The sequence below is a fragment of the Neodiprion pinetum genome, chromosome 3, assembly GCF_021155775.2.
Source record: "Neodiprion pinetum isolate iyNeoPine1 chromosome 3, iyNeoPine1.2, whole genome shotgun sequence".
NCBI classification, from domain to species: domain Eukaryota; kingdom Metazoa; phylum Arthropoda; class Insecta; order Hymenoptera; family Diprionidae; genus Neodiprion; species Neodiprion pinetum.
The window spans coordinates 6,154,324-6,226,412 of NC_060234.1; the positions used below are offsets into that span (position 1 = coordinate 6,154,324).

Here is a 72,089-nt window from a genome sequence, read left to right on the forward strand (position 1 = left end):
AATCATGCAAGATATGAAAAATTGATTTGATCGTTTGAAAAGTTGTGCAGCATAGCCGAGTGCTGGAGTAGGTTTAAAAATTCATTTCCTGTCATAAATAAGTGGTCAGAGTATCGAATAAACTTCCGCCCACGAATATAACTTCGGTTCCTAGGTAGAAATGATAATTATTAGAGCGGCGCAGGTAAACATAATTACATACGATTGCAAACAAAATGAAAATTCAACGATACATATACACGGCGAGAAATGTTGTCTTCTGCTCGGGAAAATCCTTGATTAAAACAGAAATACCAGCCCCGGAAATGCCGAAAACACTGCCTTTCTATGTCGACCCTGCAACAATACGAGGCATCATCGTTTTACGGCTATGGGACCCCCGTGGTGAGAGGAATACCTTTGCAGTAATAGTTTATTCCCAAATAACCGCTCGGCCCATTAACGAATACACACAAAACTGAAAATCGTAAGTACTCTTGACCATGCATAATATGCCCGTGAAATTATTAATTTTTTTGAATCAGTGTGAACATTCACAACCCTTATTCTATTTACATTGCCAATTTTTTATCGCGTGACGCTAAGCACCAGAGACTTTTTCAAATTGATTCACGATTTTCAAATCAAATTAAATCGCTGTGGTCATTTCCCAAGCAATAAGTTACACAAGTGCCTCAAAATACGTTTCGATCATATCTTGTATCCAGCTTCGAAGCATTTAGACGTTTTCAGTCAGTTTACGATAGGGTGTTGTTTTTGCCTTTCGGACATCTTCGAACCAAGAAGTCCTTTACGTTGAACCTTTCAGGTAATATTGATCATTTTTAAGGGTTTAAAAACAAAACAAAACAAATAAAGATAGAAAATTAATGCTTCCCTTGCATAATTTTGCCCGCCAACGTATCGACTTCTTCCTCTGCAAAGACCCGGCCGAAACTTTCTTAAGACGTCTTTGAGACTTTGAGACACTTTTCCCCCCGCTGCGTTTTATGGGAATCCATAAATTTGAGGCGTTCCAATTGAACGCCCCGGCTTCTGCATTCTGGATTGACGTCCAAGTATGCGCGCAAGGTAGCCGACAGATCAACGGGTTCAACTCACCGTGTTACAACCCGCTCTTTGAGCAACCCGGACGGTAGGCTAATGGTAATTACATTTTAACGCTAGGACATAGAGAGTACGCGCACTGTGTTATACATAAAAAAAATTATGTAATTCGTTGTGCGGATACCTACGTACAGCTTGTACGGTATAACGTCCCCGGGTTGAACGGGGTCGAGGTGATTTCCTCCATGCGGTACCTACACACTTGTTGTACACACAGCGTGTAATAACAATTACAATAATGATAATAATAGTCTCATACATCCTCGGTCCTCGGAGCGACATTTGGAAACGGTTTGATAATACTTTAATATCGCAACGATTATCAGGCACCGAAACATTCTTTCCGTACTTCGTTATGAAACATTAGGATTCCAAAAGTTCCACACTGAGAAAAAATTTCATTTGTTACAGTAACTAGAAAAATTCAATAACACAGGTATCGTTAAGAAAAAAACTGTTTCAACATTGTCGGTATTACGAAAAAAAATTTTTAGTACGTAAAAAAATTTACTGCAAGATTCATCATCCAGACCATAGCATAAACACGCATCAATATACTCGTATACAACCAAAGTCCGGTGAACGTGAATCTGTTGACTGTATCGATAAAATTACGGAACCAAAATCGAAACTCTGAGGTATGTATAAATACACACATATATATATATAGTATATGTAATACGGGTATGCATGAACACGAAGTTTCCCAACGCTAACGAACCGTTAATTATCGTCAAAATCGATCTATTTCTGCAACCTCTTTGTAAACGAGCTCTCTAATTTTCTCTTCAGTAAACGTAGAACTGACAATTGTTTCGATGTGTTCACGCCTTGGGCTATCAGTACACACATCGACCACCCCCCAAGTACACGAGGCGAGGTGTTGCACACACGTACCCCTTGCCAAAGACGTGTAATTAGCATTTTATGACGGTCGGATCGACGCCTTTATCACACATGATCGCTATAAATAAATACGTATGATACAACTCGGATTAAAATCAGCAACGATCTATCGGTGCACCGAATAAATGTAGACAAAATGATATTGTCTTATGCGAAGCAAATCTAAATGTGTTAATGAGGAAGGAAAATGAAATTAAAAACTTTGATTAAGAATTACGCAATCTGAATTCATAACGGAATATACCCTCAATATATACATAAAATAGAAACAGTTTATAGAGTCGAAGAAACTGATTGACGGAAATTTTAATCGAATGCGCCCGTGTATATATATATGTGTGTGTGTGTAAAATATTTATATACATGGATATATATAAAATGGTGTTGATGAGTCGAAACCTTAATATTAATAAAATAATTCGCCGTCGATAATCGACGATAGACACAAAACTTGGTAAGAAACGATTGATTTATCACCTTATGTAGCTTACCGCAGTTGAAGGAAAAATTCAACGCTTCACTGTTATAGGCATAATGTTTAAAGGTATGTTGTGCAAAAATTTATCACTTTATTGCAGGTGCGAAATTTTGTTGATACTACGGTCCGTTCTTCGTGTCGTATAAATATGGTTCACACCTAATCCCGCAGCAACGGCCTACACATGTTCAACCACTCGCAATCAAGTCGAAGGCTGTAACAAGAACAGAAATGCACATTGCGCATAGATCGGGTGATAAAAATCTCGTCTCGAGAGTGGGAGAGATCGATTACCGAAATATCCAAGTATCGATACGGATGTATTATAATAAAAAGAATACGTACAACTGCGTTTAAAAAAAACAGTGCTAATCAAATTCCAGACCAAAAATACAATATCGTAAAAGTCAACAACGTTTCAGTGTTAATTTGTTGATGGGTACCGTTTTGTGTTGCAAAAAAAAAAAAAAAGAAAGCACAGTTTACACCATCGCCGTTGAATGTTGCTTGAATCAAACTCCTCGGAGTCTCATTGAAACATGTCTTACGTAAATTGTATAAATCTTATCTCGTATCAATGAATAAAAAAAAAAAAAAAAAACAACAACGCATAACATCGATCCGACGATTTCGATGAAAGATGAAAATCGTCAACGCCGTGCGATAAACTCCTCGCAAGAAAATCGGCAAGTCTAATAATCCCGTAATGTTTGGAATCTGCAAAGGTAAACACGGCTTAACAAATCTCATGCCAACAAGTGTATGGAAATATTATTGTACAAACGATAAGTAGGACACTAGCAGAGGCACAGTATCGTGATTTCCCACGGCTTATCATCGTCACCCTTGAGGGTAAGACGGAATCTCCGAAGCCCCTCCCCTCACCTTCCCCCCCTCACCCCCCACCCATTCCTGGGCCTCCGTCTCTCGCTCACTTTATCCTTATCTATCGTGTAATTTTTGTGCGCCTCCCCTCTCTGTCCCGCATCGCTCCCTCTCTCTCTCTCTCTCTTTCTCTCGCGCGCTCTCCCCCCTCCAACCACGAGGGATCGCAATCGCGCCCGGGCATCATCGCATCGCGCATCGGTAAGTCCCACAAGAGTCGACGTCCCCTCTCCGCCCCCCTCCCGTACTACCGTCATCCCTCCTCCTCCTCCTCCTCCTCCTCCGCCCCCTCCTCACGCCGAGGCGACAGCCCGTGTGGCTCACCTGTGCCGTGTGGATGGGGCCCTACACTTCTCCGGTGATGCCCGCGCGCGTAGAACCAGCCAAGACGAACGAACCAACGTATTTCGTATAGTGTCTAATCGTAAAGCCTGACTGAACATAGTGTTGTCCGATTTTCACGCGGTATTAAGGCGATCGTGTTCCGACGGTAATCGGGGGACGCGATTGTTTCGTGATATATACACGCGCACACACACGCGCGAACGCGTACATATGTGTGTATACATACGTATACAGACGATTGAGACGCGTCGGAAATTGTGATATCGCGGGTAAAGCTGGTTTCGGACAATTTTAAACCACCACCCCCCAACCCTCCACCTCCTCCCCCACCCCCCACCCGCCCCTCAACCCCCCGCTTATCCCTTCCATTCCGCTGCAGTTACCCTTCTTCTTCGTTACTCCTTCTGGGTGCATTTTTTTTTTTTTTTCTTGAATTTCCTCTCTCTCTCTCGCTCTGTCTCTTGTCGAGAAGATAACCCAGGCAGTGGGGGCGGAGCTGGGGACCGAGAGTCCAGGTGGACACCCTCAATACCAAGATCAGGAAAGTCATTCACCCACCGCTCGTCGGATCGGAGAACATCCGCTGGTATTGATGCTTCATCTCCAAGCGTCCGTCCTCGTCGATATTGTAAATCGTTTGTGAAAATCGTGGTAACAACACACGCGCAGTGGCCAAGGGATTATAAAATCAACGCTGATAATTGTGGATGTTGTGTGCGAAATTGGACTACAGATAACGTTTGATTTTGATAGTTTGATATTGTTTTTTTTTTTTTTCAAATTGTTTTATCCATTTATTTATTTCAACGTACTGTTTTTGGTTCTTTCTCGTTTTTTCACCTTAGCGAGTTCTTTTTTTTTTTTTTATTTATTTTCCGTAACACGTGTTGTATAACAGTGCAGAGATTTTAACTCCGGTCACGTTGTTTTGCCGAGTTTTGTGCAGACTGATATTGTAACTATACATCGATGGTGTTAAAAGACTCGAGTTCGTCATTTTGACAACGTCGTGAATACACTTGGTGCTGATTTTAATGGACACATTTGCTCATCGTTCTTGGATTTCCTCATCGGTAGCCGTCGCTCATCGGCAACGCTTCTAACAAACTACACAGTGCTATCCGACGTTGAGCGTCTTCCTGTACGCCGTTAGATTGTGTTTAAAACGGAGTTTTCTTTTTTTTTTCTTCTTCTTTTGCAAATCGTATGACTGACAGTGATAATATGGATTACGGATCGTGAAATTTTTCCACGTGGTTTGTCTCCGGGAAATATCCGAGGAAACTGACTCAACTTGTACGAGAGATCCGCCAAAGGTGAGTCATGAAACGATCATATTACGCACCGAGAAATAAAATACAATTTTTTTTTCAAATTCTAGACTATAAAATCGAGGTAATTGTGTGATAAAAATGTCGGTGTTAATCCATTTTGACGAGTAATTGATGTCGCTACTTTGCTAAACAATATCACAAACTTTGAAATCGATCGCTTGAAAAAAATCACTCATGCGAAAATAGATTCAGAGTAGCTCGGAAATTCGTTTTAGTTTAGTCATTCTGAGCACTTGGCAAATTAGAAATTGAATTGGACGGATCAAGAATTTTCAGTGAAGTGACTCGGTTGTGGTGAGACTGCAAGTATAAGATCGTTAGACTGATTGAAATTACTGTACGAATCCAACTCGTCGGAAACGAGGAACAGCGGTTTTTTAACGAAAGAATTTCTCTTTTTTATGCAGGCATATTTCAATGTTAATTGATAAGTTTGAAACAGTAAAACAAACGGCGGACTTTTCGGGATTATCTGGGTCGAAAGTGAGCTGATTTTTTTCTGTCAGATATCACGATTTTGGTTTCATTTCCGAAGCATCGCAATGATTTTCGTTCATTGAGTAAATAAATTTTGTAATCTTGACGAAAACTTATTTAGTTGCTGGAAAATCGCGGTTCATCAATTTTTACATCATATCACTATCACGAATCTTGTTCGATGACCAATTGACCAGAACGAGTTTCATCAATCCTGAACCTTGATTATTCCAAATCACTGCAGAAGCCGATCGTTATTATACACTTAAAACAAAAAGATTTCTTCATAGAAAGTAATTACACCGTGACTAATAATCTACATTTTCCCGCTGTGACTCGAACTCGGGACTCAAACTGAACGTATTTCAGTTGAACTGATGTAGGATTTTTCATCGTCTCATTTTTTCATTTTTATTTCGCAACTGACGGCCATAATCTGGAATTCATTCGAGTTTTCGATTGCGCTGTGAGTGATTAGGCGATGGAATTTGCGGGACTAATCTGCTCCCATATAATAGACCAAAACGGCATCGGTACGCTTTACTACAACTTTTTACAATTGTCCAAAATAATGCTCGTTTACTGCCACCCCTTGTAACGCTCGGCTGCCGTTGGAAAAAAAAAAAAAAAAAAAGGAAAAACATGACCTGGGACTTATTTCGAGTCTTACGGGCGCCTCCGGGGTCCGTGTTATGGGTATTAAACCTATGCCTATCTATAAAACGAATGGCACGATTTAGCCAGCGTTTTACTGTTCAGTTCAAAGCCGGTGCAGTTGCGGCCGATCGTTTTTTTCTTGCCAAACCGGGAGCTCCCGATCGCCAACCTTTTTTTTTACCGCAATAAAACTTCACTACGTGTTTCCCTTTTTCATTCGCCAGTTTACACCTCCTCGAAAATATTGAAATATCGCTACAGTCGGTTTTCTTTGTACGCTTTTACGAGTTTTTCAACTTCGAATGCTCAGTTTTTTGGTATAATTCGTAGTTCCAACGGTAAGGCTGATGAGTAAAGTGATCGTGGAGGTAAAATCGGTTGCGTGGAATCGTTGAATCACCGAAAAGAAGTAATCGGAACTTTCTTAAATTCTGATACCGAGTGTGCGTGCATGCAGATCACAAGCGATCCGCGCTCTGTTACCGATCTCACCGATAAAAATTCGAAAAATTCAGATATCGTTCGATTTTTAATGCATGGCATGGTTTTCATATTCCGAAGGAAGTCATCGTAGCGATAAAATCGGTTGTGAAATCGGTTGAGTGGACTCGTCGAATCACCGAGAAGATTATTTACGAATTTTTAAACTCCTAATTCCAGTATCCGTACGTGCAGATCACAAGAGATCGGTTGTCGATCTTATTAATGAAAATTTGGGAACATTAAATATCGTGCTATTTTGAAGTAGGTACAGTTTTCATACTTCGCACGGTAGAGCCGGTGAAAGAAGTGATGGTGGAGGGTAAATCGGTTGCGGAATCGGTTGCGTGGAATCGTTGAATCGCTGAGAAGAATTACTTGGGAGTTTTCATTCACTTAATTCCAATATCCGTACATACGGATTACAAGAAATCGGTAATCCGTTACCGATCTCGCCGATAAAAATTTGAGATTATCCGATCACATTCGATTTTCAAGTGTGGTTTTTCTACTCGGAGAATAGAGCTTGCGAAGAAAGTGATCGTGGAGGTAAAATCGGTTTCGGAATCGTTGAATCGGCGAGAAAAATTAAGGGGATACGATTTAAGTCCCAGCTTCGATTCGTTTGCGCATTACCGACGCGATTAGATACCAGCTGCGCTATAACGTGACGAAGGATTTTGCGGTGCGCAGTTTCAACGAAGCTCTGTGCGCGGCGCAAAAGCTCAGCGTCGCGGTGTCGGACGGAATTATTACCGCAGGTACGATATTGAATGAATAGAGGAAATTATTGCTGCAGGTTATAATTTCCCAGTGCCTGTATACTCTGCTCTCCAGATATCCGATAATCAAGATCACAGATCGTGCCGCAAAAGGCCTTGTCGTAAGTTGCGAGATCCTGCGCAAAGCCGTGAGAATTATAACGCGCGCGCGCTCGAAATGTGATCGTTCTTGCTACTCGACCGCTGCTGCTGCTGGTTACTGCAGCAAATGCGCCTCTCCATTCAGCGATTATTTGAAATCGCGGTTTGATTGGCTGGGATTGAAATTAAAACACTGAGGAAAATTTCGTTCCGTCTCGGTCAAGTATTACGAATGATTCGTATGGTGAACCCTGACTCGCAATCGGATCGAAGAAAAACAATTATTTATCAACGCCAAGCACTAAGGCTCGCACACTTTGTCTGTAATAATAGATTGTCTTCGGTGTACGGAGAGAATTTTATGATTCTAACTTAAACAATGTTAAAAAAATGAATCCCGAACCTTGAGATACTTTTGAACTCTGCATGTCAAACTCACCGGCATTTTCTGTTGCAAGATTGACTCTTCGTCACAGCATGCTAAAAAAATAATTGTTTATTAGAAATCATTTCGGATGAATTGATCGCGAAAATGAAACGTGCTATCGACTTTTCGCAAATGCTCTACGATTAAAGTAAAATATCTTTAATAGGACGTTATAGTTTACGAACCCGTTCGTCAAGTTCACTGTGACTTTTTAGTTTAAATAATAACTCATGGCATCGCTGGCTACCTCTTTATTATTGCACCACTGCACGTTGCAACAGCAGTAAGAAAATGTAACACGGGTGACTGCGCAGTAAAACTAAAACAATTGCATGAATAAAAATGATTTGAATAAAATATTTATACAGCAACAATACAGTTTTCTGACAATAAGTAGAAACACTAATTTTTTATTTCAATTTTTTATACATTAATTGCGAATGCACCAGTTGAACATTTTTATAATTATCTCAAACGCAACATGATATCTCCTATAGTTTTGAAATGTTTTCGAAATACATTAATTGCATAATTCGAGCTTTCAAAATTTTTACGTAGATCTTAAAACGTTCCGGTACGATGGAAGAAACGCTTCCAATAAGTAATAATAAGAAATTTTGATTACTTTCGAAACGTTTTCGAAATAATATACAGTCGTTATGAAACGAAAAGTATGTCCGAAGTATATTAGGATGATAAATCAGTAGTATCTGAAAAATATCGCGAATTATATACTTGTAACTGTCAACGCAAGATTAATGAAACATCAATAAATACAAACTAATGTATACGTATCGTTTAAAAAAAAATATTCAAAAGAAATGGGTAATCAAAATGGCAGAAACATTAACGACAAGTTTACGAAATAATTAAGCTTCACCCCAATTTCAGACTGAAATATTTGTGAAAAAAAAAAAAAAAAAAAAAAAAAAAAAAAACTGGGATGTAACCGCGGGCTTCGCGATATAGGTATACAAAAATAAATAAACACCATACAGGATACTTTTCACTGATTTCCGGCAAGAGAAAAATGTATAATAATGAGAATAAAAATGTCAATGCAGTGTAACGATAAAAAGAACAAGTAGAGTGGTGTTCCACATATATCCGTACTGGAACCGACTTTCATAGATGACGGACTGTCGCTAAACGAAAAAGTAAATTCGGTCTAATGGAAAAGGCACATCCGTCTCGGTATTTGATTAACCCATTGGACAGCTCGAGGCAGCTCTTGCACCGAGTACACAAACGCAGACCGAGTCGACTCGGAGGTTTCGCCTCCTGACCTACACTCCGTTGGGTTCCACATGTCGGGGGGGGGGGGGGGGGGACCTCTTCGATTTGTTAACTTTTCTAATTTATACTCATATTCACGGATAGGACGCGCGTGCGTATTAGGGAAGGCTGATCGCCGTTACCACGAAAACAATTATTCACCGAGTCTCTACGATACGTGGGTATAAATGTGCGTACATGTCTCCAGACGCACACCAGGTGACTCGTATTAACGGTCGGACGTTATGAAAGAAGCGAAATTCTGTCAACAGTTGTATGTTTCTACATATATACGAGCCGCGAGCATGCCGACATACTCGGAAATTATTTCGAGGGGATTCATTAGCGGCAGTGCAAGTCAATAATTATACCAGTTCTCCTCTTTCGAAATACTCGGTGGCTGGTAAGTTGTGACACTTGTCTACGTGGGATTTTGCATCCTGAAACAAACCGATGCAGGGTTTACGTTTTTCCGTCGAAACTTTCCCCCGTGCACCTTGCGCTTTTCACGAAAATCAGGTCTGATTTTACTTTTACACACTTTTGACCCCATCCTCAACTGCGAGTTGGAGTCAAAAGTCTTTGGACAAGAGTCAACGCCATCGGAATTAAACCGCGAAGCTCGGTATTCTTCGGGGTTCAATTTTTTCGAATAAAGGCAAATGAAAAATTCGTGATTTTTGAAAACTATTGTGAAATAGAATTTTCACCCAATTACGACGTAGTATGAAAATGTTGGCACAAGATATTCGTTCACGGTGACGGTAAATTGCAAGTTTTTGTTCGATTTTCAGAGTGTTTATACATGTACTGAGAATATTGTCACAATTCAATTTTTAATATTTGTCAAAAAAAAGCAATAAAAACAAACATAAAAACAGACTCAACAGAATGTCACTGTTTGAAAATACCAGATGATATCTTGTCAGGTTTTTGGTGTAGACGTAATCATATCAAGTTTCGTAAGATCAAGAAAAATTGATAACATTCGTTCACGAAATTTAACTCAATGAAGAAATTTTTTCTTTCATACCGTTCAATTTCAAGAAAACAGTTCTTTTTGATAGCTGAAAAAAAAGCTACAACACCGTCGTTTATAAAACGCGTATTTTCCAAATTCGGAACTGATTTTTTATGAAGTTCTTATCAACCGATATGATTCTGAAAGTGATCGGTGTGAAGAAAAGTTTTATTAGAGAAAAAAAACCTTATCCAACGGGCCTGAATCTAAATGACGAAATCGCTTTCAGCTTTTTTATCGTATTAGAAAATGCGTATAACGCATCAGCGATCAATCTTTCCCCAAGTTTAGTTCTTGCTTTCCTTCTCGCGTTCTCGCCATATTTTGGTTTTTGCAACTCGATCATCGTTGTAACAGGTATATAATAATAACAGATATGCAGATATCGCCGTCACGCTGCGGTCGATTCCGTACCGATCGCCGAAAACCGCACGCGCTGAGATTTCCGGTAAATCCGCACGGATATCACTTAGCCACAAAGTAGAATCGGCGGCTCGTGATTTAATCTATACGAGAAAGTCGAACGTTTAGAGAATCTCGCCCGCGGAAGAAGAGTAAATATCTAAGGGAAAAAAGTTTGAGCACAATATAATAAATAACCGGGAAAATGAATTAAACCAAATAAAAGAACGCGCGTAATGATATACAAAAGCGAGGACCGTGTGACCGCATCGATTATCCATCGCGGCTACAGCAAACCGCTGAAACTGCCGCATTAGCGATTCGATCGATCGATCGATCGATCGACAGATAGATAGATTGATCGATCGGCTTAAATTTCACTTTACAACTTTTCGCAATTGTCACACTCGCTGAGCAATTTCGACTTGAACTGAAGGTAAATAAGGGGAAAAACCGAAGCTCTGAATAAAAAAAGTAAAAGAAAAATAACAATCGGCGATAAAAAAAACATCGGTGAAAAACCGACAACGCGGTCGATGTGGCAATTTAGGTTGTGGCTAAATTGAGGCGGTTCACGGATCGAGTAACTGCTGCAGAAGTCATGAGACCATTGTGTGTATAACGTTTATGTATACAGACACGGAAAAGCTGACAGAATCGAAGGAGTCACGATAAGGTAAAAATAATAAGTAAAAAAAAAAAAAAAAAAAAGAAGAAGAAACAATCGCTGACAAAACAACGAAAACACCTTAATTTAATTAACACGTTGCATTTTAAATTGAGTGACTTGTGTACGTATAAAAATAGCGCGGTCTGTGTAAAATTCGGTTAAATTGGCGTATCCTAAGCGATTGCTGCACATTATTGTCACAAATCTGCAATTCTGCGGTATAGAAAACAACCTCAACATCTAATAGCTGCAAAATCAGACCACGGGCGATTCTACAATCGTCTAAACGCAACGGAACGAGTAAAGACAAAGAACCTGGTCGATTTTATTCCGTAATTGGTCAGCCCTTTTATTCCCCCACGATCGGTTCCTCTCGATCAATCCATCTGAAATTTTTCAGTGATCCGCACCTACGGCTGTCGTCGTTGATCGTTTCGAGGTGGAAAAAATGCTAGGTGAGAAGTTGCTGCACGGGAATAAAAAGATGACAAAAAAAAAAAAGAAAAAAAAGAAAGCGGGAAAGAGGAAGAAAAAAAAAATAATGGCTAGTTAGCGAGTCCGAGCATAAGATCGTAATCGCGGATGGACGATATTACGCTGTATAATTTTTGCGTCTGTGAGCTATATTACGTCTGCACGATCGGATGCACTTGTACATCGGCGTAGGTTATACCTACGATATCATCAACCTTGGATCGCGTTAGCTGAAAAGATGCGGAGTGACGTCATCCGAGAACGAGATTCGCGATCGATTGCGTAATTTTTTCGTGTAATAATAACCTACACTCGACGAAACTGACACACGCGGACATCGCTGTAATAACGAGGCGAATCTCCCAGTTTTCGACCATATCCGCATTAATTATCCGTGTACAAGGGTACCGTTGAATCATGCTTACGCGTTATTTGTACATATGAACGATACAGTTAGAGCGAATTCCTAACGACTGCACGTTCCGTTGTCTTTTAAAATTTTCAACGCGCATGCGCCACAATCCAACAACGGCTGTTTCACAGAGCAACCAACCGTCATAAACTTAACCTCAAAATTTTTGACACTTGTCCCTGGCAGTTATGCTCAATACCGAAAACTGTCAAAATTTTGGATATTAGAGACAGTTGGTTGCCCTGACGAACAGCCGCTCCTGGCTCGTGGCACATGCGCGTTGAACTTCAGCAGATGACGGAACGTGCGGTCGTTAGGAATTCACTCTGTATAATACAAATCGGCGCAGATAATAATTTGTCGAAAAAACTAATGCCAATATCCGTTCTTTTCATTTTTTCCAGATGAACCAGCAGTGCAAAGTGTGCGGCGAACCAGCAGCCGGTTTTCATTTCGGCGCCTTCACCTGTGAGGGATGCAAAGTGAGTTTGATTGTCGGCTTCTCATTTTCCAATTCGGGTTTATTCGTTCTTACCATTCAAGCATTTGTTTCTTTCTTTGCGCGCTATAATTGAGGAGGAGGATTGAAAAAAGAGCTGTTGCTGCTATTTTGAAAATAATAATAATAATATTAATAACAACAATTTTTTTAAAAGCATGTACGTGCCAAAACTAATGTTTGCTGAAGAAAGAAAAAATGTCAACTGTTTGAAGCATGGATTTTTACTTGCAGCCAAGTTCCTTGAAACTTGGTATATGTGAGTTCTCCAGGCCGCTGATTTCAAAAATGGGGTCAATAGTGAGAAATTTTCAAAATTCAAAACGGCAGATCTAAGTACATTCCGCATATTGAATCTTGTAATTTTGACGTTAAATTCGTTTTCATTGATCCCGAAAACCCCCGAATGACAAGTTTCAAGCGAATCGGATCAGTTTTCATATTTTCAATCCGCCATATTGGATCCGCTGTTTCGAATCTCGACGTCAGATTCGTTTTTAGCGACCCGAAAAATCATCATTTTTATTCATCATATAACCTTCCCACGATAACATTTATTCCATAAAAACAAGCGTTTCCAGCACCTTGTTTATTTATAGCGCTAACTGCATTCGCAAATTCATCACGATCTCTCTTAAAACATCAACATCGATATCTGGAAATTGAATCACGCGAAAAACAACGACAGTCACATCTCAAAAATTGAATTTAAATCTTGAATAGCCGATTCAAAAAAGGTGCATGTCTCATACATGTGAGTCGCTGTGCGGCAAAGGGTTAAAAAAATAAATAAAAACGACAATTGCAGGCTTTTTTCATGGGCCTCATCTTCAATCGAAACCCCCCGTGGTTCTCAGGTCGAAACTACAAGTGTTCCCATTACCGTTGTAACGTACGATATACGCGTGTATAATTCAGTCGGCTCGTCTAAGCTCCAGTGAGTTTCAACCGTTTGAAAGGCGGTTTCCGGCGCTTCGCACTTGTCCGCCACAATTGTTTCCGCCCTAGTTAACGGTTACGTCACTCGCCACGGTATTGTTTCGTTTCGTTTCGTTTCGTTTCGTTATTTTCGTTTTCAGGCCCGCTCTAGCATGTCACCCTCCCACCTCTGAGGTTACTCGCTTTACTAACACGCCAAACGACTACGAACTATTCTATCCCGCGGACGAGGTGCCGATTTTCTTTTTTCTTCAACGGTTCGCAATCGGTGAATCAACTCGAGGGAAGAATAACAGAACGGCAAGAAATAGGACGTCCATTTGTCACCTCTTGTAACAGGCCTGACGGCTGGAACATTATTGTAGAACAATTTTTTTCGATTTATTAACTCGTAACGAAGATATTAAAAAGATATTTGTCGGATTTTTTAAATTCTTAAATAAAAAATCAAAAATGAGACTCGATAATAGATGGTTGTGCGAAAAATTACGTCAAGATTTGTTGAAAATTTTGAGAATAATCAATTCCTCGAAACTTGAAGTGCGACTGCCGTTTTGAAACAAAAGATTTCTGCTAAACCAGTGCTTGCAAATTATTTTTCAAAGTTTCATTGATATCAGTGAAGACGTATTGTTTCGATCTTCACCTGGTCAGAATTTAGGGGATGAAGCACGCTTCTGAATAATCTAAGCAATTTAATACGGCAGGAATGTTCAGAATCATGTCTGATGGTGAAAATAACAATACACGTTTGAAAAATCGAATTAGATGCGATCATCGGGAAATAATAAACACTTTCTTATAAAAACCTGTTTACTTGAGAAAATAAAAAAATTCGACGTTTTTGGATATGTAATGTTTTGCTTCAGTTATTCTGACGACTTTTTTGTCTTTTATTATTTTCAATGATTCCTGTTGTTACTTATGCATTCAGGATAAAAAATAAAGAAACGTATCATTGAATTAGCAAATTCAGAATTCATGATCATGATGTATAAAATTTTCTTCAATTTTGGTCGCGACAGACGTTTTCATTCGAAATAATTTGTGTCTTGCGACGTTTCGGCTGGACTTCTGAACCGAAAAGAAACCGTGGTAAATAATTACACACCGGTTTTGAGAAAACACAAGTGACATATTATTTGTGCAAAATGAAATAGCGAATCTGTAAGATCGCAGGAGAATTTTGAAAGCAAAGCGAGCAATCGACAATGCAAAGCGACGAATTATTATCATTGTCGCGAAAGCTTCTCGGAGATGCTGCTGCTGCTGGAGCATTGCAACACGGAGAATTTTAAATTGGCGCAAATATTGACAAGCATGCCTGAGTTCTGCACAGACGTTTGACCTGAGTAAACCGAGAAAGTTTACTCAGTCTGCGGGCGAATCGGTGAAACGCGAATTGGCAAAACATCAACAGCAATAGAGGGAAGAAAAAAGCGGCGTTTCGACCGCCTTTTCCCGCCTTTGTTGGATCGGCATAAATCGTTCAGGCAACCCCGTCAAGCTTTGTTAATTTTTTTTTTCAAAATTACCCCACTGTGAACGATAGTTGAAAATGACTTTTTTTTTTCAATCACGTGGAAGAATCGCGGAAATTTCACCGATTTTCCTTGTTCGAAAAATTGAAGAATCGAAATTCAACCTTACCTATACTTATCGTTCCAATAATTTTACGATTTTAATGAAACACAATTGTCAAGTAGCAAAATTTGAGAAGGACTTTGAAATTGATAGAATATCATAATTTGCGAAACGATTCATGAGAGATTTTCAATTGAAATATTACAATTTAAAATGTGTAAAAGGTTGGGTAATTGTTCAACTTAAAACCGGTGTAATTAATCCTGATATTACGTACAAAGAATATAGATTTAAAGTCGGTTTAAAATTGGAATTAAATCAGCGTCTCTGTAACCTGAATGTCGTTTAATTCCGGTGATTGCGCACCGCGTCTGGGTGGAAAAATTGCGCAACTAGATCTGCAACAGAAAATTGAAGAGAGGATGGGAGGACGCGTAACGCTAGGATTTTCTCGGTTGTGTCACTCGCTAAGTACAGACTAACATGCCGAGTTCATATCGCAGTTCCATTGCGTTCCTGCACGGACCGATGCTCGACATTACGTGCCACTTATGCCTTGCCCACCATCGAGAGGCAACGCTTGTAACAATAGCGTCGACGTTGCCTGTTTCGCCGACTCGAGCATCGAGAACACTGGGCCAAGACAGAGGAAGCTCTCGATTTCAGGATAATGGAACCGCGAACGAATCATTTTGCGATCCCGCCAGCCGATGCGGCGTTATACAACGAATTGTTCTTCTGCAACATTCGCTTTCGTGCAGCCACGTGCCGAATATTACCGAAAGCTCGGTCTCAAATCCGTACGATAATTATTCGGTCGCTGAATCGTCGAGGAAAAATGTCGAACCGCTTAAACGTTTTTTAAATCTGATATTTTTTTTTCCCCGTCTTTTTTAGCCGACACACTGGGTTTCTATGAACTAGTAGAATTTCTCAGAAGTACGGTATCTCAAGGAAATCGTCAAGTTTATGAAATTCGTCTCTTGTTAGACGTTAAAAAATTTACATCTCTTAAAATTCAAGTGTGTTAGAAAAAAAAAAAATTGACAGTTCTTATCCGCGGTTACGTGCGTTATTGACTATCAACGTTGTATCAATTTTTTGTCAACCACGACGACGGGACGCTGGAAATTTTTTTCTGAATTCAATTTCGAATTCTGTAAATTTTGAGATGATTTTCGCAAAGTTCATTACGGCGATAATGGCATCGGAGACGTGTTATATCGAGATAAAGAATTTGTAAATGAACGATTCAATATTCATCGTTAATTTATTACCCGATCTATCGCAGAATTTGTTTAACCAGATTATTCTGTACTCAAGAACATTATTAGATCATAAATTTTGATAGAATATCGAACAGAAAAACGGCAACTCGTGATACAGAAAATTGACAAGAATCTTATTCGTGTTATCATCGTACGTATCTAGATTTTTTGATCGATAAGTCTTACGATACAGCAATGAAGAAAGAATAGAAGAAAATAAAAAAAGAATAACAATTAGCAATCTTTTATAGAACAACCTCGAAGGTAATGAGGCCAAACGTTTTGGAATTTAGTGAGATGGTGTTGTTCGTTGTGCTGATACGTTCTGCAGGCAGAGATTGCGCAATTTTGATACTCTTTAAGAAGCCAGGATTTGGTAAGAGATGTAGAAAACGATAGGAACCGTAGCGGCAGAGGTGAATTGAATGAGAGGAAATATCGTATTTTTTTGGTAATTGCTGTTCGTTCACAGCAGCGCGATATCTTGTACAGACGTAGGAATCTTTACGGATGCGCGATTTCGCAGATAACAATCTATATCACATTTGTTGAAAATTTCAAGTAGGCAGGCGTAATTTCCATCGTCGAGTGCCTGATGTCGAGGCTCGAAATGATTCACGCAAGTTGCGAAAAACGCTGCTCGGTATTCGGTTGATACTTCGTGTACGGGAGGGCGCTGAAAATCGCGTCAACTTTTTCGGCCTGGCGAAAAATCGACCGTTTCCGGTCGTGTTTAATTACACTCACTCTGCGACGCGTGGCCGAAAACTTGTTCCAGAAAAGAATTTATGGCGAAATTCCGCGCGTTCACCGCAGATCGTTGTGCCGGATGAATTTCGTGCACCTACATAACGCTTATTGCAAATCATCCGCCCTGAAATTTTCTCCATTCTTTGAAAACACGCGCGGTCGGCAAACTTGGAAACATGTGTGTTCAAAGAGTTGCGAGAAAGTTGAGCATGCGATAGTCTACGCATACGTGCACCTACACTTTCGTACCAGTTCAGCACTGGATTGGTCGGACAGATTAACGAACAGACACGCGAATTCACACGGCCAGACTAGTCGCGACCTTCAGCTTTGTCGAGACACTCTAATTAACACGGTTTAATTAATACACTCGCAAAATGGGAGTACAAAGTGCACCTCAGACCATCGGACGTAAACAGTCAACAGTCACGTACAATATGATTGTTATGGTGATGACGATGATGATGATGATGATGATGATGATGATGATGATGATGAGATCGTACAACCACCTAACGTAACCCAGAAACTTTGCAGAGTGTTACAACGTCGCGTCCTGCTTCGTCTTCTGCACTGTAATCTCACTTTCATTGTTTCATTCATCCATTAAAGTGGAGCTTCCGACTCCCTGGATTATGCATAACTCTCTACATCTTAGTTGGATGCATAACAACATAACAACATGCATAAAATCCGAACGTTACTTATGTTCGGTAATTATATTGTAAAACGCGCAAATATAGGTACGGACAACGTTTAACGCTCTGCACAGGTAAAGAGCAACCGGTAAAATGTGTCGATTCTTGTACGTACCATAAGACGGACACCTCGACTTCTCCCGTGTGTCTTTATTTAGAGAGTAAAACTACGCGCATGATACCGCAGCGGCAAGTATTCTATAAACGTGAAAGTCGCGATATCGAATACGAAGGTTCAAAATTTATACAAGTACTTGTAATACTCGGGATTGGAGAGCAGAGTGCAGTCCTAACCTAGAAAATTTTCAAATTCTTAACCATGAATTCAATCGACTCACCAAAATATGACATTATCTGATCTCGATGAAAAGTTTTGGCCTCAATATTCAAAAACGTATATGAAAAGTATGCTGCGACAAAATTTTGGCAACGCATGAAGTTAAAACTCGATAACGTTAACGAATAACGATGTATCTTTGTAAAAAAAAAGTATGATACCAGAATTCTTGGGTTTTCTGAAACGCATTTTTCAGAAACTTGACACCTTCGAAGTGATTGTGAATTTGTTCTTTACGCTCAGCGTTGATGTAACCTGATTAACAATTAAGTCCTAACTCTCACTCTTAACGTGACATCGTAGTTTCAGTTTCGATTATCTGTTTCAGTCTTTCTTCGGGAGGTCGTACAACAATCTGAGCAGCATATCGGAGTGTAAGAACGGCGGCGAATGCGTGATAAACAAGAAGAACAGAACAGCGTGCAAAGCATGTCGTCTGCGGAAGTGTCTTCTGGTGGGAATGTCGAAGTCAGGTTCGCGTTACGGTCGCCGATCAAACTGGTTCAAGATCCACTGCCTACTCCAGGAGCAGCAGCAGCAACAGCAGCAGCAACAGCAGCAACACCAGCACCAACAACACCAGCAGCACCAACAGCACCAGCAACAACAACATCACCATCAGCAGCAGCAGTCCCAGAGCCAAAGGAGTCCCTCCATGAGCGGGAACATGTCCCAACGAAAAGAGGAAATGCTGATGCTGGGTCTGGACGATTACAAAAACTCGACGTCGCCGAGCATCAGCTCTCCCGAATCCCACAACAGCGACAGCTCGGTCGAAGTCTCGGAAAGACGGGCCCTTAGCCACCCGGGATTCCGACCCTTGCACTCCCACCACGGTACCGATCTCTCGGCCTTCAGCAAGGAGATGCTGGGACTTCCCTTGGGCTTTCCTCTGGGCGGTATGCCACTGATACCCCCGGGCTTCCTGCCGCCCCACGGCCTTTCCCTCTTCCCACCTTACCACCTCTACGGGACCCCCCAAGGAACCCCTCACCCCCTGCTTCCGGGTCACTGTCCCGGGGTGCTCCAGCACTCGACGCTCCTTGGAGTACACGGCGACGCTCCTCAGGAAAAGCTCGAGCTTACTGGAAACAACAACAACAACAACAACAGTCGGTACGCCCAGAACCACAACAGCGTTGGCGTCGCTTCACCCGTCGGCAACACCGTCGAAACTTATTCGAAACGTTTTTACCTGGAGGCGGTGCTCAAGAGCCAGAGGACGACGCCACCGCCGCAATCACCAACGTCAAGCAAAACCAACTCCGACAACGAGACGGCCTCACCGCTCAGCAGTCCGAGACTTCGTCGGACCAGCGCCACTCCCCCGCCTCAGGACAACCCCATGGATCTTTCGATGAAGAATTTGTCCACTGTCGACGGGGAACGACCCGAAAGCTCGCAAAGCTCGCACAACGAGTCTGAGAAAAACGGCGACGTGGACGATGTCAGCGAGGCTGATTGCTCACCTCCCAAGAGAAGACCGGCTCCCATTGACCTCACTTGCGCAAAGGCGTAGGAAGAATGAGGTGAGTCGGTTTATGGTCTGCCGATAAAAAAAAAAACGGCTTCTCGGACCTCTGGTTGTCACGATTATCAATCAATTTATTAAGAACAATTGGAGAACGCGATCAGTTTGACATCACACGTAAACATTTCCGCCTTTGAAAAGACACTTTGAAAAGTCTTGAGAAGCTCTTCACGTCCAACTGTTTCGTCGAAATACTAGCTGATTTGAAGAAGGATCGTTCCTCGGAACAAATTCAATATCTCGCAAATTCAGGCTCAATGTGAAACCACGTTTTCCACGACTTTAAACAGAGAAGTTGCGATGTTCTCGATATATTTCCGAGTGAACGTCGGCAGCCCCTTGCATTAGGTACCAGCGACGATGTCGTCGTTCTTCCTGAGCTCTTTCTTCGCACATTATATTACAGTGACACGGTGCTGCGAACTAGGAAGGAACGCAACGTGCCGTTCGCAGCTGGTGAAACTCTTATAGCAATCAATTAAATTGAATCGGACAATAATTATCCTACCGCGTTATCTTCCCGTAGTGTGTATATATATATATATATACATATGTATGTTATACCCGGAGCTTGTGTGCATGTATATTATATATACATATGGATGTATGTGTAAAGTATATAAGACAACTTGCCGAACATAGTTTCGCTTTTAGCAAGAATATACATCGGCGAGTTAAAAAATCTATTCCCAAGGTTTCCCGCGACTCGCTCTGAAGTCAACCGCAAGTGAATTCGCCTATTATAGAGTGAGAAATAGAGGAAGAGAGATATGCAACCCACGTAATATAATAATTACCGCTGCAATAGGATAAAAATAAATTAATTATCATTGCGATACGATCGGGTGATAATATCGTATATACATATATATGTATTTATATATATATATATATATATATATGTGTGTGTGTGTGTGTAGAGTGCCGAAGTAAACACTGAAAAGAGAATATTTACCCCATGACATTTGCATGCTAGCCGTCTAGGTACATACAAGTGGTATAATTATACGCAGCTCAGATCTATATAACACGAATTATATACACATAAAACCATGAATGTATATCTATAAATATCAACATAACCACGAAAAATGATCGTTACCATTTCTATGTATGAATAGGTGCGCTATATATTCACATATACGTATACCTATATACGCGTATACATGTATAGGCGAGAGTTTTTATTGTTAATTTATAGCGTTTAGTATTTATATATATTAATTGTAAATATATATATGTCTACTTATCACGAAGCGCATATACCATATTTTCGGTGCAGCTCTCTAAGTTGTACATAACATGTATACTAAACCGTTCCCCAATTACCTGTACGTTTATAAATATGTACACGGATCTTTTTTTTATTTTTCATTATAAATCCATCTACCTGCGGATTCTCGGATTTTTTAAATTAATTGCCACGGACGCTGATCGACACAGCTGATCAAATAATAGGCCAGTATTCTCAACGATTAGATCTCTAACTGTACGGATGGATCTGTTGTCGGCTAATTTGAAATTGGAAATGCGCAATCATGTTGACCACAGTGGAACCAATTTCGCAAACCGTTGTAGCGTTTCATATACATATGTATATACATATATATCAATATCAAATCCTTACAGTTTACTACGTTTATCGATATTAGTAAACCTTGATTTTTTTTTTTTTTTTTTTTTTTTTTACCGTTTCCCACTTCATCTCCCCTCTCGTCTATTTATCTTTTTTATATCTTTACTGTCAAAAGTCTCAAGCACCAATAAAATAAAAGCATGGCGTATACCTACTATAATATTATACATAGTGTAAATATATAAATGTGTATTATTACTGCGATATGGGACCGAAGCCAGTAGTACTGTAAATAGTTAAGATCATAGAGTTTGTTAACAAAAAATATAAAATATAATATAAACAATAATCGAAACGCAGTGTATTTTGAACCATAAATTTTGTACTCTAAAAAGAAAAAACGCACGCATACACAGAGTTATTCAACTAACCAATTCAATCCGTTACAGCTGTTTGATTCTGCAAAAAAAAATAATGACAAAATCACACGCAACATTTCGTCTTTGCTTATTTGACTGCTGCTTTTTTTCGTACTCATATTTTATCCCCCTATCTCTATTTCTCTTTATTTATTGACTGACGAACGTCAAGTAATTACGACCACTTTTTTAGGATCGAAAATTATCGGTGCAGCTTGTTTTTTTTCCGCATCAAAATGTCGCTGGTAATGAGTCGAAATGGGTTACCATAGGCCGTTATAACAGCGTGGGTAAGTACATAAGAGTCGTATTTGGAAATTGACCTATCCGTTGAATATCGTATTCACCAATTAAGCGGTCAGCTCCTTCGTGCACCCGATAAAACAAAAGTTATAAATAAATTTAATTGAATTAAAAAAAAATAAACTAAAGTCTTCTCGTCTTTCGAAACTAACTCATGAAGCCTGGGAACTTTACAGTGACGTTAATTTTCTCACCGATATACACGTGTTCCAATATTTAATTACAAATATTGTCTCACCTCAAATATAAAATGAACGATTATTTGGCAATAGAATAAATTTGAAGATATTTTGTGCCAGTGTCAAGGATCAAATACAGATATGTGTATTTGATCTGGATCACGTAAAACAATTTGAAAAATCTCGATTTTAGAGGTGATAGGATTTTTAAAGTTTCCTCTTTACTCCAGTTGTTCTTCGCATTTTTTTTTCTTTCAAACGTCGATTCGCGGAAGGTTGATGATAAAGGAAAGGATACGGTTAAAACTGCGGAGAAAATGCGTGCGTCGATGTTGCTGCGATGGTGCTGATGGTGAAGATTGCGTGCACGCGGAGGTTCGTTGAGCGAAGAAAAAGGTTAAGCGCATAAATAGGCAATATAATAAACCTTTGCATAGATGGTGGCACTAACTCATAATAGCACTACATGAATATTCAACGGTCGACAAGCATAAAGTAGAAATTCTTAGCACACCAATATATGCACGCATGAATATAATATGTGTACAAATCCGCATATCCGCACACACGTGAGCTCAAATGATGCAGTTTAGCATCCGCGCACGAATAATGGCAAAGGTATACATTCTTCTTATTTTTTTGCTTTCTCGATTTTTTTTACAACCATTCCCGACTTTCGCAGCTTGCAGGTATATCAGCGTGGTCATCGGTTTATTACATATTTCAAAACTTGTGAGAATATTATACGACGTTGACATATGGGTTATAAAAATCTGTTCCATATGTGAAGTAACGACTCACCTACATGTCAAGGACCTCCTCTTTTATTGAATCTTACGTTTGTCATTTTGAAATTTTTCATCGTTGGGACTGATCTAAACATCTCTTGATCAATTTTACGCAAGAAAGAAAACAAAACGCGAAAACAACGATTGGGCAAACCATTATATCATCTTGCAGCTGACAACAAACAGTATGGCGTCGAGAAAAGGATCAGCTGATCGTTTTAAAAGATGTGTTCTACTATTATCAAGGGGCAAAAGGTATTGAGTAAAAATCAATTGATATAAATTGTAGACTTATATCTTGGACGAAAAGAAGAATATATTCTATCCACATTATTACCAGCCATAAAACTATAATGATGAATTGATTCTGTGTATATAACCTGAAACAATCGTGTGCAAAGTAATTACAAAAGCTTTGTCTGCAACGGTTTTAATCATCGTTTATCATTCCAGATTTTTACGTAAGGTGAAACAGAGGTAGCCAACTCATCATCTGGTTAAAATTTGGCGTTAATCGTAACATTTTCCTCACAAGTATATAATATTCGATATTCAGCGTAAATGCGCATTATAGACAGTTAATTAACCGTGTAATTATGAGAAGTAGAGCAATATGGATGATTTTTTCCGACAACCAATTCAACCGCAATAACCTATAACACACTCCTGATTGATTGCGATGCATGCGGTTAATTGTTCTTGGTCAAAATTAATAGAAATCAAAGGATACTACAATATGAGCAGTAGCAGTATGGCAAGAGCAGCAGACGCGGCAGTAATAATGAAAATAATTCACGTTAATTGGAGGGTAATTAAGAGAAGACTTCGGGTTCATAAAGCGATCGTCGATCCATATCCAAACCGCGGCATTATATTCGTAAAAAACTAATTTCGCTTTCCAGTGAAGGCGACCCAACTTGTGTACGAGCATAGTACACTCGATGCTGTACGGTCATCCGGCAGGCTGGTCATCCGGGCGATGATTAATAAGCTCGTTTTAGGCCCAGTCGATTAGAGAAGGCCGATCCGCCGGCATGCAGCCAAAAAAGACGTAGCGGAGCCCTAACTCGGATCGAGAGTCATCCGTGTCAACAGAACGTTAAGTAGCGCCGCACTTCACCGAAAATTTAATTAAAACTTCAACCGTCTTCGGGCCAATTAATTAAAAACTACAAGACAGCGCTGCTGCAGGTATACACATAATATAATCGGTAAGAAACCATACACCTACCTACCTATCTACCCCGTTTTTACTGTTCCCACGGAACAGATATACGAATTTGTTTCTTTTTATTCTGTTTCATTTCGTTTTATTTTTACTGTTTCTTCTTTCGTTTATTTGACTTTCAGTTTTTTCTTACTTAAATACAATTTTTTCCCGATCTATGAGAGATACGAGTAAGTGATTAGCTGGTATACATATTTATATGTATGCCTCCACGTAAGTATATACATATATTTGTACAAAACTATACGCGGGTAGCTTGTCTTTATAGCCTCAATCTTCCGTTGTTATTAGGTATACAGTATATCGTGTTATTTCGTTTACGGAATGTCGCGTGAGCAATTTATAGTAGGATTTATCCACCTGAAGTTAAGCAACTCAGGTTACACATCAACGACAACCGCCTGCAATTCGGCAACCGACGGTACATTTTATCGATCGTCATTTGTCTCGTTGAATGACGATTGGCCGACTCTTCGCAATCTCACCAATTGTGGACCTTGAAACAAATGACAATCGGTAAGAATGTACCCTGACTTGCATACAGACAGGCGGATTCATCCCGTGTTAACCTGTCTATGAGATATTTCCACGAAACAACCCGGTATATGCGCACCCACGGTCATAGACAATAAAAATTCAAAATCACTTGCGAGCAATGAGCAGAAAGAGCTGGTCTGGCTTATTCACCTTGCACCCAGCCAACGCATCGTCACGATATTCTCGCATGTAAGGATCGCGCAGCGCGTGTAGTTCAGGTCGGGTATACATCCCGTAGCCTTACATATAAATCCATGGTTTATGTGACCGGGGTTCAGGAGGTTAGAGTGGTTTCAACTTATCGTTCACCTTGCTTTATTAAACACGTTTCTCTTATAGGGACGAATGCTGTTACTACTGAATAATTATCGTGTCGTTGCGTGAGATTATACGAATTATAAGTGGGTTTATTGTTCTATAGTATATATTTATTGTTATTTCATTCACTTATGTTTTTTTCTGTTTGAGTTTCCATAGTCCTGCAAGAATGTTGCGCTCTTCGGAGTGAGCTTCGGTTTAAACTATTCTTAGTTGTAAATTATCTTACATCCGCATACGTTTAAGCTCGAGTCTTAATTCTTCGCACACCGATTGTATAACCAACATTTGCAGTAAATATAACCCCCGAATTACAGATGTATTCGACGTTTGCGAAACATGTACTGAATTCACACCATTACGAAAAATCAAATTCATCTTGACAAAGAATTGATAACTTGTAATTAATTTGAATCAAGTATCATTACATGTTAGAATTCGGATTTATAATATCGAAGACTACCACTTATTGAAAGAACCATCTTACCTCTAGACAATCGTATTTAATTATGAAGCAAGAGTAATTTTCAATGGAATCCAATACCGCAGAGTGTAAAGTAAAATCACGAAATTAAATAGGAGCATTACAATCTGCGCAAAGTTTCCTGGTCATCGCGATTCAGATTAATTACCTATAACGATTAACTGATCACTGTTTTTAATACCAAATTGGTTAACAAGGCCAAGTCATACAATGTTGAATACCAATAGACAGACCTGTTTGTATTCATAGCGTAGCCATTTTTTTAGTATTCATTTTTTTGAACAACACGTACACCCGTTCGATTTTAATATTGGGGGAACGAAACTTACTACAAGTCGCCTCCTGATTGAGTTCCGATATATATGGTAGACATCGTTCAATTTGGATAAACCATGAATAATCGTGAATAGCTTTTGACCATTATCAAAATTCGACAATAATGTAGATGAGTTTGCGAAACCTCAACGTTTTGACCATACGTGTAAAAAAGACGGCTAAAATGTAACTCAAAAAGAGTTGATGTGTATATCGTATACTCGAAAGATATCATATTTTACTGCAATTCGCCATGTGATAACTGAACACAAAATTGTTCCAAATTTTGTTTCCTGTCCCGTTGCAGGGGATCCAAGTTGACCCTGGAAAAGGCAGCAACAGCGTGCAGGGGCAACGAGTTTTAAATTTATGCCGGTTCTTGTAGGGCCAAAGTGTCTCCTCAGTCGCGGGGCCACGACACGAACACTACGTTTTGAACGCCGATCCTCAGGAGATACGGCCGCCGCAGCACGGCTATTATTTATCAATTAAACGAATTTATGGACCCTAAAACGTCGCAGTTCCACATAGGGGGCCCCAGTTCTTTTACCAGATCACCCCATACAAATTACTCTTAACTCATCTGCGCTTGAGAAAACAATAAACAGAAAATAAGTCTTACCGAATTTATTCCGCGTGTAATGAATTTTACATTCTAGAAACATGAATCAAGACAAGTTTTGGAACAAAAAAAAAAAACGAATATCGTATCGACAACGCTACAATTATTCAGGGTGTTGTTTTATTGTTTTCGTTTATTTATTTATTTATTTATTTTTTTTGTACCAGTCACATGTCACAATATTTACAATATAACGTAACATACTACAATCTACATACGTAATACGAATAAAATCACATATTGCTAAACTTAAAATATGATACCTAACCTAACTACAGCGATGGAACATAACGCGACCAAAACAAAAGCTGAATTTCAGTGTCTCTGAAAGTTGTAAATGGATCGCAGAACATCGAACGAGTACTGAGTGTCGTTGATTGTTTACATCGTGATCAGCTATCTGCAGCCAGTCGCTTTCGAGCTGCGTCGGCGATCGGAACTCCGTGCGAAAATTAGAGCTGGCCTAGGTTTTGCGATAACGCTAAGAAAGTATATCTTGAGAAGAACAGCGAAGGCTGTGCGGATCGCCATTTCTGATTTAGACGGTGAAATGCGAAGCGTTCCTAATATCAACGTTCGACACTCTCACAGCGTCGATATTCGCCATAAATCACGAACTTTTGTGCGATAGGTTCCTTGCTTTCGCCGAAATTATTTGGAATGATTTAGAGTGGAGATAAGCCGTTAAAATCTCGGCACTGAAGTGTTAGATGCCATGGCATTTTCGGTGGTGAGAAATTTGTCGCGACTTTGGTAATTCATTCTACGATAATTTCAATCCAATAGCAAAGGCGAGCCGGATTTGACAGGGTTTGATCTACACTAATGGATATCATACAAAAACGTATTACAAAAATATAACGTATAACTACTGGCAAAACCAGTTTCACAAACACGGACGTATACCATTTCGCATAAATCTTAAATTCAATGATATTCCGTACAAATTTTTCGATCATAAAATTAATATTTAACATATTTCATTTTTATTTTAAATAAAACTACATATTCATCACTCAATGTATGTCTGAATGTGAAAATAATCAAACCTGATTTCAAACGTGAAAGAATAGGAAAACGTTTGTACTATTTCTCGTCGAGTTTTGGCGGACGAACTAATCAGCTAAAGATATTAAAATAGTGTGAAGTGAATGCAAGAGTGGGCAGTGTTTGTTCGTTGTTTACATCAGGTGCACTGTCGATGAGATTTTTAAAAAACCAGTGCCTTAATATCGAACAGATTACTTAACACCAGTATGATTCAGAGTGAATACTTCATAGTCTAGGACTGTGAAGTGGTAATCCCCCATCAAGATGCTGCTAGATGCATGCTCGCCGTCGTAGCTGTGAGGCAAATTGCTGTAACTTTCGGTGTTGACGTTGCAGTTGCTGGCTATCAGGAGATCGGCACCTGCGCCAAATATCGGACCGATTCTGAAAAGAAAAGGAAGCAGCAGCCGTTGGTGAGTCGCTGGAATATTTATTGCTTGGTTACCATTCGATGTGAATAGTTTTTCGGCGCGACAATTTACACGTTAATAGAACACGTATCGAGAGTTGATAAGTATGTCAGATGTACTCACGCCTGAGGAAAAGATAGGAATTTGACTTATCGAAACAAGAAAGAATTTCGGATTTGTACTTTATCGATTGTTTCGTTTTTGGCATACTAATCGACAGATATGCAATGTTTTTGAATTTTTGAAGGTACTGAATAGGTATTCATACGGGATATTCCACGTCAAATCGAACGCTCGGTATCCCTGACTCATTTTAATCTGATTGCCCTTTCACACAGTAAAAGTACATATTGAAAGCATGGACTTTGAATTTTTTCAGATTTTTTCGACACATGATTTCTTCGCAACTCATCCAATGAATTGATTTAAACAATGTTTTGATTTTTCATGCCTATAAAACCTGGACGACATGTGAAAATTTTAGGTTTTCTTATGAACTTCTCGAGAGTATTTTTAGGATTTTTCATAACCCGTTTCAGTCTAGTATTGATAGCAAATACGCACAAAGTGTTCGTAACTGTAAAGTGCCCTAATCGAATGGGCTACAGTTTATACACAGCGTGCCATCTTCACTGCGAAATGTTGTTTGAAAATTTCATAGTGGACACTGCATTGGTTCAGAATATATAACAACAAATATTCACACAATGGCGAGAATTCGGTTCAAACTTCGCGGCGCGGCAAGCATTTGTTTACCCTGCGCGTTGCACTGCTGCGCGCTCGAGCGCGATCTTCAATTGTTACGGGTGTTGTTTATAACCTCAGTCGACTTTTTCTATCATTTATTACGATTCCTGACATGATGTGTGAGTTCCGTACAGCCGGACAATATTTTTTAAACGTATTCATCCAAGGTAAGAATTCAACATGTGTTGCCTATCGGAATACCGAGTGTATAACTTTTACCATTCGTACCGCCATTATTATAGTACGTATGAATGAGAAATTTCACGGTTCCATGTAAACTATTACTTGCAACTTCTGAACTACTTTTCCCACCACCACGAAACTTATAGACAATCTTTGTTATTGAAAAAGAAACGCTGTGTAAAAATTTCAGCCAATTCGATTAAGGCACCATTTTGTTACAGAATATTTTAGAAGATTGTTCATCAAAACTATACTTTAACGGGGCACGTAAAATTGTTTTTAGAAATTTCATACAACGATGCGAAACTTTTGCATAGGAAAATGAGAAATTGTCAGAAGTTCATTTTTCGACGAGCTGTGGTAAGAAAATGCTTGGTCAGGAAAATCTGAAAAAATTCAGTTTTGATGCTTTCAATACGAACTTCAAGTGAGTAAAAGGGCGAAAACGTCAAAAGTGGTCAGGGAAAAAATCTCGTTTTTTCGTTCGATGAATCGATGAGTCGATATAATTACGGTGGCACTATAAGCGTTTTATGAATTAGCATTCGATTTGGTGCGTTTCAGTAGAATAATTCAATGCCTTGGTAAAATAATGAAGATTATTTCATAATGAACAGATCTAATAACTGTTAAAGAAAAATTAACATCAAATTGGCAAATTCTGTGTATGTGACATTGACTAAAATTTACTGTTGAAAGAAAATTGAAAGCCAACAGCATTAGGCATTGTCAAGTCAGATAGTTCGAGAAATTGCCTCTTACTCTGGGTGGTAGCAAATTGCAAATGGTTTTTTGACGATGTCGTATTTCGTGGGTGGGACATCTTGGTTGTTGGTCAGTGTGAAGAGGAAGGCTTTTTCCGATGAGACGTAATACCCCTTCGTAGTAATCTTTCCCCAAGGAACATCGCTAAATCCTCCACATATTTCACCACGTCCTCCCTGAAATTGGAAAGTCAAGAAGCGTTGTTTTACTAAAACCATATTCGGGGTTCTCGCTGGTTTTATTTGGTTTAAAATCAATAAATCTTACCATAACTAGAACATATGTGGGAAAGATGCCGTCGCAGTGTCGATGAAAGGATGCTGCTGAGTAACCGTGATTCGAAGCTCTGAAAAAATTAGAAAACTCAATGTAACACAGTCATGAGTTGTGCTGCAAAAACTCCTCAGCGGATTGCTGAAAGACTCACCTATAAATGAGTCTCCACGTCTGTTTCTGAATGCCGTACCACTGATTCAAGAGTCGCTGGAAAGCAATTTTGTCTCGCGACAATATTTGGGATCCTGGAAACAGGATGAGACTGACTCTCGGCTGGAGTCTCTTGTCCGAGCATATTTCTGCATACTTGTTGGGTAGGGCGGCATACCTGTACCTTCAAATAAAACAGGGCAATATTCAGTCAAGTCAGCGAGCAAGATTCGGATAGTTTTCATTTCTCAGCGTACTGAACACACCTCTCTAAAGATAATTCCATCGGCACAGCTCCGGTCGGTTCAACTTCCTCTGCGAATACTTGACTGTCGATCAGGAGAAGGCGAACGTAATTGATAACGCCAGACAAGTGCTGGCAAACTCGAACTCTTTCTTCCTCGGTCCAGTGCTGAGTAGGCTGAGTAACTCCTGCCTGAAATGTAAAATTTTGTAATCTGTTTTTTCAACACGAGTTAATCATAGCAGATTCAGCTTTTTGGAACATTCCGCAAATTGGATGTGGAAGAACTATCGATAATACTGAAGCTCGAACCTGGTACTTTGCCCAGCTTAGAACTGCCCTCCAAACATCCTCTTCTTCGAGTGCAAGGTAATCGGATGCAATCAGCTTGATCAATGCATCTTTTGGCAGGGTACAAAACGACGTCGTTTTTACCGTTTCAACCGCATTCTCACCGATAAAAGCATAACAGCGGTCTATAAACGTCGAGCAGGCACTTTTTCCACCTACGTTTAACATCAAGAGTAATTATTTTTTGGCCCACTTCTCGCAACTCCATAGATACATGTTAATTGAGTGAACAAAAATGCTGTCTTTGCTCACTTTTGTTTGAAGCCTAGGATTTCGAAGTTCGATATGAATATTTTTCTGTCAGTCAGCAATTGTTTACAATTTGTTAGAATGCTTTCGTCTCCTGAATCCTCTATTTTTTGCTGACACATGAGTATCTAGAAAAGGACCTACCCAAAGTTCTGATTGACTATCTTTGATAGAAAACTCATTTGGCTGCCAATATGGAAATTTCGTACGTAACATTTCAAGATTTTAAGCAACTTAGGTAACTTTAAACTGTGCAAATAAGCTCAATTGATTGAGACTTCGAGTACATAGCAAAGTGCGGGTAAGCATGGAACAAGACATAGAATTCGAATATCCTCTTTAACTAAGAGGCGACTCGAGTCGACGGAGTTGGATTCTTGTACAGTGTTGTTAAATCCTTAAACAATAATAGATCAGTGATTCAGGTACAAGAATAGGTAGATAAAAACCAGGTATAAAATAAGTCTAGGAATAAACACACGCAACGTGAAATTTGTACTGTTTTTATTGAACACGAGTCGAGGCGATGAGAATTTGATCACAGCGAGAAAGAGAGATATTATATACTTGATTTGAAACTTTTGCAAATATGCATATTACAATTTGATTATTTTGATGAGTACATAGTAAGTTAATACGCTAGATGAGTCGACTCGTTCTGAATCGGAATGAAATAATACAAATTCAATTAAACACTGTGCCCTAATCCTAAGCTTTAAAACTATTTAAATTACAAGTGGTCGCGTTCTTTGTTCGTCGACGGTTTCGACCCTGAGCAAATTTCGCTCTTCGCCGCTCTTCTTTCCCGTCGTTCTTGTCTCCGAACTTCCAACGATGCGCGCCGCGCGCGCCGGTTTCTAATTTTTTAGGTTAGGATAGGTTATGTTGCCGCTCTCTCTTCCCGTTCTAGTTCGCACCGGGGTTCGTATTCTGTATAAGGGTGATGTTGTCCCCCTTCAGCATTATCCTACCCAGCTGTTTTCTGTTCTTCGTTTTGACGTGATACTCCTCGGCATCGTCAAGGACGAGATTCATGTACTCGTCAAAGCCGACAATGTGACCCTCGATCCTCAGGTTGATGTTTTCAAAGAGCCAGACTTGTACTCGGGAGCGATTCTGCAGATATCGAAATATCAGGTTTATCGGCTGCACCATAACCTTCTGCACCTTTGGCGGTCCTTTGTACGACATTTTTGCGAGTCTTTGAGATTGCCCGTCACTTTTTTAAGCGTAAGCTTCAGTTTTAAACAAATTCGGCCGATACGTTGATACCGCGTAAACCACGACGCGTTGTATGCTGGGATCTGAATAACGAATATGGCCGCCGCGATGAGCCTGGCGGCACTTTTTCAATTTAAGCTATTTAATCCCGTCGGCAAGTGACGCCGCACCGTTTGGTGGAAGCATGTCGAACTAGCGCAGCAATATTACGGTTGATATAAAGGATCGTTGCATCGTCGCCGAGTTTAGAATGTTATCTTACGTCGATTTTCCAATACAACTCGACGTCAAGGGATTTTATTGGTCGAATCTAACGGAATACGCCAATGAAATGAATCGGTGTTGTGTTGTGTCAGAAAATTGACGTAAAAGGAAAGCGGCCATATGCTTTTATATTTTATGACCGCGACGCGCCAAAATTTAAATAGATTTCACGAAATTTTTTATTAATAAAAATTTCTACATTCAAGCGATGTATTAACGGAAATTTATTGATATCAAATGACAAATAACAATTTATACTTAATAAGAAATACATGGTTGCATGTAAAACGTTTCAATGATTCGTTTTTGAATGGTTGTAACCGATTATGTTACTTTTATATGGTGAAAATGAGCAAGAAATGAGCATTTTGTAAAAATATAATAATTTTTTTAATTTCATTGTAGATTTGTGTATTTCTTTTTGATAGCTAGCCAAAAATTGTGATTGTACATGAATTTCGTGAAAAAAATGTTAATTAGATATCCATATTATGCTGCAAATTTATGGGAAATCTGAAAATTCAATGTCCACATGACTAAGCAAATTTTCGAAATACGTATTGTTAATATTTAGCAAATGACATAAGTTTAATTTCATGGATTCTTAGTCCAAAAAGTAAATACTTTTTCGTGCAAGTAAATATTTGTCAAAATTGTAAAACTGCGATTCGTGAAAATTTATTATTGAACAGAGAAATGTGTTCCAGTTTTCAGATTTCTTCGCACAAATTTTTTGCAACACAATTATTTTGACTCTGTCGTAAAATAACGGTTAAATGTGAAGCTGATCATTTTTGCAATGACATAAAAACAGTAAGACGAAATGTCAAAATAAATCACGTTACTGAAAAAATGAAGAAAAGTAACTTTTTTCTACATAAAAAATGTTCAATTTCTCAATGACATCGCTTTGCCATTCGTTATCCACAACGATTTGAACAACGTGGCGAATACAATAAATCACAACGCGTATTTCATCCACAGTGTAATACGCGACCTTTCTGCTGAACATTTAACTTTGATTCACGCTGGTGGAATCAGAGGCAACTCCACGAACACTGCGCAACAATACCTACTGCTAAACGTAGCATTACGTGACCTGTGACACTCGGAAAACAAAGACCTTTTAACCTCCGGACATGTATTATATATATTTACTCATACAAGAATGCCTTATATACCTACAACTACGGCATGCGCATATCGCCTGAAATTATACAGAGGAGCTTTACGAATTTCTGGCACGTAAAGGATTAAGGTTTAACGGTAGTGACATGGAACGACATTTCACTCACGCCTAACGATGCCGGATGAAATCTCTCCCCCTTGCTCTATCCTTCTCTTTCCTTCGCGTCCAGCCGTATCGGCGAAGCCGTAATACATGTACACGTATATATAATATATAGTGCAGATACCACTTCTTGCCCATACATCGAGATTAAAATAATGAAGATTGATGGGGACTCAAGAATGTCACCTTTTTAGCCGTCGCCCTCGATCTTCCCTTCTTTTCACTCACTCACTCACTCTCTTTCTCTCCGAATCCCTGGCACGCGGAAAAAGGGGTACCTGGTCATTTTTTCTCTCTCCATTACTTCTTTTTGAACTGCATTACATAGTCAATTTTTCAACCAACTTCCATATCTCTACAACAGTAGAACCTCGGTTATACGAACTTGCAATGATCCGAACCATGACTTGATTTATCCGAGCTCTGGCCCAAAAAATAGATTTTTAGTGCGAAATATACATTATTTCTCGCTAAAAATGTGAAGCAGCCGTTCGTCAATTGACAATAAACGACTATGTAAAACCAAAGTAGTAAAATAATCGTTCCGTGTTTGAAAGAGGTTGAATATGTATTTGGATGTTTAATACGGACTGTTTGTCGATTTAAATTTGTGTAGTATATATTATTATACCTTAAGATAAAAAATTCATTTCGGTTATCCGAACTTTTGATTATCCGAACTAGGCTCGATTAGTTCGGATCATCGAGGTTCTACTGTAGTGTAGATACATATTATACATATATCGAATTACACGGGGGTAAGAAAATTTCCACGCTGTGGCAAATTTATGTCCAGTGTTAATTAAATTTAGCGTTGCTGTTTCGAACTACCCGGTGAAAGGATTTCTGGATATTCGTGGAATTTTCTATTTCGATCCGGTTCGACTCAGTTCAAAATGAATACCTGTGAAATACAAAAGCTTTACAACCAACCCTCGTTGAAACACGCGTATTGATAGTGATATTGGCTTTGTGAAGGCTGTTCATTTTTGTTTCTTGTATTTCGAAAATCTCTTTTCGACTGCATATTCATAAATGAAAATACGCGGATAACCGATTTCGAGTACAACGCGTTATGCCCGACGAGATGTAAGCGATGTATTAGTTCGAAGGGTGGCTTTTCATTCTCACCCCGGCATCACGCGTACCTAATTTCTCTACTCGTTTATCAATTTTTTTTTTTTTCTTTTTTTTTCTCATCGGGGTGGCTTACAGTCAGCCTTCAATATGCCGAAAAGACAAAGAAGCCGCTGCAAGGATTAAGCCACGCTCATCATCCCCTTCTATACAGGATTATAGCCTGTAGCACATGAGTCAAGCACTTTGATCGTTTATCCATTAATGACATTTTACAATTTTGAAACGGTGTGGGGATCGGAAGAACAAAAAATTAGAAGAATTATGATGACTCTTAACTCAAAATTTGTCGTATTACTTATTTTAACACTCAGAAATTCAATTCACAAAGAGAATTTGATCCTTTGTTTTATCTTCAGTATACATGAATCACGAAACATATTTTGACGAGTATAGATGAAACTGTATAAAAATATAATTGCATACTGACTAAATCTGTATTTTTGAAAGTGAATCGAACCCCTCCCCATACATTGAGTTCCATCCAACTTTCATGTTCCCGACACAATCGCATGGTAATTACCGTAGGGGACGTTTCTGTTGTGGTTCATTATTATAGAACGCGTAGCAATAGGCAGGCAGGTCAATTGACCGTTGAATAATCGAATTGGAGGGTATAACTCACGAATGCGCGGGCTTGTCAGACGCGGATAATCTCATTAAGATTTGACTCCATTATGGCTAATACAATACCGTATACGAGATCAAAGTATCGGCACGAAATTTATGCAGCTACACTTCCGTTGAATTTGTGCAAATGTACGTATCATCTTTTTACAGAGTATATATTCCAAATATTTTCTGTACTCGGTTTTCACTCCCGTGAAATGCTAAATTAATTTTACGCATCGGGATCGCCATAACACTCAAAGGTGAAAATTTTCTCCCAAAAACATAAGAATATGTTAACTTTTGACGAGAAGTTTGAGGAATATTGAACTTATATTTTACCGAGATTCGAAGGACTGATTATTTTTTTCAAATTTTAATGAGAACATCTCAATTTTCATAACCACGTTGCTGACGTTGTCCAACCAAAATTTTGACTGTCAAGAAACTAACAGAAAACTGTTGTTAATGTAACTTATTTTCTCAGACCAATTTGAAAATATTCAAACTTTCTTATCAAGCTGAAATTCGTCCTTGCCAATCATTTGTATGAACCGTTGAAAGAGTATGATAACTACAAGGGTTCTAATTCTCATAAGAACTTGAAACCATCCCCAAACAGCACGTTAAAACTAATATTTTCAAAAAATGGGTAGACTTTTTTGTATGTCCAAGGCTACAGAGTTGGAAATGTATTCGACGCCAACTAAAAGAGGTGACAATTTGTTCACTGGTTAAAAGTTTTTTGATTAAGTTCCTGCATCGATGCATATCAATTATGAATAATGCCGAACTGTGAATTAATATAATTATCTGCGCAATATTTTTGCCCAGAATATCATCTAAGCGATAAATGCTTTTTTAGAATCCGGAACCCCGTGAAATTAGGTTACAGGTTACGGAAAGCCATTAGCGGCGTTTGTTTTTTCCCCGTTCTATTTTCGTTTTCCTTTTTATCTCCGGAAGGGGGGGGCCAGTTCCGCTTTGTCTTTCGAAGCTTACGAAGCGAGCGGCGAAAGGCGAAAGGCGAAACGTTATTTGGGCGGTTGAGCTCGCTAAAACGGTGAGATTCGGGGAGCCCTTTAGCCCCCTCAAACGCCGCGTACACACAGCGCGATTCGCGGAGTAACAAATGGGGAAAGCCGCGTGATGCGTCCCTTTGTTAAAGGGGAAAATTTACGAAAGCTCGACGTGTCACCCCGCAGGAGCGGAAACGGTGAATCTGAAACCTGTCCCTTCCCCATCGCGCCTTTGTCCGTCTCCGCCGGTTGTGACACTTTGCCAAAAGACCACAATACCGCCTCATAACTCATCGTCGCTGTGCCGATGCTAAAAGAAGGACGAGAAAGGAAAACGAAGTATACAAAGAAAATGCTTTCATTCGATGAAACGAGGGTTAAAATATACACCCGAGCTGCTAAAAGAAATCAAATTTCCCGCGCACTTTGGAAAATTCAAGAATAGTCGTATGTCACCGCTCATGCGAGAAACAGAAATCAAATTTCCCGTGCACTTTAGAAAATTTAAGAATAGTCGTATATCGCCGCTCATGCAAGAAAGAGAAATCAAATTTTCCGCACATATTGAAAAATTTGAGAATAGTCGTATCGCACCGCTCATGTGAGACAGAAAAATCAAATTTCTCGAGCACCTGAGGATATTTAAGAATAGTCGTATCTCACAGCGCTCATAATGTAATTATTTCGATAATATCACCTGGCATGTTATCCTGAGCCTCGAGGGCTGCCGTCAGCAAGGTGCAAGCGTTTCCGGGACTCAGGGTTGACGAAACATGATCCTCGCAACTCCTCCACAATTCTTCGACGCCCAGTTCCTGGGCCAAACCTAGCATCTCGAATATTCCACTGTCCTGTAGCATTATCTGTAGAAAAAAATTCAGAAAAAATAAGGCCATCTGAACAATTTCTCGACGGTCAAAACTCTTTTTCAAATTTATAAATTGGATGCGTCGTTGGAAATAGAGCGTGTTACATAGTTGAGTTTTTAGATGCCTTGGACTTGGATATTATAGGTTATCTGAAGTTTTTGAGAGAATGGTCACGTAGATAATTTCTAACGAACAAAACCGTTTTTTAAGTTGGAAAATTAGATGCACCGTTGCGATGATGAAAGTATTAAATTTGTTGATGCATAGAAATACTGTCTCATCAAGTTTCAAGATTAGGTCAAAACTAACACTCAACAGTGCTTAGTTAAAAACAAATACACCTGAGAACGAAATATCTTTATTAATATTTTTGTAACGAGTATCAGAATTATAGAATATATATCGAACTTTCGAACGAATTTCAAGGGCAAATTACCAGTGTCAGCTGTGAACACAGTTTATGTTGAATTGTTATGAACATAAACTATAATCAGATAACAGTTGATAATGCACAGATTTTTAAGTACTGACTGCACTGTATATTCTTCTTTACCATGTGGATATTTTTTTATCGCTTCCCATATTTCCGTCAAGATTTTAATAGTGGGCAAAAGTCGGAATGTTTTTGATCTTTGCCGAAATATATGATATGAGGCACTCACCTTTCCAGTGTATATGTAATTGATAAACTGTCGGAAAGTTTCCGGGTGTGCATGAGGCATTCTTACGGGTGTTGGATTCCCAGGAGATCCCATCCTTTTCGATGCCGTGAAACTTTTGCACCTATAACAAACACAAACGAATATTGCACATACGACGTTGTTCTCTGCAAAACCCTATTTATCTTGTACAGAAAAGGTTACTGAAAAAAATGTTTCCGCCGTGTATTATAATTTTCTTATAAGCCAGTTTGGACGTTTGATTTATGATAACAATGCTTGGATACTGTATGCATATTTTCGCGACATTCTTGAACGCTTTTCCGATAATACTCTTTCCGATTTGTTCGGCGAAATTTTTTACCAATTTTCAGTGAATAATTTTAGTAGAATTGGACTAAAAAATGCCAACTTCTAAATTGCAAACGTAGGCGATTAACCTGCTCAATCTGAAATTTCTCTTTATCGAAACCAATGGAAAATTTGGTCCGGTTTTATCGGCGTATACACCAATTTTTCAAATTTAGTGCCAGAATCTAGCCGCTTTCCTTTATAGCTAGTAACTTTTCTGTCCAGTTCTTTTTGTTCGTATCGTTGCCACGCTCCCGCAAACTGTTTTTTCAGTGACTCTAACAATGTAAGAAAGAAAACAGCATCAAATTAGAAAAGTATTTTTTCAATATAAAGTTCAGCCGCAACAATTCCGTCTTACAATTATTACCAGTCCCTGCTGCCTGAAAATCAGAAAACTAATCCTCATTCGAGTAGCACCCCAAAAAAATCAATAGTTCCTAAATCTTTGTCCGCTATCAAAGTTAGGGCCATAAAATCACACGTCTTTGGACGTGTGGTTTCGTTGTTAAAATTTCGCATCGCACTCGAGCCAGATATATATTTACCCAGCGCAAAAGGCAGGGATGCAACGTTCTTAGACGCCCTTTTCTAACGATCCCAGCTGCACGCTGCTCGCAGCCCTGTCTGTCTTCAAACCAAAGTCGAGTCATGCCGACGCGACGCACCACTTCGGCAGGGCTTGCAATATGATGCAAGGGGGTGTGCGCCGCCCTTGCACTCGCATACCGTACACACCTCTGCGTCTATGAGGCGTATTACACGTGACTTATTCTCGTTACAAAAGAGCGTAATTGACTTCGTCAGAATAGTCGCTCTCTCTCTCTCTCTCTCCCTCTTTCTCTCTCTCTATTTCTCGCTCTCTCTCTCTGCCCTTGTCACCCCGGCATGACAGCAGCGGCTTACTTCCCAGAGAATATTTGAATACGTATTTTTTTGTTTTATTCTTTCTGTTTTTGAAGAGGAATACGGTGCGTAGCGTATGCGAAAACCACAGATTTTTGCTAAATTTTCAGCAATATATTTGTACTCTCGGGCAGGTGTGTTACAGTATTCCCTCTTAATAGGGCCCCTTTTAATAGACACCCTCTCGATAGGACTCTTCCCAATAGGGCCCATCTCAATAGAGCCCCTCCCAATGGGAACACTCTCAATAAGTTTAGAATCGGTAAAAAAAAAAACTGTCACCTGAAAAACAAAACCGCATTGACGTGAATGAGACTGGGCCCTATTCGGAGGGAATACTATTATACCTTTTTTCTTTCTTTTCAACCAGATATCATACTGAAATTAATAAAAACAGCATCGTCGATGCGTAAATAAATCATCGTAACTCATCACTCACTGACAAAGAAGTACAAATGTTTGATCTTGTGTTATTCAGTTAGTTTATATAAAAATTCAACGAAACCGGGTGTTGATATTTTTGAGTCGAGAAAATCGATAACTAAAAGCTGGTGATCGAATTCTCAAAACACATCAAAACAGCAAATACACATAAGGGGCCATTCAAATGTTACGTGACGCTATTTTCAGCCATTTTGGATCCCCCCTCACCTCTCGTTTGGGCCCTATGAGTATCATAAAATCACTGCAAAAATTTGACAAAAGTTTTGGAAACTTAACGGATATCCAGCTTAAACTGTGACGAACATCGAAACAGGTTGATTTTTAGGAATTAATTTGACAAAAACTACCGATGCAAGGTTAATAATTTTTTGATACCAACTTTGTAAACGTTGAGGAGTTTGTTGAAAACTTTTTATCGGAAGAAAATATTATTCCTTAAAGATTTGTCTATTTATACTTATCGATGATTTTCGTGCGCAGTTGATCGATGTTCATAACATCGCAAGTACCGGTGGTCCGATATAAAAATAAAAAAATAAGCTCATCAACTACATCGCATTGGCTTTCGGCTGACAAAGTATTTTTTTTCTCCTTCACTCTTTGGCGACGAGAAAAAAATTCTTGAAAATTCGAAGAAATTTCGTGTCATTTCATCGATTACAGCTCGACAAAAACGTGTTTAAAATTTCAACCGTTGAAAGCCTTTTTTTTTGAAGGGCAAACAATAAATAATATTGCGTCAACAATTTCACTGCAGGTTAATCCCCGAAACATTGACGTAGTCATCGTTTCAAAATACATAATGACTTTTCAAACGAATTTACTCAAAAACGAACCCCTCGAAACTTGTGAAACTTCAACATCAACTTACACTTGTTGAAACTAATCTACAAGAGTTTTTTTTTTCAAACATTATAGCGACGTCTTCAGCAAAGCTATGTGAAAAACCCCGTGCACAAACATCTGTTTCGTAAACCCAAGTAAATTGTATCTTGTACGTACATGTAAATATGTACCCAAAAGAATTGTAGAAAAAAATGTTTCCAGTATCGAAGTGGCAGACCGTAGGCAAGAATTTACGTGGAAACAAATCCAACGGGTAAAAATTTATTCGGCGAATAGCAAATACAAATGGAATCGCCATGGATCGACGTGCAGCTAGACTCATCGATTCGGTCAGAAGCCAATAACGCTGCCAATAAACTCCCGTATAATGTGTATATACATACATATATATATATATATGTATATATAGATACGAGTATATATACTATAATGTACATCGCATAGAGAGTCCGTGGAGTTTGTTGGGCACGTTCCTATGTTTGTCAGTCCAGAGGAGGCAATATCCGGTCCTTCGGAGGCGCAAAAGTGGTGCGCGAATTCGCCCGCAAGTTGCACTTTTTTTTTTTATACAGCCTCGAGGGCTTGGATGATAAACCTTTCTGAGATCGCGCGGAGGAGAGTCGGTTTTTTTTTTTATTTGAATAACATCGACACGTGATAGGATAATTTATTTGTGAAAATTTAATTTCACCCGAATACCATCAAACAATAACAAGTCACGTTTGAGTCTATCAGTCTTGTTCAATTTTAACCGGATTTGAATTATTTATAGGTAAAATTAACGAATGCTCGTGGAAGCTCCGTAAAAAAAAAATTATTTTCGATAAATTAGTAAAAATCGATTTTTCAGAAAAATATTCATCATTCTTTTCATTGATATCAAGTTTGTTGGTAAAATTTTTTTGCAACCAACAACATTTTTTTTTATTCTTCAATCAAACACTCAACGATCAATTATAACATTCGAACGGTGATCCACGTGTGATACAATAAAACTACGCTAAGAAAGTTTACCGAATTTCTTTTTGGTCAAGTGGAGTTGTTTATTATTATATTTTTTTTTTTTGTTCTTCTGCTTCTCACCATTAGGAGATTCGAATTTTTTTGCTTCTCCTCTTTTGTTCCTACGTAGGTTTAAGTCCGAAGTCAGGGACTTTTGCGATTTCACATATCGCCAGTTTTCCAGGTTAAAAGCGTTCTTTGCAAAATAAACGGGTGACATGGATGTATACTGCAGACGTAATTATTACACGTATATTACATGCCCTCGATGCACACTTACCTTCACCTATATATATGTATATATACATATACATACATACACGATCGCGTATCGCGTCTCGACGTGGCTTTGCTGCATTGCTTTGCAGCACAGAGAACCCGATGCAGAGACCATGCTGGGGCTCAAAGCTCGTCTTGTGCTTTTCCATTTACCTTTCGCTACCTCTGTAAGCGTACACGCGCATGCAAGCACGCCGACCCCTCTCACCCCCTCACCTTTTTACCCCTCAATCGGAACCTCAGTCATCCCGGGAGTTCTAGCACCCTTTGACACATTTTTGCAGACCGGTTTTTCTCCCATCTTTCACACTTTGACGGTGAAAAATAGTAATAAATAATAATAACTCGGACCAGGATATCAAGGAGACAGTAAGAATTATTTCTCATTGCAGTACAACAATGATTTTTAATTAAACTATATATTAGCCTGCAGGCAGTTTTTTCGATTTACTCGAATTTGCAAGGTTCTAACTGTCGCAACAAATTTTTCTTGATGTCTGTATTTTAACACTGAAACTTGTGCGTCCAAAGATTTTTTTTTTTTCTTGTTTAAAATATCTTTATGCTCATCTTTCAAAATTAATATTGTTAAGAATTGCATCAACAAGTGATTTAAATTAGATTCCTTAAAATACCTGTTGTACAACTTTTGCTATCCACAGGATTAAAACAATGAAAATTAGGTTTCGTAAATTTCGTGACAACTCAATCAATCTTTGACACCTCATCGACAACCGTATCGGATTTCAATTAGACATTTTTACAGTGTCGTTTACGCAGTAAATTACTTTCATCATTTTTTTTAAAGCTGGTTTTGAGCTACATAAATTTCTTCAAGTTTGAACCGAAATGTATCAAAAATTGTAAATCAAACCGTGACGGATAATTGCGGAACAATAATTTTAATGAAAATCTGTACGGAAAATTGAATTTTTCAATTCGGTTATTGCGATTGGTTAAGAATAAAATCCAAGTACATAAGGAAAAAAATTATCACAGGAAATGAGTAAAAACTTATAGTAAAATATACTTTCAAGAAAGTGAACGCATCTAAATACATGACAAAAAAATGAATCGTAGTTTATAGGGGAAAAAAAGATTCTACAGACACAAATTCAAAGAATCAAAAAAATTATATACGCGTAAATCGTTAACTGATTCATCTTTACAAAGCACGTACGATTTTCTATAAATAACGGAAAATTTCATGATTCTGATTTCATATAATAAGATGATGGGAAAATTTCTGTGGTATAAAAATTATCGTTATTTGAAATTGTTATTGTAAATTTTTTGTGAACCGCATAACAAAAGAAAAAAAAATTATTTACGATAATATAAATAAGTTCGTGGATCAAATCGAAATTGTTAGAGTTGGATTCCGTATAATATAGCTTATATCTATCGCAGTTTTTTGTCACCATGTTGAGCTAGTTTCCATTGTAAAAGACCGAATCGAATTCAGGTATAACTTTGTTAAGAGTTATTCGTGCGTGAACGAGATAACACCTAAATGATGTTTTGCTCAGAGGGGAACATTTCTCGTTTACGTTTAACTTGTCCTATAGTTTTGACACATTGGCTGGAAATAATTTACATATTTAGTTATTAATTTTATCACGTGAGATTTGCCGAAGGTTTACTTCTCGTTTTGCACTAGTGGAGATTTTTCTAATTTTTCTGGTAACCATATTTATAGTTCTTCATTGACTCGATTTTACCATCCTTTTCGTGTCTCGTTGTTTATTTAAAATTACGTGAAATATGTGATTGATGTTGGTAGATTTATAGAAGAGAATGTAATTTTTGCGTATTGTATGAAATTTTCAAATCTCAAATCCGTTCAAGCGAGAAAATTTTTTATTTCCAAAGCGAGAAAAGCAGCGAATTTACGTTCTTTCGCAAGAATCGTCATCCGCGAATTATATTTCATTTATTGAAAATGCAAGATTCCTAAAAATTCTACTTCCAGTATAATTTACTTTAATGTTCACATTTTCACTTAGTATAATATATTCTTTTGTTTCAGAGTTTGGTAATTTCTTTCACCGTTTAACTATTCCGGTTGTGGTTTTCTAGATTATATGTATATATTTATACACAGCTGTTTGATTATTTATAAATATTGAGATTAATTTTAAATACGCGCCCTTTAAAATCACTTCAAATATTCATAAACAATTGAGAAGTTAAATTAAAAATCTGAAAAAAATTGATGTACTGTTTCAGATTTGGGACAATTGCAGAAAATTTTTTAAACAAAATCAGAAATGACGTGGGAAAAACTCTTTTTGCTCTTTGAAATTTCGTAAGTCGTTGACGAATATAAGGACAACAATGGATAAAAGATATTTTTGTAGAGATTTGAACATTCCGCAAAAAAGCTCTGATGCATAAGATTCGTAAATGAAAGTTCAAGATTTTATTTATATAAAATTATCATTCTGTCAAGAATAGTTGCGAAATAACTACATCATAAAATATATATTACAATGTTCGTCAAACGTGAATTATCATTTCCCGCAAAAATATGATCTCTAATTGAAACAGCGATGTTTACTTTTTATTATTCCGCAAAATCGGTGGCTAGAAGCGAGAATCGTGGGAAAATTGAATTCGTTGCGATTTCGCAACATGTTTTGCGTTATATGTAAAAGTTGCAATTTCAATTTTGGTATAAGCATATTTTTCGCGTACACATAGGGTACGGTACATAATAAAATTTATATCCACGAGTGTAGATTGAAATCTACAGCGCGCAGTTTGATCGGGAAAATTTGCAGCGTTGATGTGGAAACCGCATTTGGAGAGGTAGAAAATTACTCATCGGCGCGGGTTAAAGGGTGAAATTGAAGGGGTAGCGCATATCCAGCGGTGACCGCATTTCAACCTGTCTGCGGCGACGCGATCGTTCCGTACATACGTGCATATCCGTCGAAACAAACTTTTCCGATCTCCGCTCAAATGACTCGATCAAGTTTCAAAACCGCGACAATGTCGTTACTCGTATTACTGGAAAATACGCACTGAGAAAAATTTCATTTGGGATGGTAACTACAAGAATTAAATAAAACAGGTATCGTTGAAAAAACTGTTCGAATATTGTTGGAATTACGAAAAAATGAGGTACGCTTTACCATTTTTAGCTATTGTCGATACTTTTTTGGTAATTGCAACGCAAAATCAGTTTCTGAGGTTTACTATACTTTTTTAGTTAAACAAGACTTCAACGTCAATTTATGCTTGCACAAGCATTAAATTTTCTCAACAGTTGCACGAAAATCTAGCAACAGCGATCGTAATGAGTAAGAATAATAACGGATGCTAGACTTTTTGGTAACAGCTAGAAAACTAATTTTCATTTTCTACCTAGAACTATATTTTTCGATTGTATTAAAAAATGAAAATAGTCGAGGAGTGACCGGTAACCGGAAATAAACATTTTTCTCAGTACATACATGTACCTATTTTTTATTATTACATTCAACGGATGTATCCGGAAAATTGTTTATTCAATTAGAGTTATTTATTACTTAATTCGCTTCGTTTTTCAAATCATTCCAATGAAACTTGTGCTTTTTTACGTACGTTAATTGTGTAAAAACTGATTTTATTTTTGCTTCACATACTAGAGAATTTTTGGTAATGACCGAATATTTAATGATAATAATCACACTTAAGGGACATTTCCTTACCCGTTTCAATTTCGCTTGAATAATTTTTATCACATTACTTTTCACTGCGATATATGAGGTTCGTTTTTAGCGTGAAAATATAATATTCTTCCACATGACGGAAGATTCAAGTTCATCGGTATAATTAAATATTGAATAGGGTTGCGTTTGAAAATACTGATAAGTGAAATTGAAATTTCTACTTCAAAAGGAAAATCAAAAAAATAATTTCTTTATCATACCTTATAACGATCTGAGGCAAACTCATTTTTTGTCACTCTTTTATTCAAATATTTGAGAATTTGCTTTAAAATGTGAGAACAACTGACGAATGTAATAAAAACGTAAATGTTTTGGAATAAAATTTCTCACCCTTTAGATTTCGGTCATTGAATTTCGCAATACATCGATTATAAATCGAATCTAACACGCGTACTATGCACATAACGCACTTGACGTGAAATCATTAAAATCGTACGAGTAAAACCGCATTTCATTCGTTTTTATTTCATTTTTTTCTCAACCTCCGATTCTTGTCAAGCCTTTTCTGTCGACCTTTCTTTCTCTTGGTTTGCTTTTCTTTTTTTCCTTTTCTTGTAATTTGAACCCTATCTTGCAATCAAGAATTTCCAATAATGACGTTCGCGGGTCAAATTTAACGACTGCATTAATAAGTGTACCGGTGCAGTTTCGCAGCAAGCTGCAGGCTTCGGTATTAATGAAGAAACGAAAAACCAGCGATGCTGGCGTGAAGGAAAAATCCAAAGACGTGAAAAATTAAATTTAAGAAATAAAAGCTTGCTTTCTTCAAGGTGAAGTAAAAAATACGCGTAGTGCATATTTAACCCTTTCATTGACACATTTTTCTACTCAATATTTTGGTCTGAATTTTCATAACCGGGTATTTTTCGGTCCCTGATCACGAATCAGAAATCAGTATTTGATCATTTTTAAATCCAAGATGGCGGATTCAATATGGCGGATACAAAATCGAAAAAAACCATAAGAATTCTATGATTTTCGCAGAAACTTGTTACTTCTATATTATAATATCAGTCATAGGAAGCAACAAAGATCATTTGAAGTTGTAAATAAACTGTGATAAGGCTAGGTCAATTTTTGAGGTGGGACGACGAACATTCGGAAAATGAAAAAAAGTACCCTGCACTGAGAGAAATTTTTAGTTCCGGTTACCGCTCAGTCCTTGACTATTTTCATTTTTTACCGCAATCGAAAAATATAGTTCTAGGTAGAAAATGAAAATTAGTTTTCTAGTATCCGTTACTATTCTTTCTCATTACGATCACTGTTGCTAGATTTTCTTGCAACTGTTGCGAAAATTTATTGCTTGTGCAAGAATAAATTGACGTTAAAGCCTCGTTTGACTAAAAAAGTAGAGTAAACCTCAGAAACTGATTTTGCGTTGCAATTACCAAAAAAGTATCGACAAGTATCGTTTTTCGTAATTCCAACAATATTCGAACAGTTTTTTCAACGATACCTGTCTTACCGAATCTTTCTCCTTACTATAACAAATGAAATTTTTATTGTTTTCTCATAATTTGCGACGCCTCGGCTCTAATCACCCGGAGAACTCGGCGAGAAATCAAAGAAAACCGAAAAATTACCGGGTCTAACGGTGTAAATATATATATATATGCTGCTGGCGCCACAGCGGCGGAAGAGAAAAGAGGATCGGTGCCAGGGGCGTGTGGCGAAACCGAGTTTCTAGGGGAGCTTTTTTTCTCCACCTTTGTCACTCGCTGCGAGCTTTCCGCGATGGGGTTGAATGACGCTCTCTGCCGCCTCGGGCAAACGCCGACATAATACTAACGACCCCCGAGAACGAGACTTTGAAGACTTTAACTTTTCACCCCCGACGACGCCGATGCCGCGTGCATGTATTTATTTATTCGCACACCTGGATCGAAAGAGCGAAACGCAAACGCTGAGCGGTTTTGCGTCTCGTTCAAACTGAAAATCGAAATTGGGCCGCCTCCGATGTATCTCATTACAGCCCTGAGAATTTGTAATTTTTTTTGAGGTGTTACATGGCTTTTAAATGGCAAAAAAAAAAAAAAAAAACATTTTCTATAATTTCTTTTTTAATATGATCAATGAGTTATTTTACAATTAGTCAAACTTTAAACATGAAAAAGGACGATATTTGAACAATATTTTGTGAAATTTTCAATCGAAAATTTTGAATAGTTCAAGGATTCTCGAGGTGGACGGGACAGCTCATGATAACTTTATCTGAAATCAAATGAACAAATATTTTTTGGTGGTAGGTGAGTATAGCTCGTGAATGAACGAAGGATTTTTGAAAAAATTGAAATTTGATTATTCGGTAGTGTTGTATGCAGAACGGTATGATTTTCGGTAAAATAAGTTGTGACAAAGGAAAAAAAATCCTTTGTTCAATCACGAACTATACTCACCTATCAACGAAAATTATATTGTTTTTTTTATTTCAGATAAATACTCGTTTCTTCAAAAACCAATTCCCAGCGGCTGAATTCGCAAAATGTTTGGATAAAAATATCATAAGGTACCGTTCTTTTACATGTTTAAAGTTAAAATACTTCTTTTATTGTAATAAAAAAAAAAATATAATGTAATCCCATCATTTTAAAATTGAACTATTTTTTTCATAGAGATTATACTTCGTTCCAAATAATGTTTCTCATTTATACAAGTAAATGACCAAACTAAATGGAACGAAACTGAGTCACGAATTGAATTTTTTCAACTCGCTTCACATCACTTATATTATACATATAAGTTTCGAACCTGTGTTGTCATTCGAATAATTAAATTATCCTGAATTTTTCCGAGTTTACTGATTTTGTGGTATAATCTTCGCGATTTTTATTGCGGTTGCTTTTGTAATTATATCAAAGACTTGACGATTAGAAAGACGATTAGAGCTTCTCTGTGTCTCACAATCAATACTAGATTTCAAAACAGCGGTTGATTTGTACAGATGTTCAAATTTTGAATGTAGATTACAATAAAGTGCGGATTATGTAGACGATATTTAAAGGTTTGAGAGTAAAAAAGTATTTAAAATCATGGTTTGTTTCTTCATTGCTCTAAAAATTTACCCCTGGAGAGTTATTTTTTCAGTGACGCAATTACAAAGTATTCGTGCGATTTATAAAATATTTGTAATCCGTGGTGGATACAGAAAGTATTTTTGTTCTATTTAATTGGTTGACGCATTCGCGCCAAGAAGATAAAAAGAACCTCTTCAGATCCTTAATTTATCGGGAACGGAAAGAGAGAACGAAAAATAAAACACAACTTCGATGGCAAATATTTATCCTGTCCAACATATTCCTAGATGAGATCAAAGAACATTCTTTACATTCTTCTGTAGGTATACTCCTGTATGCGAAAAAAAAATAATTAGGTTCAGTAAATATTCGAAAACCGTGTATGCCCAGAACAAAGGGAGTGTCAAAGCCCCAAGATTGGTAAATAAATAACAATTATTAATAAGAATATAATAATCATGAAAAATTACAATCTGCGTAAGAGTAGAAAATAGAGAAGCATCTTTTCAAAATTGTTAGAAGGTGAAATATTCTGATTAAAATTTATAATTCTTTTAAGTGCTTTCTACTCCTGAATATATTGGTCAGTAATAATAAAATAAAAACAATTTAAAAAAAAAATCTTATTTAAAAAAGCGCAGCTTTCAACAATTTTGAAACAGAGTTTCTTGATTTTCTTCTTCTAATGGAATCCGAATATATTTCACCCTTAATTCTGATTCACCAGGCTCACTTTTCTTATAATTGGTAAATTTTCTCCTGTACGAATCCTTTCATCGCAAATCGTCGCAGTGTTCGTGAATTCCAAAAACTTATAACTTTTTCAACAAGCCATTTTTAATTCAACGAGTCGATATATACATATACAATTATTCCCGAAAGTACTTTAATCAAAAAAATAGTTCAACCCTTTCTTCCTAACGCTTTAAAAATTTCGTATTTCTCTCCTTGCACATCGCGTCTTTTCTTTGTCTCTATCTTTTCGTCGGGGTTGAAGTCCGCCAAATTTCCTCATCCCTTAAAAAAGTCCGTGAAGTAAATCCGACGCAACAACAAAAACAACAACATAACGGCTGTACATCGTCGAGTGGAAAAAATCGGGGTCCGTTATTCCTCCCTAAATCTTGCAGTGTACATCGGGAAAGCGTTCTACGGCATGACGCTCTTTGCGACGATGTTATAAAGCCGCACAATACAGCCACCCTCTCGTCTGTCAACCGCAGAGAACCGATCTTTCGAAACACGATGCGAAATCTGAAACGAAACGACTTCTAGAGGCGAGAGAGAGAGAGAGAGAGAGAGAGTGAGAAGGGGGTGGGGGGTGGGGAGGAGGACTGATTGACTTATTGTCACCCTGATAGCTTTTAACGTCGACGGTCCGACGCTCGATTCGAAGGGGCGCGAAATCCACCCTCACAGATACCGGCGAATATCGCTGTATCTTGCTCCTCGAAGTTTCCGCCACCCAAACTGCTCGCTTCGAGTCATTTCAAAGTTTCGCTTTATCGAGTTTGAGGGTGGAATAATTTACATTTGTTTTAATTTCACAAAACCGCCGTACCGTTATTCCGCTTTTATTTTATTTCCGAATACTGTTGGTAAAGGAATCGCGCACTGGAAGGTAAAAAAACCATTGTAAATAAATCAGCGATTATACCAAACGATTCAAGATAAACTTTATTCACTTTAAATCGATTTTGAAATATATTTGAAATGAATATATATTTACAGAGAAAATATCGTGAGTTTAAATTTGAAATTTTGATTATTCATCAAATTCTGTTGAAAATTGTCCGAACCATCCAAGTTTTTATAAAATATCATTTCTTGTTTAAAAAAAAATTTTTTTTTTTCTACCGAACAGCTTCCGAAACAGAAAAACAGAATGAAAAATATTACTAGAAATTTTAATGGAAGATAGAAATTTTTCTTATGAAATTGTGAAAACAAAATTTTAAAGTCATTTCCGTTATCAAATCAAACAAAAAAAGTTCAGGCATTTTTTTTTGTTTTTTGTTGCTCTGAGATCTCGACAAATGGATGGGACAAAAGAAAAGTGTTTAAAAGAAACAAAAATTATAATTAGTAAAATCTCGCCGCAGACTCGGTAATTTTTTTTTTTTTCTTTTCTTTTTTCTTTCTCATCCTGCAGTTTCCCGGATCGTTTTTAAATTTTGCGAAATTTCACGTGAGTAAAATGAATGAACACTGTTACGGTAAATAAAATAGCTGGAATCGAGTAATGCGGTTCAAGTCCCGTCAACGGGTTCAACGAGTGAATGGGATTTAATTCGTCGAATTGAATAACCTACTACAACGAGATGCGAGATGATAGCGAGAAAATCCGCAACCATCGTCATGCGTAAATGTCAAACAGAGACGGGCACGGTTTTATAATTGCTCGCGGTAATTGCCGTGCTTTCATTCCCGCGGCTTCGCTCGCGTCGCGTGTATGCGTTAATAAATATACCAATCCGAACAATAATTACCTCATACACGCAAAATCAAAAACGAATTGTTCCGGTTTTTCGAGGGGATTCGGCACTCGGCGCTTTCAAATACACGTCGAGGGTTCCGAATGCTTATTGTTAGACGGCTGGTTCAAAGTGCCGATTTTTCGGGGGAATATTGTATAATATCTACGCACCTATAATTGCTTCCTTTCATCCGAAGAATCTCGTCCCAATTAAAATCCTGCCAAAGCTTTAAACGCTCGCTTGTAGTTATTACCAGTTATAATAAGTACTTTACCGGGGATCGAATTTAATTCTTTTACAACGCTTCCGCGTTTTTATTTTTCTTTCCACATTTTTGGAATCTCATTTTTTTTTTTTTTGTTTTTATCGACCTCTTTATTATCTGGGAAATTCTTTGGAGAGGTGTGAAACTCACAAATACACGTGATTTTTTCAAAACTTTTTCCGTTCACTTACTTTCAAAAGATCCAATTCTACAGAAGAAATGGAAAATGTTTTGCCTGTACTCGACGTAAATTAGAGGTTAAATTTAGATGGTAGATTTTTTTTTCTGTATTCGTTCGATCAAATTGTCGTAAAATTGATATTTTTTTTCTGATATTCGTTGCAGTCGGTACAGTTTGATATTTTCATCAAAAATTTGTTACAAACTTCAAAACGTTAGGTGAATTTTTCGAGGTTACAAAATTATTTCGAAACTTACGTCGTAGATAGTATCGAATATGTTTTATGAGAATCAGAAATAGAAATGTTGAACAAAACGCAACATTTTTTCAAACAATTTAAAAATCGTAAAATAACCAATGAAGTATTCTATCGATCAATATTTTGTCGACGTTTTTTTTTTCATCGATACCTTCATTTTTTCTTCAAGTGGCAAATTTTTTCCACTTTTCAAAAATTAGGAGCTTCAGAGTAAATTGTTGAAATTTTATAACTGGAAAATTTTATTTTTTACAGTGAACCCTGAAAGTACAGTCGTAGAAAATTGATCGAATTCTTGATAATTTCTTCGGACAATTTTTATAAATTGATGAGAAAATAGTAAATTTTGACAATGTATAGTGATGAAAAATGAAGCGATGAGGTAAAATGTCTGCGCTGAATTCAGCGAAACATCGACACCGCGGCTCCATTGATCAGTTATATTTTCATGCGGATAAAAATATACCAACCGCTGAGAGTGACTCGCCTCAATAAATCGTTTGATCTATAAACTCGACTTGTAGAATCCAGTCCATCAATAAGTGAGCACAAGACTACACGGTTACTTTCTTTGGGAAGAATCGATTCCCGTTTCGAATACCGAGCCGAGTACCGGCATAAATCGAAAACTTTAAAAGCGAGAGGGATAAAGTTTCCGAAAAAAGTTGGAGCGCTTCGAAAACCCCTGGGATTCGGGATTCATTCATGTAACTAAGTTTCGAAAAGGTATGTATACAATTTTTGTCCGTCACGACTGACGAAAACGGCACAAGCAACGTCAGGGGGAACGATACGAGTACGTGGAATAATTTCAATCATCTTTATTTTTTGCTGACTTTTCAAATTTTGGTGACTGTTTAATCCGAAATCAAAGCGCAGGATGCTTTCTCTAGAAAAAAATCAAACAGCTTACGTATTTGGATATTCACTTGACGCTCGTTGTTTTCATACCGATTTGAGTAAAAAACAATATCAGAATTTTTCACAAATCTTTTACAAATACAAAAATAAGAGAAGACAAGTTTAAAGAATTTTTTTCCACACATGTAACTGATGTGATTACCAAAATTATATGCTCGAACCGAAGATTCATTTCGTGGAATGAATGCAGAATGAAGAAAGTTTTATGCAGTACGGAAAATCTGGTTTCTTTACGTTAATTGAATTGCGTAACAGTTTCGTGATGGGAATCAAATTCGTATTTTTCGAATAAATCAAGTCGAATAGGTACTGACTGCAGGAATTAATCGCACGTACGTTTCATTTCGCGCGTTTTTTGAGTCGCTAATAATCGTTTTCAATCACCGTTTATCACACCGAGAGACATTTTTAGTTCCGATTACCGCTCAGTCCTTAACTTTTTCATTTTTTACCACAATAGAAAAATATAGTTCTAGGTACAAATTGAAAATTAGTTTTGTAGCTGTTACCACAAAGTCTAGTATCCGTTACTATTCTTTCTCATCACGATCACTGTTGCTAGATTTTCTTGCAACTGATTTTGCGTTGCAATAACCAAAAAAGGATCGACAATAGCGCAAAATGGTTTGGCGCACCTCGTTTTTCCTAATACCAACAATATTCAAACAATTTTTTCAACGATACCTGTTTTACTGAATTTTTCTAGTTACTATAAAAAATGAAATTTTTCTCGGTGCAACGTTCCGATTTCACGTCCCTTTTCACAAACATACGTCGTGAATTCCTTACGACCGCACGTTCCGTCGTCTGCTCAAAATCAACAACTCTAAAAAAATTTTAGGCTAGAGACAGTTGGCTACCCTGACAAACGGCCGCTCTCTCGCGTCGCAGCGCATGCGCGTTAAATCTTAGCAGACGACGGACCACGCAGTCGTTGGAGTTTCGCTATACTGTCAACACTTGCAACGGATATCAATGAGCGCTTTTCAACCCCAGAGAGGATCATCCCTCATTGCCCGCACCTGCACCATTCGGGCTGTTGCAGCAGGCTGCAGCTGAGTCGATAAATTTTAATCCAAATTGTTTTTAATAATTAATCACCACCGCCATCCCCCCGCCACCGACTGTACGTGATGTCGTATAACACGGTGTGCACTCGAGGGAATCTACTACGGATCGTCTGACGGATTCACCGACGTAACGTCGTCGGTGTAGAGCGTAACATTTATCACCGTGCTATACCCACTTCAATTCCGTAATGCTGCGCCACATCGCTAACAATCCATCGTTACGTTGGGGATGGGTCAATTTTTCTTGTTTCCAAAAAAGATTGCGTCAATCTAGACCGATAAGAAAATGCAGCTTTTCCACGCTTTTCTTTTTTTTTTGTAAATATTAGGAAATTGCCGCGTGGATTTTCGAGTATCTTGAAAACTTGGCGAATCTAACGAATGTGAGGATTAAGTATGTTGAAAAAAAATTTTTTCTTGATTCACATTAATTTTTGTTCATTTAGTAACACAAGTTGTTGTTCTGAATACTTTTTTACTGGATAAAATAACGGTTCTTTGAATCGAAAAAACTTTCCATTCTCTGTATTTTGTAGATCCGAAAAACCCTTTCTCTGTGTGTATGAATATCTTTTTGTTCAATAGAAGGAGAAATATTTGTCGTTTGAAAGCGTAGAATTTTGAACTAATCCCCCCCCCCCCCCCCCCGACATTTTTGTGCGTCGAGGGCAAAGTTCTTCTGATTATAGCATATCTAGTTGAGTAATCTTTGGCGGTTCTCTCAAATATATAAGTACGTTTCAATTGTCTGAAAAAGTCTTTGATCTCTTTATGTGCCGATGATATATCCTCAAAAATGGAAATGCGTCGAGTTGAAAAATTAAAAAATTGGTTGTATTTGTAAAGTATGGCGATCAAATATAGCAAAAGAAACATTTTATCAAATCAAATAAATGTAGTCTCACTAATTGATAGCGCAAATTTTTGTTCAGACTACGTATTTTCAACTGAGTTATCGAAACATTACCTTTGCCATATTGGAGCGGAGTTGAAGTTCCCAATTCAAAAATTTCCGAAAGCACCGAATTCCGTATTATTTGGTGGTGAAACTTGAAGAAAAAAAATCAAACTTTTAGGAAACAACAGAGTTTTGAATGGTCGGAAATCCGACGGCTCAAAGTTTCGAAATGCAAGATTCCGAAAATTCAAGTTCCGATAGAACAAAGTTCCAAAAAGTAAAGTTCCGACAAAACAAAATTACAAAAAATAAAGTTTCGATAGAGTAAAATTCCGAATATTAAAATATACTCACACAGCGTAGTTTGCTCAACAAGTGAGTGTAAAAAATCAGAAAAACCGAAAATCATAGTGACCACGATTCCGAACGTAAAAATATAAAATATCCAAAACAGAGAAAGACCAAAGTGGTGAAATTTCACCAAGCCAGAAATTCGCAGAACCAAAAATCTTCGATCATTCGGAATTTCGTTATTCCAGATTTTTAAATATTCTCATTTTTGCACTTTCGGAACTTTGAGCGTCGGGTTTCGGACCGTTCGAAACTTTGATATTTCATCCAAGTTTAATTTCTTTAATTCAACTTTCGCCACCACAAAATTTGGAATCTGGCTCTTCCGGAACTTTTGAAATTCGGAATTTCAACCCCTTCCCGTCATATTATCTATATATATTATTATTATATATATATATAAATCCGTACCTCTATTCGACAATGACAAAACTTGTCATAAAAATTATTTCAACCGTTCTCTCGACCTCCTTTTTACACTTACACTTTTGCGATTATCAAATTCTGCTCGGACTCACCTAGACTGGAGGATAATCTTGTGGGCGTAGATCGGGGTTTCCTCCCTGCCGAGTAAAAATACTATGTCGGCGGATTCCGTGTCCTCCGATAATCTTGCCAAATCTTCAAGTAGTCGAGGAACTCCCGCGAGTCCTGCTTCTCCTGGCACTCCAGCCGCCCCCGCAGCCGATCCTCCGACTGCGGACCTGCCCGCCATTCTCTGAAAACGATCGCTAAATTATCAGGCAATCACGACGGAAACAGTAGCCTTGTTCTTCCGTTCCAGATTTCTCACTTTTCCAATTTTATCTCCATTGATTTTACGACCATTGCACGTGAAAACAATTAGTCGTCCTAACAGACTGATTTGTGTTTTTATTGTTTGTTTCTTCCAGGTCAAGTTGCCGAGACAAACGTTACGAAATGCTTTTGTGGTGAGTTGAAATTGTCATTTTTTTTTCTCGGTTTTCATTCCGTTGAAACAAAAATTGTAATCAGCCGTTACTTTGACTTGGAGATATTTAGTATCTATCTAAATTGTACAAGATATCATGCAGAAGCAAATACGAAGAAGCAGCTTTCGGTCTTTGCAAAAAAATAATCATACCGCGTTTCAATTTCAAGCCGAAGAAGTGCAGAAGATATAATTCAAGGCACAAGTTTCAATTATGAGAAATTCTCATCGATTTTTCGAAAAAGTTTTACAAAAATATCACAATTTTAACCACAAAAGCAGTAAAATTATTTTATTACATAATTCACGTCTGAGTTCGTATTGCATTAATAAAAAAATCCGAACGGATTTCAACTTTTTACTATCAAATTCCGAGTGACAAGGAAAAACGTTTTGAAATCGTAAATACTTCGGGAAATAATATAGAAGGGACGGTTTGAGCGATGACAATGGCCGTTGCCGTGACAGAAATTCCGGGAAACGTGTCGCTTGTCAAGGGTGAAGGGGGTATAATTGCGGTTATGTCGAACTAAAAACGAACGCAATCAAAACACAATCAGTGCTAATTGAGTAATTAATATTTAATCAGTGTCCGGTGCACAGCTTGCCGTTGATGCCGGTGCTGCATCAACCAGGCTCAAGAGGCGATCTCTGATGCAGCTGATCCTCTTTTAATTGGTTCGGTTTTTTTGCAGTTTTTTAACCACCGTATTCGTCATACGTCAATTGTTTTACAAACGACGAACGGACAACGAGAAGCAAAACTCGGCGTGAAGCCCTGCAAGGTTTTTTTTCACTTTGTTCATTCGGAATTCAATTCAAACTCGATTCAATTTGCTGGGAGAAGATTTCGTATTTATACCAGCAAACGGCTCGTGATATTAGGTGCTACGTGATTCGTTTCATTATTTCCTGATAAAATAGTCACTCGTTGTGAAATTGCTTTTCATCCAACGTCCCGATGGATTATAATATGTTAATTGAATGAGATTGGCAAATTATTTCATTTCAATATTTTCGTCGACAATTTGTCGATTGGGAATTCATTGAAGCATTGATTTACTCTAAGAAAACAATTTTTCTTTTTTTTTTTTTAACAAATAATTTTTATACTTGTCAAGTTGATATATTATTCTTGTTGTCACAAACTGTGTTCGTATTGCACATGCTATTCTAGCTAGTCAAATGAATTTGATCAATTCTAGGCACGAGTACAACCGTTAAACGTGATTAGGCAACATTTTTTGTTGGGTTCGATCAACGAATTGATACTTGGTGGGAACAAATGACGCCAGAAATAATTATACAATCTACCGCAAAATAGTTTCAACACTTTCAGGTTCAGTAGAAAGAAATTTGTTTCTACAAATCGAATTGTAAAAACCGTCGTTTTGTGTAATAGAAATAAACGGTCAAATGCGAAACTGATTTTAATTGCAATGAATTTCACTACAGATGTAAAAATTTTGATTTGTAAACGGAAAATTAGGCGAAGAATTTTTACATATCATCATTCGGTTTTTAAAATTTTGGAATCAGAGAGTTTTTCCAGTTAAAATTACGTGTAATGTTATTTTTGTAACATGATTAATAACGGCATTATAAGTTAATTAGATATAACTCTGAATTCATAATTTCTTTTCGATCTATTCGTTGAATCAAAAATACGTGTTACGTCAAATTTTTACACGAGTTAACGTAATAATTCATTTATCTTGCATCAAAAATACATTAGATCCATCATAAGAAGGTTTCGGGTGATTCTCAGAGATTTTATTTCCGAATAAAAACAAATAATAATTCATCAGAATCGGAAAATAGCGTTCTTCGATCAATAAAAGAGCAAAATTATTCAATAACGCGATTTTCTTTAAACCCTCAGAAATCGACCATTTTAATTGTAAGATCAACTTTTAACCAACTTCGTGTCACAGATTTATTTCCATTTCGTGAAATTTTCTACCAGACTGTACTTGTCTCTAAAATTGTTCTAAAATTTTCGCAAGATATCCGTCGTTTCGGCATGAAATCCCGGTTTGTAAACATTCGCGCGTGTCATGATAGAAGACGCGTCGCGTGCGAGATTTACACACAACATGATCCACACAAGTAGGAACGGCGTGTTAGATAATCGCATCGCGCGTATCTCCTCGTCCATCTCGAATCGTCAAAGTCAGATGCGAAGGAATCCGAGTGAAGGAAAAAAAAAAAATAAAAATAAAAAAAAATAATAAACGTCGACGAACCCGTCTGATCATGGTATCCAAGAGTTAAGAATCCCGAAAAGATCCTTCCGAGATCAGGAATCGAATACCGGAATTAATCCTCCAGATATTGTTTCCACCACGCTTTATTACAGCACTATAAATGAGCACAAGACATCGTGTTGGAGTTGGTAACGTTATCCGTAACGATTCGTGCTTGAGGAAAAACCGTTATTTCATAATTTTCGAACTGTTTGAAACTCGTTAAACGGTGATGAAGGAAAACAAGCTTGTATTTTGCAATCCTAGTTACTTAAAAATTATTGTTACTGTAAGAAGATATTGATTTTTTCTCAACGTTACGTTACAATAACGTTACCAACTTCAACCTCGTCCCAAGATGGATCACCTATCCTCACCCTCTGAGGTGGTTAGCTAGTTCTGTACCGTCAAACAAACACGTTTTTCACCGATATTATATCCTCCCGCACTTCCGCAGGAATTCGACGTCCCACCGCTCACAGGTTCGCTGATCCAAACGATCGCACGACAGGATCCGATCTATAGATTTTTTCCCCGTTCTCTTCCTGTTTTCACCGGACCACAAATCACCGCTTTCCGGAATCGGATAAACACAGGTCAGACAATCATTGCGCGCGCGATGCTGAGATCGACCTGCGGCCACTTCTGAGACCGGGAACCGACGTGTGTTTCTCACCGAAAGGATAAACTCTCCTCACCGATGTTGCCACGTCCTCTCGAACCGAGAGGATCGCGCTACCTGTACACGGGTAAAAAATCACTCCAGCGGAACGCCGAGAACGATGAAAAAATTTTCACCAATTTTCCTTTTCCTTTTCCCCTTTACTTCCGGTTTATCACCGTGCTGCAGATTTCTGCAGTCCCTGTTTTTTCACAGTCGAGCTCATCGCGTTGCCTCTCCGATTCAAATATTTAGCTTAATTTATGTGCTACTGATTGTTTTTTTGGAGAGTAACTCGAACTATCGATGGACAGATTTCGCGGACGAATTGCGAAAAATGCGGAACCCGATGAACCGCAACGATCCAAGACTACCACGTGGGCCATTTTATTTCGTGACGATTGTAACCGGATCGTTAACCGCGGGCTGCACGAATTCTTTACCGCCGAGCACAATTCACTCGGAATCTGGTCCGACCCAGTCTGAGTAGTTTTCAACGTCGTGCTTGGCCCTCCTTCCACCAACTCCTCCTCCGATCTCCTCTTTCTTCTTTTCTCGTTTTTTCAGCGAGGTAATGATCGTACGCGGTCGCGAGGCCGTCGATCCTTACCGATCCTTTTTCGATTGTACCATTTGCGTAGGGTAACTTACCACAATTTGATCGATTGTCAGTTATTTCGATCGATTTATCCGACGCTAAGCTTCGGCGGTACGGTAAGCAGTCGGTAACTGTTATCAACGAAGTACGTAGTTGATGATTTACCAGTCAATTAAACGCTTTTTCGATTCAACCTCCAATTTATTAGACTAATTAATCGATCACCGCAAAAATACGACCTGAATAATGTTGGTTTACACGAAATTGGCAATAATTTTCATCCTTTTACCACGAGACGCGGTCGGTAAGTTGTTTCCATCAATCGATACAGATCAAAAAGATTTGTATTTCTTAAGACAGTACTATCGAATGAAATCTAATGAAATGCACCTGTGTTATCATGTATTGTAAACTTGATTTTGTAACTTTTTCTTGTGAACGATCTAATAGATCATTTTAATTGATCATCTGACTCGTAAGATAATGGCACACAGGCTACCGACGGATGGTAAGCAAACTTTATTAACGCAGGCTGACAGTTGGATTAGGATATGAATTGATAAATTGAAAGATTTCCATTTTGATGAACTATTTTAAATCTACCCAGATTTTTAGTAAAATTCATCCGAGTATAGTATTCCATTATATTTCTGTTCAATGCGTTGAAGTTTGACAGTTGATTTTTTCTCACAACCAACGTAATGAGACCAGGAAAATGTTGAAAAAAAATCTTTTAAGAACAATAAAGTGTTACACAATTTCGCTATTCACTAAAATTATAAAATCGCAAAAACACATAGAATTGTCGCCAATCTTAGAGTCATATGCCTTGCTCTACTCTCTTGCTTATCCAAGTCCCAAAGAAATTATTACCGCATTATCTCCCGGTGAAAACTCGGTTGAATGCGGAGTGGTTCGGCTTTGACGCAATTTTGTTTTAGTCAGAGTTCCGTAGAGGGTCTATAAGCAGCTTGGCAGTTACCTCGGTGTTTTCTTTCTTCATTCCTAGCTGTCTTTTTCCTTCCCCTCAATTTCTTTTTCTCCGTATACAATGGTTGAATGTGAAAAGAATTTTTCATCGTCTACATATTGCATTGAGCCACAGGATTTCTGTATACCACAGAGCATGCCTACATACACGAACCTTTCATAGAACTTGATACTAATTCATTTTGAATAACCCGACGACGAACGACGACGACAAGTTGAAACGTCTTTGAAAAAATATCCTTTTCAAATATTCTCTAACTCTACGATTATTCTCAGATCGTTTTATTCTGAATTATACCTAATTAACTTATACTCGTTCAGACTAGCTCGCGAGGTTCCCAGCCGAATGATAATCGCATTCCGGATAAAATCCGATTCGTAATTACCTGCAGGCATCCATCGAACTCGGGCGAATTGAAGAGTTGGAGCCTATATTTCAACTGCAAATCCCGAAGCGTGAAAACTTATACGATGATTGGAAATTCAATTTATTCGGATTCAATGTACCGACTACATTCAAATTCTACCGATAAATCGGGCCGTTCCTACAAAATTCACTATTTCCAGACTCTCGTCATCTATGATTTTTCTGAATCGATTTTTTTAGCTGCAAACTGCTTTCTGTAAAGGTTGAAAAAAAAATTTCGAACGTGTTTTAGTTACGATTCTTTGAAATTCAAAGTACAAATAATGCGAATATTATACATTCACAATATTTTAGCAAAGTTCCGTACTCCGAATCCGGACATTTTGTGATATTGAAAGAAGCAGCATCAACGAATACGACTCGAATCATCAATTGTGTTAATTTCCATCAGTGTACTCACATTTTAGAAATTATAAAAACTCATCAACGTTTTCACAGAAGATGGGAAAAGTGTTTGAGAATTTGTTCAAGGGTGACTAAATAGCTGAAATGTGAGTTTAAAAGAGTTGATTGCCTGTTCGAACAACGGGAAAAATGGAGTTTTTTGGATTTTTCGGGCAAATCGATTCATTTTCTAACATAAATCCTGCGATTTAATCGGTCGCTGTGCGCATCGTAATTTCTGTTCACTCGGTCGTGAAACAAAAATGTTCAGTCTTGTAATTTTTTGCTCATAACTAATTGACGGGTTTTTGCTCCAACGTTTCCTCCACCGACGAATGGCAATTCGCCAGGTACAGACGCGTGAGTATGCATAAAGACATATTTGTGAAACAAGGTTCTTGCGTTTCACGGCTCACCTCGCGGCGTAGACAATGAGCCAGCAGGGGCCAGAAGCTTGGAAAACACACCTGATAATTACTATTCGAGGTGAAAAGACTTGCGCGTCGGTAACATAATTATCCCAGGCAGCCTCTAGGTGGGCATTGTTACTTCAGCGTCGCTTTTTCTTCCCTTCCTTCCGCCATGGATTTATTTTTAATTCAGCTCGGCCGGCTGTACTAATTGTGTTACGGAATTATAACAGCAATTTTGTTTTTTTTTTTTTTTTTTTTTTTTTCTTCATCAAAAACCACGGTGTATATTAATCTTGACATTTTAAAATCGTTTATTATGTACTTACGCGGTGCCTGAAATACGTACAGATAATTTCTAATATTAATATTTGTGTTTAGGATATTGTTAAAAAGAAACGATTATTTATTCACAGATTTCTATTGTTTTCACACCGTATACGAAAACTTTTGAAGGTTTGCCGAATTACAGAAATTTTGAGAGATTTTTTTTCATCGGCAATAGATTTTGATGCGCAAAAATAGAACTTTAGTGAGAAAAATTTTTTTTGTTTGATAAAATTGTTAGAAAATTGTAGCAAAATGGGTATTCTGTGAAATAACAATTTAAGTATTTTTAGAATTACAGGAAACCGTGTTACAAGCAACTATTTAGTATTATCATATTCGCACCATTCAATTCGTTTGTTTAATTTACTCAACTTTCTTTTTTATCTAAACAAGGCTTTAACATCAATCTATTGCTGTAACAACATAAATTACAAAAAATGTAGCAACGCCAACGAGACCTCCAGCAGATTGCAGCTGCAAAACTTATTCTTCACATTTTTTATCGGAAAGAAATAAATTTCTCGATTGCCGTAAAAAATAAAAATATAACTTATGATACAATAAAAATGATCGTTAATCGAATGATTGCAGCTTAACACAGTAAATCTGTTACTTTTTCGCTGAATTTCAGCAACCTTACATCCGTACACAATCCCCTCAGCAAAGTGTACCTACATAACAGTTAGGTTATGTAAATAAATCAATTCAGAAATCTTGTAGAAGATAGAAATAAAATGAAGAAGCTTCATTCAGAAACGATACGTGACCGGACATCTTACGTCATCAAATCGTCGCCATATTGGATCAGATTATCGAACAGTGCGTCGTGAAGTTTGCGTCTATTAGAACGGCGCATCGATCAATCGCTACGCGATCGACGCGCCATCTGCCGAGCCTCGGAGAAGATCGCGCGTTGACCCGCGTAGTTTGAAACAGCATTGAGCCTTCTTACGTTCTGTTTAAGTATATTCAACAATTGTATAAATAAAAATTTCCTCTGATCAAAGCTCGGCATGTCCGAGCGGGTAAATTTCCAGATGTCATCGGAGTTGTCGAGTAACCGCAAACTGTGGATATATATACGCGTATGCGCCTAGGACATACATCCACAAGCGGTCAGGGATGGTCTCTATTCATCGGAACATAATGGGATTCTATACTGTGGTGGATCGGGGCTGCGGGTTGCGATGATTCGAGGGAGATTTCTGCAGACTGTTACTCTCTCGCGAACGAACAAACGTCGTTGCCTTCACACCCCGCGTGCAAGCGCGGAGAGCACAACTAGGTGTAAGCTCCATTCGCGTCGATGCAGACACGGAAGCTTTTATGTACGCATGCGGGACAGACATGCGAGTGCGGTCATTGTCCGCGTGTTGATAGGGCGAATGTCTCCGCATTCATGGTACATTTGACACGTACCCATTGTCCCGGGTTCCATTCAAACAACACATCTCTCTCCATCCACTCCGCGTATTCCATTATGGGTAATTTTTTGAAGAGGCACAAGTTGCGCCCTCAAAAAATATTTCTCTCGTTCACCGGAGAGGCGCGGTTTTCAAAAGAACTTGACTAATCATTGAATGTTGGGTGTTTTTCATCAGAATTGGTTGCCGTCTGATCAATTTTCGCAGTCGTGAATCAGGTCTCAACATTTTTAAACTCCAATGATTTGACGGTTTTTTTCAATGATTTTTTGGTGTGTGAGAACACTGGAGTATTATACAGCAAACTATCACAGAAAGTAATCCAATTGAACTGTAAACACTTTGCCAGAGTTACCGCAAGTACAGTTTTCGATCATTGTTTTAGTGTTGCATAATGTAACACCAAAATTTTGAAAGATTCTACACGGTATGTGAAATCTGTGCACTTCTTGGCATCTAAAAATCTTATAAAATTGTAAGTGACGTAACAGGATTTCACTTGATTTCAAACACTGACAATTTTCAATGATTTCAATTTTGAAATCGCTTATTTGAATCGATAAAACATCGTCATTTTTATCACAAGATCCTGTTGAGTGGTTTTTTTTACGGTCACAGTGACGAGGATCAAGGTATTAGAATCGTTGAATTCAGAATCGCCGACGGTAGGTTTGTAAAAATTTCACCGTAACCCTTTCAAGAAAATAAGGTAAATTGCAAAAGGAGAAAATAAAAAAATGAAGAAATCCTACCTTTCAGAGGTGGATTGCTGATTTAATCAGAGGGTCTTGAATAAGTCATGAGGAAAGTAATCACGAGATGATACTCGGGAAAACCTAGAAAGAACGAAAAGCTCGAGACGTTCTCTCCGGGCATTAACATATCGTGGATATTGATGAAATAGGAGAAAGGATTCCCCTTCTAATTCCTGTCTCTTCCCCTCGCTTTAACCCGTCCATTTTTTCCGCTTCCTTGCTAGACAACGATGAAACGTTATGGAGTATGGTTTCGGAAATGGCGAAGTCAATAAACGCCGACCGGTCCGCATAAATTTTGCGATCCGAAAGCGGAGTCGAGGATCGAGTGCCTGGAAGGGAAGCCGCGAATGTCTTATCTGCAAGCACGAAGGGGAGCTTCGTACTTCCCTGCCTAGCCTCGAGCCCGTTTCTGCACATTTGAATAATATGACGTCACTTGACAGACCCTCCCGTGAGCCTTGGCTGAAAGGCAGACAGGGCCAGAAGTGCATAGGAAATTTTGCATTTAATAACGAACGGATCGGATTTTACTTTCTCGGCTCTCTCCCGATTTTTTATTATCTCCGCAACTGCAACCTGCACAGCTTTCGATCTTGAATTTTGAGAAAAATGATTTTCTTTTACGTTTCCTCATCCCTCGGATGCACTGAATTCACCTTTTTGTATATTTTTTTTTTTTAATTCAACGCACTGTTCAACTCCGCATCTAGAGAAATTTTTAACTGTTAGATTAGAGGCAAATGCTAAGAATTTATTAAACGCGTCTCAACTGCAAGGGTCATTTATGAATAATTGGGGCTACACCCTGAGCTTTGCTTGCAAGCTTTAGCATGTTTCGAGCTCTAAATGCAGCCTGATAAAGGACAAAGAAGAAAATTAGTCAAATTATTCTTTTATGGCGACTTTAGCTATCTGAAAATAATTGTAGCGATACATGAATTTCTTTTTCATCCATTCGCTGTATTTTTTTTTTTTTTTTTTTCTTCATCATCATTCATCATTCAACTATTGAACCAACTTTTCGTTCGTTACTGTGACAGTCGAACAAGTATAATGTGAACGAAAACAATAGTTAAGAAATTGTATTTTCTCAGCGAAATTACGGACGAGAATTCGATTGATTTTCACAATTCTACATAAAAAATCATTTCCTGCGATTGGCTTTCTGTACACCGTGCGAATAAAATATCATCCTCATTGTAACGCAGAAAACAGTCTTAAAAAAGTGTTTTGATAAGAAATCAATACTGCTCATTAAACTTTTTTCTAGATAATCGTACATCAAGTTCTTATTAATTCATCTTATCTGAAAGCTCCATAAATCTTTTTAAACGAGTGCTCAGATATCGGCGCGTAATTTCAAATCGATTCACAATAAATCAAAATCAGGTAGAATAGTTTGACTTCATTCTACAATGGCTGATGTTATTCAAAAGTCTGTCTTCCAAATAGTCTCTCGGACAGATTTTAATTTTCATCCAGTAGTCAATTCAATCTGTCGTTGTTTGATTCTAATCAATACCAAAAGTTCTTCCACTGAATTTGCAGAGAAGAATCTTTCGAATAAGACGAGTACCTAAGTACATTCACATAAAATAAAATATCCAACGCATATCAACTAGACTTCCAACGTTTTTGAAGCGATCCGAAACGAAGCATCGAACCCCAATCTTTTGTTCAACGATTCCGGTATTTTCTGTTTTGGTACTCTTAAAGGAGCCTTTACGGATGCAAAGTGTCGATTGTAGGCCAATCAGCCTGATCCTTGAGGCTTTCAGAATCGTGGAACACGAGAGAACGATATCAGCCACGCTCTGACGCGGTTCCATTGAAACGACACAGGGTCGATGCGTAAGTCTTCTCAGCGAAAGTCGATGTCGAGGTTTCGTATGTTTGAATTGGCGCAGTCTGCGGAAATGCCGTTAATGGATTTTCGCCTGCTGTGCAGGACACGTAACATTGATAACGTCCGTAACTGCGGCTGCCCTTCGAAAATTCACCCTGGTGCGGATTCTTTGAACGCCAAGCTAGAAGACGGCGTCCGCTGCCTCTGACAGCCGACAGCCTTCGACTATACGCACTTTGTCCTTACTCCATGGGGTGTGGGGGTGGAGGTGTGGGTGTATTCACCTTTTCGCGACAAGTGGGCCTATTCAAAGTCCTCTTCAACTTCGGTCGGCTCGATTCTAAAGAGATCGCGAAGCCCTTCCGAAACACGCAAAACCTCGCGACTGTGCAGCGCGCGGTGCGTCTGGCTCTTGAGGATTTCCCAATGCGCTAGGAAAGATGAAAGGAGTCGGTGAAAACAGACGAATCATCGTTCGGCTCGATGCCTAGGGTACAAAGTCGAAATCGAGTTTCACGAAATCGGGATCGAAAATTCGCGAATTGAAAAAAATAATTCAGAATTCACCAACTATCTTGTCCGCAATGGGAAAAAATTTCATCTACGTTTTACTTACCAGAAAATTATACTGCTCAAGCGGTTATAATGGTTTAAATAATCGAAAACACCACAATACCGTCCGTAAATTCGGTATCGCCTATCGAATTTTCGATCGGAACAAAAAGTTCGATATCTCGGCAAAAACAAAAAGAAAAAGAATTACGTAAAGAAACGATTAAGGTCACATTTGAACGAAGAACGAATCTGCTTCATTATCTTTTTTTGCAACATTCTTTACGATTTTTCTAGCACACACTAGGTCATGTTGAAGATGGTTTTTTGTGATCTTACATTCATAAAATTGCGTGTAATTTTTTGGGGAATAGTAGGTAAATATTTCCTCAGAAGGAATTTGATAAGCGTGAGTTTCAGCTTTGATTCCGTATTTCGAAAAATTTCTGCAATCTTTTAATGCAAGGTTATTCAACTTTTTGTGCAGAAGTCAAGTTTTCCGAAAATCCATCGTAATTCGAGCCTATCGGGTTGAAAATCGAATCTCAAGAAGGAAAAAAGTTGCGTTGTTATATTTTGAACGTGTTGAAATTTTTTCAGAATTTTTTTTAGAAATTTCTATACAACCAAAAAAAAAAGTTGACATTTGATTTAAAAATACCATAGTTTTTAAGTTACGATGGGTTTTCCAAAAACTGAACTAATGTACAAAAAGTGGGATAAATTCGCAAGAAATTCGGTAACAAACGAAATCGAAACAGAATCTCGCCCTGTTTGAAATTCTATTGAGAAAAAATCTTTATTGCTACTTTCGAAGAAATGAAGCGGCTCTTTAAGAAAGTTGTAAAATTCCAGAAAAAAAAGCGACATGTATAACATCACCTAATGTGTCCTAAACAGGTTGTGGACAATTTCGAAAAAAGGTAACGAAGCTGATTCTTTCTACTTTCAAATACGATCCGGAACATTTACTTACACCTTTTTTTGCCCGAGATATCTAACTTTTTATGACAATTGAAAATTCGAAAAGTGATCGCGAGCTTATAGACGATACTGTATTTTTTGGTTTCTGCAGCGTTAAATACCTATGAAATTGACTTAATTTTTGTTACCCAAATCTAGATGTTTCGGTTAATTATGAAAATGTTACTAGAAATTCATTTTATCTCTGCAAGATGCCAATTGGAGAAGAAGAATCGAAGAACGTACAGCGTAGAGGGTGGAGATAATTGTCGAGGAAAAGACTGTGTCTCTTTAGCTGAAAGGAAGCTCAGGGCGACGAAATTCGGCAGAGATAGCCGTGAAGTTCAACGAAGCGAGAAGTGCTTCGAGATTCCGGAAGCTGCGCGTTTTTAACGTCACCCTTGGCTAGACACAATACTCTAGAATGTTGTTATAAGAATAAGGTCGAATGTCCATATAATTTGAATTCATCGAATGAAATGAATTCTCCTTAATTTTATCAGTCGTTGAAATTGACGTCAATCGAATTCATAAATAATTAAAAAAGTATTTTATTAATTGAAGAAAATATGCGAACCATTCAAATAGTTGAACCCATCGATACAAGAGTCATTAAATTATATTATACTCCAAAAGAAAATCTTCTGTAATCCGATATTCGCATCTAATTCTCAATTATCGGTGTACCTGTTTTTGAAAAAATTGCTATCTGCTTTAATTTTTTCCCCTCATCTCTTAACATAGAAAGCCTTCTTTGAACAGTTACGCAGTAAAAATTCTACGTTTCCCAAAGTCTGGCGACGAATATTTTATAGAAAATAGTTTCATGTTTTTCTCGAACTCGAGATGTTAGGAATTTTATTGTACCCATAATTCGGGGATTGAAATATTCTACTGGACTTGTAATGTGTAGAAGGAGACTGTCTGGATTCTGAGAACTGCGAGACCAGATAAATGCAGGAAAAATAAAAGTTTTGAAGAGATAATAGTTTCATACTTTAGATTGTTTGTTGCTAAAAATGTCAAAAGATGTGTAAAAATCTGTTCCTCTTCTGTATGATTGAAATTCTTGTAAGACACGATGTAATCAAGAATTCAACGATATTCAAGTCTGGGAATTTTCTTTCCTCTTACTTTTCTCTTTCTTAATGCTTAAAAGTTTTTCATTGAAACATACGAACAGTAAATTATGACTGCTCGACAAAGAAATTTCTCAAATTAAAAAAGAGTTGCACAAAACGATATCGATTTATTTTCCAGCATTTTGTACATGAACTTTGATAGAGAGTTTCTCAATGTATCAAAATTCACGATGATTAAGGTGGAATTAGTGACAATGGTATTTTAGTAATAGTATTTTTGTATAATAACAGGGGAAAATCTAAAAGTAATAATAGATTATACGCGTATTGTATATATGTGAGCGCATTTTAATAGCTCGAGGTATAATTTTGTATGGATGAAAAGATTCTTTGCATCGCAACTGCAGCAGCTTGCACGGAGTCTCTACATTGCAGTTCAGCATTATGCGCGGTACATGTTTATGCTCTAGGTTTGCATTGGCACTAAAAAAATAATACCTACCTCTCACAGTCGACGTGTGAATGGGAATATATCCATGGAAACTTGTCGCTTAACTGTACCTCATATTGTACGTATAATATTGTATGCCCTGAAAGTTTTCAATACTACTGGGCCACGGTTTCGCGCCTCGGGAAAAAAACAAGGTGGCGTTGCAATAATGAGTTCTTATTTTATAACGTATTTTTCAAGCTCGAACGGACATTTTCAGAAACTCGAGTACGCGTTTTGAAAAAATGCGAAGTCACCTTTACTCGATTAAATTTGTTGAAACGCTTATACGAGGAACTAGGAAAACTCGTGCCAGCGTCGACTTGGTTTTTCATTTCCTTGAAATCATGTTTGACTGACTGTGACAAAATGCATTCCTGGTTTAATATCGACTATAAAACTAAATTATCTGTAATAGCAATAAGGTCGACTCTCCAAACAATTTCAATTCATCGAATGATTTATATTTAATTTTTTTAGTCGTTAGAATTGACCTCAATCGAATTGAAATGATATTCATAAAGAATTGGAAGAAGTCTTAACCATTCATATAGTTGTACGTAGCTGATATAGGAATCATTGAATTTCTTTGAATCAAATTGTAAGTTACAAATGAATAATTGAAAAAACGTTTGTTTCCGTCAGTCTTGAAGAAATAGAAGAAAAAAAAAAAAAGTTAAAATGCTCTTAAAATTATTTTACTCGAACCTAATAAATCTTTAAAAAAATATCTGGTAACCGAACAAACGTAATTATTAATTACGCTCGTTCGGTAAAAATCGTTGAAGATATTTGAACGCGCTGAAATATCTACAAACTTCCGTCAAACTGAGCATTGCAATAATCGTTTCATGAGAACACAGTAACAAATATTGAAAAACTTGGGCTAATAAGTCGCTTCGATTTAAAATGATAAATTCTCGGAGCCTGAAGGGTAAATAAACGTTTTAACACATCATAAAAAACTTACTTTCCTCAAATCTCATTGAAAAAATAGAAATGGAAGTAAAAACATAAGTAGTAATACAAAGAGGTGTCGGTAAGGCAGCTTCATTTTGACAATTCGGTCGGTACAGCAGGAGTCCGCTCGCGGTGACGTCCTAGCGAAGAAGGGTTTGAGTCTGGGTAAAGTGTCGGTAAGTGTCGGTAGAAGGAATCTTTATCCGGAATTCTCCTTGTATTACTATTAATATGACATGGCAAAGATGGATACGTGAGATACCGCTGACAATATAAATTATTACCGAGTGATCACTTAACGGACTCGGAAATCGCGAGTGTTTCGCGCTTTCACACATTTCTGCAAGTATGTACGTAGGTACGAAGGTCCTTCATTCATGTGTGCATAAACGTCTCGCATCTCACGAATTGCACACGTGTATTTTACGGAGGTACAAGTATATAACCGGCGTTACAAATTGATGCATTAAGATATTACATCGGTTCTCTCTCCCCCTGCAGCAGCTCCTGCAGTCCTTCTTTCACTCCCCGGATTTACCACCTGCAGTGCCTAACTGCCGGAGCCGACAATGCGCTCGTTCTTGCTCTCTGTTCGTACCCGCTTTTATACACATTTAACCGAATATAATTGCTGTAGACAGAGAATCATCAGTTTTAGTCGCAGGAACATTAGACCGAAGACTCAAGTCTTGCAATGAACAAAAATTTCCTTTCCACCGCTACTGTTATCTTTTTTTTTTTTTTTTATTTTGCTATCCGTCATAGTGATATTGTTCGTTTTTATGTAACCTGAAAAAAAATTTCATAGAATTCATAGGGAAGATATTCGACTTATACTTCTGTTGATCAGAAAATGATTGATAATTTTACAAACTATAATATAGAATTTGTGTGAAGAATAATGAAAAAGTTGTAAAATTAATCAGAATATCCTCAATTTGAAGATATTATTTACTACTCAGAGTAGAATTAGCAGTTGGAATTATCCTGCATCAAACCAAGTCAAGTATGTTTTCGAAAAATATGAAAATAAAGAATTTTTATTCAATTAATACGCATCAGGATACGAAAACTACAAATATTCCTACTTTCGCAGTCTGCAATTCTTCCAAAATTAGGTAACCAGAAGCCGAGATAAAAAGAGAAATTTCCGATTATATTTATCGAAGTAAATTACAAATAAAAAAATTGGATACTGGATATATGATCTCGCAATGATCGTATTTTTGGTTCTCTTAATTACAAACTAGTCAGAATTTTCATGTCGTGTCACCTCAGTCGTAACATTTCAACGGACTAAACTGAGGAAAATTCAGTAAAACAGGTATCGTTAAAAAAAACTGTTTGAATATTGTTGGAATTACGAGAAAAGAGGTTCGCCTAACCATTTTGCGCTATCGTCGATCCTTTTTTGGTTGTTGCAACGCAAAATCGTTTTGTTCGGTTTACTTTGCTTTTTTAGTTAAATAAGCCCTTAGCATCAATTTATTGTTACACAAGCATTAAATTTTCGCAACAGTTACAAGAAAATATAGTAACTATAGTGAACTATAGTAAATATAGAAAGAATAATAACAGATGCTAGACTTTCTGATAAAAACTACAAATCTAATTTTCATTTCGTACCTAGAACTATATTTTTCAATTCTGGTAAAAAATGAAAATAGTTAAGGACTGAGCGGCAACCGGAACTAAAAATTTCTCTCATTGTAGTAACACACTAGTGTGTAAATTTTATCTCGGATATTTTAAATCTCCCGACATCTTCCTTTTGCTTAATTCTTATTCTCTTCGCGTATCATTTTACAACGATCATCAATCCCCATTGAAGAGCTAGAATAAACCTCGGGAATACAAAGATTACACCGTCCAGGATTTTGTGCAACGTGCTGTGGGTTAATAACGTGGATTGCAGCTTTTACAGCTGTCTACACGCAACCATATTGCGGGT

The 72,089-nt window shown here is 37.9% G+C and overlaps 3 protein-coding genes across 10 annotated transcripts; 1 reads left to right on the forward strand and 2 right to left on the reverse strand.

Moving 5' to 3' along the window:
- The first annotated feature begins 4,177 nt into the window (after nt 1–4,177).
- Nucleotides 4,178–21,744, forward strand: LOC124214557 (knirps-related protein). The gene is made up of 3 exons (XM_046616948.2): nt 4,178–5,037; nt 12,618–12,695; nt 18,617–21,744. The coding sequence occupies exons 2-3, from the start codon at nt 12,618–12,620 to the stop codon at nt 19,805–19,807; spliced, it is 1,269 nt and encodes a 422-aa protein (XP_046472904.1). The 5' UTR covers nt 4,178–5,037; the 3' UTR covers nt 19,808–21,744.
- Nucleotides 21,745–26,689: 4,945 nt separating this feature from the next.
- LOC124213925 (serine-enriched protein) lies at nt 26,690–59,411 on the reverse strand. 8 transcript variants are annotated; one of them, XM_069134252.1, is made up of 11 exons: nt 58,601–59,411; nt 58,264–58,378; nt 55,584–55,783; nt 38,086–38,206; nt 37,252–37,417; nt 30,726–30,919; nt 30,436–30,605; nt 30,171–30,347; nt 30,011–30,089; nt 29,741–29,919; nt 26,690–28,022 (listed from the first exon to the last, which is right to left on the reverse strand). In XM_069134252.1, exons 2-11 carry the CDS (start codon nt 58,273–58,275, stop codon nt 27,830–27,832), a joined length of 1,491 nt encoding a protein of 496 aa, XP_068990353.1. In that variant the 5' UTR covers nt 58,276–58,378; nt 58,601–59,411; the 3' UTR covers nt 26,690–27,829. The 8 variants fall into 8 exon arrangements, with proteins under 8 accessions (XP_068990353.1, XP_068990352.1, XP_068990350.1 ...); XM_069134251.1 differs by having other exon boundaries at nt 26,691–28,022; nt 30,171–30,353; nt 58,611–59,410; XM_069134249.1 differs by having other exon boundaries at nt 26,691–28,022; nt 30,171–30,353; nt 58,605–59,410.
- LOC124213926 (Small ribonucleoprotein particle protein SmE) lies at nt 31,501–32,335 on the reverse strand. Its single transcript, XM_046615725.1, has one exon. The coding sequence runs from the start codon at nt 32,202–32,204 to the stop codon at nt 31,920–31,922; it is 285 nt and encodes a 94-aa protein (XP_046471681.1). The 5' UTR covers nt 32,205–32,335; the 3' UTR covers nt 31,501–31,919.
- Nucleotides 59,412–72,089: the final 12,678 nt, after the last annotated feature.

Excerpts from the sequence above, each read along its gene's own strand:
- LOC124213926 (XM_046615725.1), bottom strand. The coding sequence starts at position 32,204 with ATGTCGTACAAAGGACCGCCAAAGGTGCAGAAGGTTATGGTGCAGCCG.
- LOC124213925 (XM_069134251.1), bottom strand. Across the intron at positions 38,207-55,583 it reads AAGATTATCCTCCAGTCTAG|GTGCAAAAGTTTCACGGCAT; the intron begins GTGAGTCCGAGC and ends TGTTTGTTATAG. Across the intron at positions 30,920-37,251 it reads GGCTCAGGATAACATGCCAG|GTGGAAAAAGTGCCTGCTCG; the intron begins GTGATATTATCG and ends TGTTAAACGTAG.
- LOC124214557 (XM_046616948.2), top strand. The coding sequence starts at position 12,618 with ATGAACCAGCAGTGCAAAGTGTGCGGCGAACCAGCAGCCGGTTTTCAT. Across the intron at positions 12,696-18,616 it reads TCACCTGTGAGGGATGCAAA|TCTTTCTTCGGGAGGTCGTA; the intron begins GTGAGTTTGATT and ends TATCTGTTTCAG.